This window comes from Nerophis ophidion, unplaced genomic scaffold (genome assembly GCF_033978795.1).
Source record: "Nerophis ophidion isolate RoL-2023_Sa unplaced genomic scaffold, RoL_Noph_v1.0 HiC_scaffold_171, whole genome shotgun sequence".
In the NCBI taxonomy this organism is placed as follows: domain Eukaryota; kingdom Metazoa; phylum Chordata; class Actinopteri; order Syngnathiformes; family Syngnathidae; genus Nerophis; species Nerophis ophidion.
Window position 1 is genome coordinate 104,557 of NW_026907093.1, and position 72,089 is coordinate 176,645.

Genomic DNA, 72,089 nt, shown 5'->3' on the forward strand with positions numbered 1-72,089 from the left:
CAGTACTGCATCAAAAACCAACATCAGTGAGTAAAGGATATCACCACATGGGCATAGGAACACTTCATAAAACCACTGTAAGTAACTACAGTTGGTCGCTACATCTGTAAGTGCAAGTTAAAACTCTGCTATGCAAAGCCAAACACATTATCAACAACACCAAAGAACGCCGCTGGCTTCGCTGGGCCCGAGCTCATCTAAGATGGACTGATGCAAAGTGGAAAAGTGTTCTGTGGTCTGACGAGTCCACATTTCAAATTATATTTGGAAACTGTGCACGTGGTGTCCTCTAGAACAAAGAGGAAAAGAACCATCCGGATTGTTACATGCGCAAAGTTCAAAAGGCAGCATGTGTGATGGTATGGGGGTGTATTAGTACCCAAGGCATGGGTAACTTACACATCTGTGAAGGCACCATTAATGCTGAATGGTCCATACAGGTTTTGGGGCAACATATGTTGTCATCCAAGCAACGTTATCATGGACGCCCCTGCTTATTTCAGCAAGACAATGCCAAGCCACGTGTTACAACAGCGTGGCTTCGGAGTAAAAGAGTGCGGGTACTTTCCTGGCCCGCCTGCAGTCCAGACCTGTCTCCCATGGAAAATGTGTGACACATTATGAAGCGTAAAATAGGACAGCGGAGACCTCGGACTGTTGAACGACTGAAGCTCTACATAAAACAAGAATGGGAAAGAATTCCACTTTCAAAGCTTCAACAATTAGTTTCCTCAGTTCCCAAACGTTTATTGAGTGTTGTTAAAAGAAAATGTGATGAAACACAGTGGTGAACATGCCCTTTCCCAACTACTTTGGCACGTGTTGCAGCCATGAAATTCTAAGTTAATTATTATTTGCAAAAAAAAAAATAAGTTTCTCACTGTGAACATAAAATATCTTGTCTTTGCAGTCTATTCAATTGAATATGGGTTGAAAATAATTAGCAAATCATTGTATTCTCTTTTTACTATATTATTCTATTTCATTATATTGTTCATCTGGATAATAAAAACTATTTATTACCGATGTGGGAGAAAACATTTGTATCTCGATCTATAAATATAAAGTTTATGATTTTGAACATCAAACATCTTGTCTTTGTAGCATATTCAACTGAATATGGGTTGAAAAGGATTTGCAAGTCATTGTATTCTGTTTGTATTTACATCTAACACAATTTCCCAACGGCGTCACGGTGGCAGAGGGGTTAGTGCGTCTGCCTCACAGTACGAAGTTCCTGCAGTCCTGGGTTCAATCCCAGGCTCGAGATCTTTCTGTGTGGAGTATGCATGTTCTCCACGTGAATGCGTGGGTTCCCTCCGGGTACTCCGGCTTCCTCCCACTTTCAAAGACATGCACCTGGGGATAAGCCCCTCCCACTTCCAAAGACATGCACCTGGGGATAGGTTGATTGGCAACACTAAATGGTCCCTAGTGTGTGAATGTGAGTGTGAATGTTGTCTGTCTGTCTGTGTCGGCCCTGCGATGAGGTGGCGACTTGTCCAGGGTATACCCTGCTTTCCGCCCGATTGTAGCTGAGATAGGCGCTAGCGCCCCCCGCAACCCCAAAAAGGGAATAAGCTGTAGAAAATGGATGGATGGACAATTTCCCAACTCATATGGAATTGGGGTTTGTAACACAGTGGTGAACATGCCCTTTCCCAACTACTTTAGCATTTTTTGCATCCATGAAATTCTAAGTTAATTATTATTAAAAAAAAAAAAATTATGAGTTTGAACATCAAATATCTTGTCTTTGTAGTGCATTCAATTGAATATGGGTTGAAAAGGATTTGCAAATCATTGTATTCTGTTTATATTTACATTTAAGACAATTTAACAACTCATATGGAAACGGGGTTTGTAGAAAATGCTAAAATATGTGAATATTCTGAATGAGTGAATGGTTGATGTTGGAATTTTTCAAATCAGTCGAGAAATGTTGAAGTAGTAACATTTTATTGTTGAGAAAGAGTATTATGGAATTCCCGGATTTTTGGGAAAACCAGGAATTTTTCCAGAGAAAAAAACAACTTTGTTTTTTGTCATCATTAAGAGGAATGATTTGCTGGTGGAACGGTTGAAGTGGGTTGAAAAATGTGGTCGACACAAAAAAGGGTGAAAAAAGGGTTTGAAAAAACGGGAATTTTGGGCATTCTGCGAAAAAATCTTAACTTGGAAAAATGATAGTTTGAATGTCCAGGTTTAGTGAAACATGTTGAAGATGGAATGATTTGAGTCACTTGAAAAAAGTGGAAATGGTGGAAGTTTGAAAAACAGCCAATTCATGTTGTACGGGAAAAATGACTAAGCACGTATTTATTCTTGTTTCAAGCTACTTTAGCGGCTAGCTTAACTATTAGCTTGTCCGTCCTTTGTGTGTAACATGTTTAGCCATGTTCTACAGTCCTTCAGTGATAATAATACCTGTAGGAAATGTAATGTATTTGCTGCAATGGAGGATGGTTGAAGGTGTGATGTAAGAAGACACAGTTCCACTGCTCATCGTGATTATATTATATATTCCAAATGTATTTTTCCTGTTATTAATCAAATATAAAGTTAGTAAACATTTGAGAGTAAGAAGCAAACAAACCTGTTCTGTGTAACACAACTTGATGTTTCTTGAAAACAGCTTCCAGTAGTTGATAGTTTTCCTCCTTTGTTCTAGAAAGTTCCGCCTGGTATTCTGCTATCGTTCTTTCTAACACTACAAATATTTCTTCAACGGCAGCAGTTAGTCGCTGATCCACCAACGCTCTCAACATTTGTAATGTAGACATTTTCACACAATCACAACACTTTACTCTCACACTTGATCTCTACTTAGCGATGTGTTGATAACTTCTGTGTCTTCTGTTAGCAGCTAACAAGCTAAGCTAACTAGCGAGCTAAGCTAACTAACAAGCAAAGATAGCACAAAAAGCGGCACAGTGCTTCTAGCGCATCGAGACCACTTTATCCTTAAATAAAGAATCAAAGATGTATTTTATACGAAGTAAATATTTCACACTTGATAACAAATAGTAAGACTGACTTATTAGCGTATGGCTCACGTCTTTCTCCTTCGAATTGCTCTGTTCGGCCGCCTTCTAGTGTTGTGTCGTTCACGAACGATTCTTTCAAACGAACGAATCTTTTGAGGTGGACGTACTGAACCGAATCACTTCATGAACTGATTCGTTCTTTTCTCAGTTCAGTTGAGCTCCGCTGCGACCGTGCCGGTTTTGATTGATTGATTGATTGATACTTTTATTAGTAGTTTGCACAGTACAGTACAGTATGAGTGGAACTGCCGCATTCTGTGACTCACTGAACCCTCGACGTCGGCGAACGACGCAGCCAGCTACTCGTCATGGGGGCGGGGGAGGGACTGAGCGAACGATTCGTTCACCGCGGATTAACGACATGAATCACTCAGTGAACGACAACTCTCTCGCTCTCTGCTCTGCTTGCCTCCAATGCCGAGAGTGATTGTCCTCCCGTCGCGGGAATATGTTTCATGCCATTGGCATCCCTTCTCCATTCATTCTCCAAGATATGTTTCATGCCATTGGCATCCCTTCTCCATTCATTCTCCAAGATATGTTTCATGCCATTGGCATCCCTTCTCCATTCATTCTCCAAGATATGTTTCATGCCATTGGCATCCCTTCTCCATTCATTCTCCAAGATATGTTTCATGCCATTGACATCCCTTCTCCATTCATTCTCCAAGATATGTTTCATGCCATTGGCATCCCTTCTCCATTCATTCTCCAAGATATGTTTCATGCCATTGACATCCCTTCTCCATTCATTCTCCAAGATATGTTTCATGCCATTGACATCCCTTCTCCATTCATTCTCCAAGATATGTTTCATGCCATTGACATCCCTTCTCCATTCATTCTCCAAGATATGTTTCATGCCATTGGCATCCCTTCTCCATTCATTCTCCAAGATATGTTTCATGCCATTGGCATCCCTTCTCCATTCATTCTCCAAGATATGTTTCATGCCATTGACATCCCTTCTCCATTCATTCTCCAAGATATGTTTCATGCCATTGGCATCCCTTCTCCATTCATTCTCCAAGATATGTTTCATGCCATTGACATCCCTTCTCCATTCATTCTCCAAGATATGTTTCATGCCATTGACATCCCTTCTCCATTCATTCTCCAAGATATGTTTCATGCCATTGACATCCCTTCTCCATTCATTCTCCAAGATATGTTTCATGCCATTGGCATCCCTTCTCCATTCATTCTCCAAGATATGTTTCATGCCATTGGCATCCCTTCTCCATTCATTCTCCAAGATATGTTTCATGCCATTGACATCCCTTCTCCATTCATTCTCAAAGATATGTTTCATGCCATTGGCATCCCTTCTCTATTCATTCTCCAAGATATGTTTCATGCCATTGGCATCCCTTCTCCATTCATTCTCCAAGATATGTTTCATGCCATTGACATCCCTTCTCCATTCATTCTCCAAGATATGTTTCATGCCATTGGCATCCCTTCTCCATTCATTCTCCAAGATATGTTTCATGCCATTGGCATCCCTTCTCCATTCATTCTCCAAGATATGTTTCATGCCATTGGCATCCCTTCTCCATTCATTCTCCAAGATATGTTTCATGCCATTGGCATCCCTTCTCCATTCATTCTCCAAGATATGTTTCATGCCATTGACATCCCTTCTCCATTCATTCTCCAAGATATGTTTCATGCCATTGGCATCCCTTCTCCATTCATTCTCCAAGATATGTTTCATGCCATTGACATCCCTTCTCCATTCATTCTCCAAGATATGTTTCATGCCATTGACATCCCTTCTCCATTCATTCTCCAAGATATGTTTCATGCCATTGACATCCCTTCTCCATTCATTCTCCAAGATATGTTTCATGCCATTGGCATCCCTTCTCCATTCATTCTCCAAGATATGTTTCATGCCATTGGCATCCCTTCTCCATTCATTCTCCAAGATATGTTTCATGCCATTGACATCCCTTCTCCATTCATTCTCCAAGATATGTTTCATGCCATTGGCATCCCTTCTCCATTCATTCTCCAAGATATGTTTCATGCCATTGACATCCCTTCTCCATTCATTCTCCAAGATATGTTTCATGCCATTGACATCCCTTCTCCATTCATTCTCCAAGATATGTTTCATGCCATTGACATCCCTTCTCCATTCATTCTCCAAGATATGTTTCATGCCATTGGCATCCCTTCTCCATTCATTCTCCAAGATATGTTTCATGCCATTGGCATCCCTTCTCCATTCATTCTCCAAGATATGTTTCATGCCATTGACATCCCTTCTCCATTCATTCTCAAAGATATGTTTCATGCCATTGGCATCCCTTCTCTATTCATTCTCCAAGATATGTTTCATGCCATTGGCATCCCTTCTCCATTCATTCTCCAAGATATGTTTCATGCCATTGACCTCCCTTCTCCATTCATTCTCCAAGATATGTTTCATGCCATTGACATCCCTTCATTCTCCAAGATATCTTTCATGCCATTGGCATCCCTTCTCCATTCATTCTCCAAGATATGTTTAATGCCATTGACCTCCCTTCTCTATTCATTCTCCAAGATATGTTTCATGCCATTGACATCCCTTCTCCATTCATTCTCCAAGATATGTTTCATGCCATTGACATCCCTTCTCCATTCATTCTCCAAGATATCTTTCATGCCATTGACATCCCTTCTCCATTCATTCTCCAAGATATGTTTAATGCCATTGACATCCCTTCTCCATTCATTCTCCAAGATATGTTTCATGCCATTGGCATCCCTTCTCCATTCATTCTCCAAGATATGTTTCATGCCATTGGCATCCCTTCTCCATTCATTCTCCAAGATATGTTTCATGCCATTGGCATCCCTTCTCCATTCATTCTCCAAGATATGTTTCATGCCATTGGCATCCCTTCTCCATTCATTCTCCAAGATATGTTTCATGCCATTGGCATCCCTTCTCCATTCATTCTCCAAGATATGTTTCATGCCATTGGCATCCCTTCTCCATTCATTCTCCAAGATATGTTTCATGCCATTGGCATCCCTTCTCCATTCATTCTCCAAGCTAACGGGTAATGTTGACTCAAGCCACTTGAAAATAAACACACACACACACACGCGCCCCGTCCCCATTATCAATCAATCAATCAATCAATCAATGTTTACTTATATAGCCCTAAATCAATAGTGTCTCAAAGGGCTGCACAAACCACTACGACATCCTCGGTAGGCCCACATAAGGGCAAGGAAAACTCACACCCAGTGGGACGTCGGTGACAATGATGACTATGAGAACCTTGGAGAGGACGAAAGCAATGGATGTCGAGCGGGTCTAACATGATACTGTGAAAGTTCAATCCATATTGGATCCAACACAGTCGCAAGAGTCCAGTCCAAAGCGGATCCAACACAGCAGAGAGTCCCGTTCACAGCGGAGCCAGCAGGAAAACATCCCAAGCGGAGGCGGATCAGCAGCGCAGAGATGTCCCCAGCCGATACACAGGCGAGCAGTACATGGCCACCGGATCGGACCGGACCCCCTCCACAAGGGAGAGTGGGACATAGGAGAAAAAGAAAAGAAACGGCAGATCAACTGGTCGAAAAAGGGAGTCTATTTAAATCTCAACACATAACATTTTTATTGCATATTTAAGTTGATATTTCCATTTTTATATTTTTAAATGTAAGCTACAGAAATGTTTAGTTTTTATGTTGGCATTTCTGGCACTTGGTTTAATATTTGTTTTGTTTTATTTAAGGTAGCCTTTTATTTTATTTTTGTTTGCACATTTAAGTTGATATTTTCTTTGTTATATTTTTAAACGTAGGCTACAGAACATTTAGTTTTTATGTTGGCATTTCTGCCTCTTAATTTGTTTGTTTTATTTTGAAGGTATTTTTGTTTTTTTTGTTTGCATATTTAAGTTTACATTTTCTTTGTTATATTTTTAAACGTAGGCTACAGAACATTTAGTTTTTATGTTGGCATTTCTGTCTCTTAATTTGTTTTATTTTGAAGGTAATTTTTTTTTGTTTCTATGCATATTTAAGTTTACATTTTCTTTGCTACAGAACATTTAGTTTTTATGTTGGCATTTGTTAAGGGTTTCTTAATTTAATATTTAATTTTGCAGAGAGCGATTCACGTTTGTCGCCCTCTGGCCCACAGAACCGTAGCTGAGTGATTCAGGCTCGCTTCACGGACCTACAAAAACTGACTGGTTGTCGCTGAGGACGTGACTCACGTTCGCGCTGCACTCACTCACTTATTCAGAATCAGGACTCGCGATTCGCCAACCCACTGACACAGAGAACTGACTGTGATACGGAGGATGACGTCACATTGAGGCTCTCGTTCAGTCACTGTGCGTGTCGTTCATTGTGTGCTGAGGGCTTGTGTCGTTCATTGGGTGCCGAGGGCTTGTGTCGTTCATTGGGTTCCGAGCGCTTGTGTCGTTCATTGGGTGCTGAGGGCTTGTGTCGTTCATTAGGTGCCGAGGGCTTGTGTCGTTCATTGGGTGTGGAGGGCTTGTGTCGTTCATTGGGTGCCGAGGGCTTGTGTCGTTCATTGGGTGCCGAGGGCTTGTGTCGTTCATTGGGTGCCGAGGGCTTGTGTCGTTCATTGGGTGCCGAGGGCTTGTGTCGTTCATTGGGTGCCGAGGGCTTGTGTCGTTCATTGGGTGCCGAGGGCTTGTGTCGTTCATTGGGTGCCGGGGGCTTGTGTCGTTCATTGGGTGCCGAGGGCTTGTGTCGTTCATTGGGTGCCGAGGGCTTGTGTCGTTCATTGGGTGCCGAGGGCTTGTGTCGTTCATTGGGTGCCGAGGGCTTGTGTCGTTCATTGGGTGCCGGGGGCTTGTGTCGTTCATTGGGTGCCGAGGGCTTGTGTCGTTCATTGGGTGCCGAGGGCTTGTGTCGTTCATTGGGTGCCGAGGGCTTGTGTCGTTCATTGGGTGCCGAGGGCTTGTGTCGTTCATTAGGTGCCGAGGGCTTGTGTCGTTCATTGGGTGTGGAGGGCTTGTGTCGTTCATTGGGTGCCGAGGGCTTGTGTCGTTCATTGGGTGCCGAGGGCTTGTGTCGTTCATTGGGTGCCGAGGGCTTGTGTCGTTCATTGGGTGCCGAGGGCTTGTGTCGTTCATTGGGTGCCGAGGGCTTGTGTCGTTCATTGGGTGCCGAGGGCTTGTGTCGTTCATTGGGTGCCGGGGGCTTGTGTCGTTCATTGGGTGCCGAGGGCTTGTGTCGTTCATTGGGTGCCGAGGGCTTGTGTCGTTCATTGGGTGCCGAGGGCTTGTGTCGTTCATTGGGTGCCGAGGGCTTGTGTCGTTCATTGGGTGCCGAGGGCTTGTGTCGTTCATTGGGTGCCGGGGGCTTGTGTCGTTCATTGGGTGCCGAGGGCTTGTGTCGTTCATTGGGTGCCGAGGGCTTGTGTCGTTCATTGGGTGCCGAGGGCTTGTGTCGTTCATTGGGTGCCGAGGGCTTGTGTCGTTCATTGGGTGCCGAGGGCTTGTGTCGTTCATTGGGTGCCGAGGGCTTGTGTCGTTCATTGGGTGCCGAGGGCTTGTGTCGTTCATTGGGTGCCGAGGGCTTGTGTCGTTCATTGGGTGCCGAGGGCTTGTGTCGTTCATTGGGTGCCGAGGGCTTGTGTCGTTCATTGGGTGCCGAGGGCTTGTGTCGTTCATTGGGTGCCGAGGGCTTGTGTCGTTCATTGGGTGCAGAGGGCTTGTGTCGTTCATTGGGTGCAGAGGGCTTGTGTCTCTTTCATTGGGTGTTGAGGGCTTGTGTCGTTCATTGGGTGCCGAGGGCTTGTGTCGTTCATTGGGTGCCGAGGGCTTGTGTCGTTCATTGGGTGCAGAGGGCTTGTGTCGTTCATTGGGTGCCGAGGGCTTGTGTCGTTCATTGGGTGCCGACGGCTTGTGTCGTTCATTGGGTGCCGAGGGCTTGTGTCGTTCATTGGGTGCCGAGGGCTTGTGTCGTTCATTGGGTGCCGAGGGCTTGTGTCGTTCATTGGGTGCCGAGGGCTTGTGTCGTTCATTGGGTGCCGAGGGCTTGTGTCGTTCATTGGGTGCCGAGGGCTTGTGTCGTTCATTGGGTGCCGAGGGCTTGTGTCGTTCATTGGGTGCCGAGGGCTTGTGTCGTTCATTGGGTGCCGGGGGCTTGTGTCGTTCATTGGGTGCCGGGGGCTTGTGTCGTTCATTGGGTGCCGGGGGCTTGTGTCGTTCATTGGGTGCCGAGGGCTTGTGTCGTTCATTGGGTGCCGAGGGCTTGTGTCGTTCATTGGGTGCCGAGGGCTTGTGTCGTTCATTGGGTGCCGAGGGCTTGTGTCGTTCATTGGGTGCCGAGGGCTTGTGTCGTTCATTGGGTGCCGAGGGCTTGTGTCGTTCATTGGGTGCAGAGGGCTTGTGTCTCTTTCATTGGGTGTTGAGGGCTTGTGTCGTTCATTGGGTGCCGAGGGCTTGTGTCGTTCATTGGGTGCCGAGGGCTTGTGTCGTTCATTGGGTGCAGATGGCTTGTGTCTCTTTCATTGGGTGTTGAGGGCTTGTGTCGTTCATTGGGTGCCGAGGGCTTGTGTCGTTCATTGGGTGCCGAGGGCATGTGTCGTTCATTGGGCGCCGAGGGCTTGTGTCGTTCATTGGGCGACGAGGGCTTGTGTCGTTCATTGGGCGCCGAGGGCTTGTGTCGTTCATTGGGTGCAGAGGGCTTGTGTCTCTTTCATTGGGTGTTGAGGGCTTGTGTCGTTCATTGGGTGCCGAGGGCTTGTGTCGTTCATTGGGTGCCGAGGGCTTGTGTCGTTCATTGGGTGCCGAGGGCTTGTGTCGTTCATTGGGTGCAGAGGGCTTGTGTCGTTCATTGGGTGCCGAGGGCTTGTGTCGTTCATTTGGTGCCGAGGGCTTGTGTCGTTCATTGGGTGCCGAGGGCTTGTGTCGTTCATTGGGTGCCGAGGGCTTGTGTCGTTCATTGGGTGCCGAGGGCTTGTGTCGTTCATTGGGTGCCGAGGGCTTGTGTCGTTCATTGGGTGCCGAGGGCTTGTGTCGTTCATTGGGCGCCGAGGGCTTGTGTCGTTAATTGTGCGCCGAGGGCTTGTGTCGTTCATTGGGCGCCGAGGGCTTGTGTCGTTCATTGGGCGCCGAGGGCTTGTGTCGTTCATTGGGTGCAGAGGGCTTGTGTCTCTTTCATTGGGTGTCGAGGGCTTGTGTCGTTCATTGGGTGCCGAGGGCTTGTGTCGTTCATTGGGTGCCGAGGGCTTGTGTCGTTCATTGGGTGCCGAGGGCTTGTGTCGTTCATTGGGTGCCGAGGGCTTGTGTCGTTCATTGGGTGCCGAGGGCTTGTGTCGTTCATTTGGAGCCGAGGGCTTGTGTCGTTCATTGGGTGCCGAGGGCTTGTGTCGTTCATTGGGTGCCGAGGGCTTGTGTCGTTCATTGGGTGCCGAGGGCTTGTGTCGTTCATTGGGTGCCGAGGGCTTGTGTCGTTCATTGGGTGCCGAGGGCTTGTGTCGTTCATTGGGTGCCGAGGGCCTGTGTCGTCCATTGGGTGTCGAGGGCTTGTGTCGTTCATTGGGTGCCGAGGGCTTGTGTCGTTCATTGGGTGCCGAGGGCTTGTGTCGTTCATTGGGTTCCGAGCGCTTGTGTCGTTCATTGGGTGCTGAGGGCTTGTGTCGTTCATTAGGTGCCGAGGGCTTGTGTCGTTCATTGGGTGTGGAGGGCTTGTGTCGTTCATTGGGTGCCGAGGGCTTGTGTCGTTCATTGGGTGCCGAGGGCTTGTGTCGTTCATTGGGTGCCGAGGGCTTGTGTCGTTCATTGGGTGCCGAGGGCTTGTGTCGTTCATTGGGTGCCGGGGGCTTGTGTCGTTCATTGGGTGCCGGGGGCTTGTGTCGTTCATTGGGTGCCGAGGGCTTGTGTCGTTCATTGGGTGCCGAGGGCTTGTGTCGTTCATTGGGTGCCGAGGGCTTGTGTCGTTCATTGGGTGCCGAGGGCTTGTGTCGTTCATTGGGTGCCGAGGGCTTGTGTCGTTCATTGGGTGCCGAGGGCTTGTGTCGTTCATTGGGTGCCGAGGGCTTGTGTCGTTCATTGGGTGCCGAGGGCTTGTGTCGTTCATTGGGTGCCGAGGGCTTGTGTCGTTCATTGGGTGCCGAGGGCTTGTGTCGTTCATTGGGTGCCGGGGGCTTGTGTCGTTCATTGGGTGCCGGGGGCTTGTGTCGTTCATTGGGTGCCGAGGGCTTGTGTCGTTCATTGGGTGCCGAGGGCTTGTGTCGTTCATTGGGTGCCGAGGGCTTGTGTCGTTCATTGGGTGCCGAGGGCTTGTGTCGTTCATTGGGTGCCGAGGGCTTGTGTCGTTCATTGGGTGCCGAGGGCTTGTGTCGTTCATTGGGTGCAGAGGGCTTGTGTCTCTTTCATTGGGTGTTGAGGGCTTGTGTCGTTCATTGGGTGCCGAGGGCTTGTGTCGTTCATTGGGTGCCGAGGGCTTGTGTCGTTCATTGGGTGCAGATGGCTTGTGTCTCTTTCATTGGGTGTTGAGGGCTTGTGTCGTTCATTGGGTGCCGAGGGCTTGTGTCGTTCATTGGGTGCCGAGGGCATGTGTCGTTCATTGGGCGCCGAGGGCTTGTGTCGTTCATTGGGCGCCGAGGGCTTGTGTCGTTCATTGGGCGCCGAGGGCTTGTGTCGTTCATTGGGTGCAGAGGGCTTGTGTCTCTTTCATTGGGTGTTGAGGGCTTGTGTCGTTCATTGGGTGCCGAGGGCTTGTGTCGTTCATTGGGTGCCGAGGGCTTGTGTCGTTCATTGGGTGCCGAGGGCTTGTGTCGTTCATTGGGTGCAGAGGGCTTGTGTCGTTCATTGGGTGCCGAGGGCTTGTGTCGTTCATTTGGTGCCGAGGGCTTGTGTCGTTCATTGGGTGCCGAGGGCTTGTGTCGTTCATTGGGTGCCGAGGGCTTGTGTCGTTCATTGGGTGCCGAGGGCCTGTGTCGTCCATTGGGTGTCGAGGGCTTGTGTCGTTCATTGGGTGCCGAGGGCTTGTGTCGTTCATTGGGTGCCGAGGGCTTGTGTCGTTCATTGGGTTCCGAGCGCTTGTGTCGTTCATTGGGTGCTGAGGGCTTGTGTCGTTCATTAGGTGCCGAGGGCTTGTGTCGTTCATTGGGTGTGGAGGGCTTGTGTCGTTCATTGGGTGCCGAGGGCTTGTGTCGTTCATTGGGTGCCGAGGGCTTGTGTCGTTCATTGGGTGCCGAGGGCTTGTGTCGTTCATTGGGTGCCGAGGGCTTGTGTCGTTCATTGGGTGCCGGGGGCTTGTGTCGTTCATTGGGTGCCGGGGGCTTGTGTCGTTCATTGGGTGCCGAGGGCTTGTGTCGTTCATTGGGTGCCGAGGGCTTGTGTCGTTCATTGGGTGCCGAGGGCTTGTGTCGTTCATTGGGTGCCGAGGGCTTGTGTCGTTCATTGGGTGCCGAGGGCTTGTGTCGTTCATTGGGTGCCGAGGGCTTGTGTCGTTCATTGGGTGCCGAGGGCTTGTGTCGTTCATTGGGTGCCGAGGGCTTGTGTCGTTCATTGGGTGCCGAGGGCTTGTGTCGTTCATTGGGTGCCGAGGGCTTGTGTCGTTCATTGGGTGCCGGGGGCTTGTGTCGTTCATTGGGTGCCGGGGGCTTGTGTCGTTCATTGGGTGCCGAGGGCTTGTGTCGTTCATTGGGTGCCGAGGGCTTGTGTCGTTCATTGGGTGCCGAGGGCTTGTGTCGTTCATTGGGTGCCGAGGGCTTGTGTCGTTCATTGGGTGCCGAGGGCTTGTGTCGTTCATTGGGTGCCGAGGGCTTGTGTCGTTCATTGGGTGCAGAGGGCTTGTGTCTCTTTCATTGGGTGTTGAGGGCTTGTGTCGTTCATTGGGTGCCGAGGGCTTGTGTCGTTCATTGGGTGCCGAGGGCTTGTGTCGTTCATTGGGTGCAGATGGCTTGTGTCTCTTTCATTGGGTGTTGAGGGCTTGTGTCGTTCATTGGGTGCCGAGGGCTTGTGTCGTTCATTGGGTGCCGAGGGCATGTGTCGTTCATTGGGCGCCGAGGGCTTGTGTCGTTCATTGGGCGCCGAGGGCTTGTGTCGTTCATTGGGCGCCGAGGGCTTGTGTCGTTCATTGGGTGCAGAGGGCTTGTGTCTCTTTCATTGGGTGTTGAGGGCTTGTGTCGTTCATTGGGTGCCGAGGGCTTGTGTCGTTCATTGGGTGCCGAGGGCTTGTGTCGTTCATTGGGTGCCGAGGGCTTGTGTCGTTCATTGGGTGCAGAGGGCTTGTGTCGTTCATTGGGTGCCGAGGGCTTGTGTCGTTCATTTGGTGCCGAGGGCTTGTGTCGTTCATTGGGTGCCGAGGGCTTGTGTCGTTCATTGGGTGCCGAGGGCTTGTGTCGTTCATTGGGTGCCGAGGGCTTGTGTCGTTCATTGGGTGCCGAGGGCTTGTGTCGTTCATTGGGTGCCGAGGGCTTGTGTCGTTCATTGGGCGCCGAGGGCTTGTGTCGTTCATTGGGCGCCGAGGGCTTGTGTCGTTCATTGGGCGCCGAGGGCTTGTGTCGTTCATTGGGCGCCGAGGGCTTGTGTCGTTCATTGGGTGCAGAGGGCTTGTGTCTCTTTCATTGGGTGTTGAGGGCTTGTGTCGTTCATTGGGTGCCGAGGGCTTGTGTCGTTCATTGGGTGCCGAGGGCTTGTGTCGTTCATTGGGTGCCGAGGGCTTGTGTCGTTCATTGGGTGCCGAGGGCTTGTGTCGTTCATTGGGTGCCGAGGGCTTGTGTCGTTCATTGGGTGCCGAGGGCTTGTGTCGTTCATTGGGTGCCGAGGGCTTGTGTCGTTCATTGGGTGCCGAGGGCTTGTGTCGTTCATTGGGTGCCGAGGGCTTGTGTCGTTCATTGGGTGCCGAGGGCTTGTGTCGTTCATTGGGTGCCGAGGGCTTGTGTCGTTCATTGGGTGCCGAGGGCCTGTGTCGTCCATTGGGTGTTGAGGGCTTGTGTCGTTCATTGGGTGCCGAGGGCTTGTGTCGTTCATTGGGTGCCGAGGGCTTGTGTCGTTCATTGGGTGCCGAGGGCTTGTGTCGTTCATTGGGTGCCGAGGGCTTGTGTCGTTCATTGGGTGCCGAGGGCTTGTGTCGTTCATTGGGTGCCGAGGGCTTGTGTCGTTCATTGGGTGCCGAGGGCTTGTGTCGTTCATTGGGTGCCGAGGGCTTGTGTCGTTCATTGGGTGCCGAGGGCTTGTGTCGTTCATTGGGCGCCGAGGGCTTGTGTCGTTCATTGGGCGCCGAGGGCTTGTGTCGTTCATTGGGCGCCGAGGGCTTGTGTCGTTCATTGGGTGCAGAGGGCTTGTGTCTCTTTCATTGGGTGTTGAGGGCTTGTGTCGTTCATTGGGTGCCGAGGGCTTGTGTCGTTCATTGGGTGCCGAGGGCTTGTGTCGTTCATTGGGTGCCGAGGGCTTGTGTCGTTCATTGGGTGCAGAGGGCTTGTGTCGTTCATTGGGTGCCGAGGGCTTGTGTCGTTCATTTGGTGCCGAGGGCTTGTGTCGTTCATTGGGTGCCGAGGGCTTGTGTCGTTCATTGGGTGCCGAGGGCTTGTGTCGTTCATTGGGTGCCGAGGGCTTGTGTCGTTCATTGGGTGCCGAGGGCTTGTGTCGTTCATTGGGTGCCGAGGGCTTGTGTCGTTCATTGGGTGCCGAGGGCTTGTGTCGTTCATTGGGTGCCGAGGGCTTGTGTCGTTCATTGGGTGTTGAGGGCTTGTGTCGTTCATTGGGTGCCGAGGGCTTGTGTCGTTCATTGGGCGCCGAGGGCTTGTGTCGTTCATTGGGTGCCGAGGGCTTGTGTCGTTCATTGGGTGCCGAGAGCTTAGTCGTTCATTGGGTGCCAAGGGCTTGTGTCGTTCATTGGGTGCCGAGGGCTTGTGTCGTTCATTGGGTGTTGAGGGCTTGTGTCGTTCATTGGGTGCCGAGGGCTTGTGTCGTTCATTGGGTGTTGAGGGCTTGTGTCGTTCATTGGGTGCCGAGGGCTTGTGTCGTTCATTGGGTGCCGAGGGCTTGTGTCGTTCATTGGGTGCCGAGGGCTTGTGTCGTTCATTGGGTGCCGAGGGCTTGTGTCGTTCATTGGGTGCCGAGGGCTTGTGTCGTTCATTGGGTGCCGAGGGCTTGTGTCGTTCATTGGGTGCCGAGGGCTTGTGTCGTTCATTGGGTGCCGAGGGCTTGTGTCGTTTATTGGGTGCCGAGGGCTTGTGTCGTTCATTGGGTGACGAGGGCTTGTGTCGTTCATTGGGTGTTGAGGGCTTGTGTCGTTCATTGGGTGCCGAGGGCTTGTGTCGTTCATTGGGTGCCGAGGGCTTGTGTCGTTCATTGGGTGCCGAGGGCTTGTGTCGTTCATTGGGTGCCGAGGGCTTGTGTCGTTCATTGGGTGCCGAGGGCTTGTGTCGTTCATTGGGTGCCGAGGGCTTGTGTCGTTCATTGGGTGCCGAGGGCTTGTGTCGTTCATTGGGTGCCGAGGGCTTGTGTCGTTCATTGGGTGCCGAGGGCTTGTGTCGTTCATTGGGTGCCGAGGGCTTGTGTCGTTCATTGGGTGCCGAGGGCTTGTGTCGTTCATTGGGTGCCGAGGGCTTGTGTCGTTCATTGGGTGCCGAGGGCTTGTGTCGTTCATTGGGTGCCGAGGGCTTGTGTCGTTCATTGGGTGCCGAGGGCTTGTGTCGTTCATTGGGTGCCGAGGGCTTGTGTCGTTCATTGGGTGTTGAGGGCTTGTGTCGTTCATTGGGTGCCGAGGGCTTGTGTCGTTCATTGGGTGCCGAGGGCTTGTGTCGTTCATTGGGTGCCGAGGGCTTGTGTCGTTCATTGGGTGCCGAGGGCTTGTGTCGTTCATTGGGTGCCGAGGGCTTGTGTCGTTCATTGGGTGCCGAGGGCTTGTGTCGTTCATTGGGTGCCGAGGGCTTGTGTCGTTCATTGGGTGCCGAGGGCTTGTGTCGTTCATTGGGTGCCGAGGGCTTGTGTCGTTCATTGGGTGCCGAGGGCTTGTGTCGTTCATTGGGTGCCGAGGGCTTGTGTCGTTCATTGGGTGCCGAGGGCTTGTGTCGTTCATTGGGTGCCGAGGGCTTGTGTCGTTCATTGGGTGCAGAGGGCTTGTGTCGTTCATTGGGTGCCGAGGGCTTGTGTCGTTCATTGGGTGCCGAGGGCTTGTGTCGTTCATTGGGTGCCGAGGGCTTGTGTCGTTCATTGGGTGCCGAGGGCTTGTGTCGTTCATTGGGTGCCGAGGGTTTGTGTCGTTCATTGGGTGCCGAGGGCTTGTGTCGTTCATTGGGTGTTGAGGGCTTGTGTCGTTCATTGGGTGCCGAGGGCTTGTGTCGTTCATTGGGTGCCGAGGGCTTGTGTCGTTCATTGGGTGCCGAGGGCTTGTGTCGTTCATTGGGTGCCGAGGGCTTGTGTCGTTCATTGGGTGCCGAGGGCTTGTGTCGTTCATTGGGTGCCGAGGGCTTGTGTCGTTCATTGGGTGCCGAGGGCTTGTGTCGTTTTTGGTGCCGAGGGCTTGTGTCGTTCATTGGGTGCCGAGGGCTTGTGTCGTTCATTGGGTGCCGAGGGCTTGTGTCGTTCATTGGGTGCCGAGGGCTTGTGTCGTTCATTGGGTGCCGAGAGCTTGTGTCGTTCATTGGGTGCCGAGGGCTTGTGTCGTTCATTGGGTGCCGAGGGCTTGTGTCGTTCATTGGGTGCCGAGGGCCTGTGTCGTCCATTGGGTGTTGAGGGCTTGTGTCGTTCATTGGGTGCCGAGGGCTTGTGTCGTTCATTGGGTGTTGAGGGCTTGTGTCGTTCATTGGGTGCCGAGGGCTTGTGTCGTTCATTGGGTGCCGAGGGCTTGTGTCGTTCATTGGGTGCCGAGGGCTTGTGTCGTTCATTGGGTGCCGAGGGCTTGTGTCGTTCATTGGGTGTTGAGGGCTTGTGTCGTTCATTGGGTGCCGAGGGCTTGTGTCGTTCATTGGGTGCCGAGGGCTTGTGTCGTTCATTGGGTGTTGAGGGCTTGTGTCGTTCATTGGGTGCCGAGGGCTTGTGTCGTTCATTGGGTGCCGAGGGCTTGTGTCGTTCATTGGGTGTTGAGGGCTTGTGTCGTTCATTGGGTGCCGAGGGCTTGTGTCGTTCATTGGGTGCCGAGGGCTTGTGTCGTTCATTGGGTGCCGAGGGCTTGTGTCGTTCATTGGGTGCCTAGGGCTTGTGTCGTTCATTGGGTGTTGAGGGCTTGTGTCGTTCATTGGGTGCCGAGGGCTTGTGTCGTTCATTGGGTGCCGAGGGCTTGTGTCGTTCATTGGGTGCCGAGGGCTTGTGTCGTTCATTGGGTGCTGAGGGCTTGTGTCGTTCATTGGGTGTTGAGGGCTTGTGTCGTTCATTGGGTGCCGAGGGCTTGTGTCGTTCATTGGGTGCCGAGGGCTTGTGTCGTTCATTGGGTGTTGAGGGCTTGTGTCGTTCATTGGGTGCCGAGGGCTTGTGTCGTTCATTGGGTGCCGAGGGCTTGTGTCGTTCATTGGGTGTTGAGGGCTTGTGTCGTTCATTGGGTGCCGAGGGCTTGTGTCGTTCATTGGGTGCCGAGGGCTTGTGTCGTTCATTGGGTGCCGAGGGCTTGTGTCGTTCATTGGGTGCCTAGGGCTTGTGTCGTTCATTGGGTGTTGAGGGCTTGTGTCGTTCATTGGGTGCCGAGGGCTTGTGTCGTTCATTGGGTGCCGAGGGCTTGTGTCGTTCATTGGGTGTTGAGGGCTTGTGTCGTTCATTGGGTGCCGAGGGCTTGTGTCGTTCATTGGGTGCCGAGGGCTTGTGTCGTTCATTGGGTGCCGAGGGCTTGTGTCGTTCATTGGGTGCCTAGGGCTTGTGTCGTTCATTGGGTGTTGAGGGCTTGTGTCGTTCATTGGGTGCCGAGGGCTTGTGTCGTTCATTGGGTGCCGAGGGCTTGTGTCGTTCATTGGGTGTTGAGGGCTTGTGTCGTTCATTGGGTGCCGAGGGCTTGTGTCGTTCATTGGGTGCCGAGGGCTTGTGTCGTTCATTGGGTGTTGAGGGCTTGTGTCGTTCATTGGGTGCCGAGGGCTTGTGTCGTTCATTGGGTGCCGAGGGCTTGTGTCGTTCATTGGGTGTTGAGGGCTTGTGTCGTTCATTGGGTGCCGAGGGCTTGTGTCGTTCATTGGGTGCCGAGGGCTTGTGTCGTTCATTGGGTGCCGAGGGCTTGTGTCGTTCATTGGGTGCCTAGGGCTTGTGTCGTTCATTGGGTGTTGAGGGCTTGTGTCGTTCATTGGGTGCCGAGGGCTTGTGTCGTTCATTGGGTGCCGAGGGCTTGTGTCGTTCATTGGGTGTTGAGGGCTTGTGTCGTTCATTGGGTGCCGAGGGCTTGTGTCGTTCATTGGGTGCCGAGGGCTTGTGTCGTTCATTGGGTGTTGAGGGCTTGTGTCGTTCATTGGGTGCCGAGGGCTTGTGTCGTTCATTGGGTGCCGAGGGCTTGTGTCGTTCATTGGGTGCCGAGGGCTTGTGTCGTTCATTGGGTGCCTAGGGCTTGTGTCGTTCATTGGGTGTTGAGGGCTTGTGTCGTTCATTGGGTGCCGAGGGCTTGTGTCGTTCATTGGGTGCCGAGGGCTTGTGTCGTTCATTGGGTGCCGAGGGCTTGTGTCGTTCATTGGGTGCCGAGGGCTTGTGTCGTTCGCCAACTGACACACACTGAGATCTGCCGCTGGGGAAGCTGTTACTGACTGACTCCTGATTCGCCGACCTGCACACAGAACTGCTGCTGCAGAAGTGATTCAGTGAAGGAATTTTTTGAACGAATCAATTTGGGGAAATGATTCTAGTGATTTAGTATAGTCAAAATAACAGCTAATCCCATTACTCCTTCTTCTTATGTTTTTATGGCGGTTGGCAAGCAACCTTCTGGTGTGCATTAGCGCCACCTACTGTAATGGAGTGTGGACCGAGATGGATCCCTACTCTATTTTCTTTTATTTAACCCAGTGTTTTTTAAATATGTGTAAATTGCTTTATATCTTATGTGTTCTGAATTAAATCCTAATATATCTCCCACTGCTAACCTAATATTTTCTTTCGCCAGCCTACTTTCCAGTATTGATCACTTTCTCTATTGTATTTCTTACATTGTATTAAAACATGGTCATTATATTTTATCCGATGGCAAGAATCACACAGTCCTGTATTATGTTTCCAATCAATTTTAGTGAACTATTTAGATATGTATGTCCTAATCTCATTCTAGTAATAATGTCTTCTTCCTTCCTATTTCTATTCCTCCTCTCATGACACCTACTCTCCTCTGGACTTTGTAAAACTCTCTACCTTTTCTTTCCTTATTCCAATTATCCTGCCACTTTTTATTGTGTTCTATCTTAATGATGCTCTTCACTTCTTCTTTACTGTGCTTCATCTCCATGTTTACTTCTGTTTTAGTGCTTGCTTGTTTTGCGTATCTATCAGCTAACTCATTCCCCACAACTCCTACATGAGCAGGAACCCAGACAAATGTTACCACACCTCCCGCTTTATTTATCCTGTAGATTGCCTGATCTATGTCATAATATCTTGTCTTGTTTCTGATGTTATGTTTTTTATGCTCATCAATGCACTGCTGGAGTCCGAGCGCACGACTACTTTCCTTGCTTTGTTTTCCTCTATCCAGTTAACTGCCATATAAATTGCTACCAATTCCCCCGTAAAAACAGATAGTTTATCACTAATTCTTTTATTCAACACTATATTTCCTTGTGGGATAACTGCAGCAGCTCCTACTTTACTATTTATAGTTTTTGATGCATCTGTGAATATCATGATGTTATCAAAAAACATTTCCTCAATCCAATGGTAACTATTTAAATGTCTATTCTTCAGTAACTGCATGTTTACCTTTGGGTTGTCATACATCCACGGTGGTGTTGCAGGAATTGGTACTGTAGGGCTAACTTTAATATTGCCAATTTGTGTTTTGTTACATATATCTCCTATTATCCACCCAAAACTATTCATTTTTTTCTTCCCTTTTTCTTGTCAGTTTATTAGCACTTGACGGGTTGGATGTCCTTGCTTGGATCCTTTTAAGTTTGCCCAATAAACTGCTGAGAGTTGATCTCTCCTCATGTCCAAAGGTTTTTCATTCATTTCTACTTGTAATGCTGCCACTGGAGTAGATTTAGTAGCTCCACAACATAACCTTAACGCCTGCGACTGGATCCGGTCTATTTTCCCAAGTAGTGTTTTTGAAGCAGATTGATAAATAATGCATCCGTAGTCAATAACAGATGGAATTAAAGTGATATATATTGTTTTCAATGTCAACCTATCAGCCCCCCAATCTTTACCCCTCAAAGCCCTCATTATATTTAACACCTTTTTACTTTTCTCCACTATTTTGCTGATGTGGGTTGACCAGTTCATATTTTTATCAAACCATATTTCTAAATATTTAAATACTTGTACCTCTTCTATGTTTTCTCCATAGAGTTTTATTTGGAGCTTGTTTTGTACTTTCCTCTTCGTAAAATGTATGACTTTTGTCTTTCCAACAGAGAATCTTAAACCCCAAGCCGTCCCCCAGTCTTGAACATTATTTACCGCTTTTTGAATCTTCTTTTCTATATGATGTGTATTTCTACCTCTCTTCCACATCACTCCATCATCACAAACAATGCCACCTCCACTAACCCTTCCACTTCACTAAAAACTTCATTTATCATGATGGAAAATAGTACTGGACTTATTATACTCCCTTGTGGGGTCCCATTTTCCACTTTGTATTCTCTGCTATATTCATTCTCTATTTTTACTAATAATGTTCTACTTGTTAAGAAGTCTATTTCAATGCTTATACATTCTACAAAACCCAAAACTAGTGAAGTTTGCACGTTGTGTGAACCGTAAATAAAAAAAGAATACAATGATTTGCAAATCCTTTTCAACCTATATTCTATGAAATGGACTGCAGAGTCAAGATATTTAACATTCGAAACGGAAAATGTTTTTTATTGTTTACAAATATTAGCTCAATTGGAAATTGATGCCTGCAATGAATTTCAAAGGAGCTGGCACAAGTGGCAAAAAAAGACTGATAATGTTGAGGAATGCTCATCAAACACATAATTGGAACATCCCACAGGTGAACAGGCTAATTGGGAACAGGAGGGTGCCATGATTGGCTATAAAAACAGCTTCCATGAAATGCTCCCTCATTCACAAACAAGGATGGAGCGAGGGTCACCATTTTGTGACAAAATGTGTGAGCATTTTGTTGAACAGTTTAGGGACAACATTTCTCGGAGAACTATTGCAAGGAATTTAGGGATTTCAAAATCTGCGGCCTGTAATATCATCAAAGGGTTCAGAGAATCTTGAAAAATCACTGCATGTGAGCGAGGACATTAAATCCCTCAGGCGGTACTGCATTAAAAAGCGACATCAATGTGTAAAGGATATCACCACATGGGCTCAGGAACACTTCACAAATCCACTGTCAGTAACAACAGTTAGTCGCTAGATCTGAAAGTGAAAGTTAAAACTCTACTATGCAAAGCCAAAGCCTTTTATCAACAACACCCAGATATGACGGCAGCTTTGCTGGGCCCGAGCTCATCTAAGATGGAATGATGCAAAGTGGAAAAGTGTTCTGTGGTGTGACAAGACCACATTTCATATTGTTTTTGGAAACTGTGGTACTTGTGTACTCCGGACCAAAGAGGAAATAAACCATCCGGATTGTTCTAGGCGCAAAATTGAAAAGCCAGCATGTGTGATGGTATGGGGGTGTATTAGTACCCAAGGCATGGGTAACTTACACATCTGTGAAGGCAACATTCATGCTGAAAGTTACATACAGGTTTTGGAGCAACAAATGTTGCCATCCAAGCAACGTTATGATGGACGCCCCTGCTTATTTCAGCAAGACAATGCCATGTCACCTGTTACAACAGCGTGGCTTCATACTAAAAGAGTGTGGGTACTAGACTGGCCTGCCTGTAGTCCAGACCTGTCTCCCATTGAAAATGTTTGGCGTAATATGAAGCCTAAAATTCCACAACAGAGACCCCGGATTGTTGAACACCTTAAGCTGTACATCAAGCAAGAATGGGAAAGAATTCCACCTGAAAAGCTTCAAACATTGGTCTTATCAGTTCCCAAACGTTTACAGAGAGTTATTAAAAGGAGAGGCCATGTAACACAGTGGTAAAAATGTCCCTGTGCTAACTTTTTTGCAATGTGTTGCTGCCATTAAATTCTAAGTCAATGATTATTTGCAATTAAAAAAAAAAGTTTCTCAGTGTGAACATGAAATATCTTGTATTTGCAGTCTATTCAATTGAATATAAGTTGAAAATGATTTGCAAATCATTGTATTCTCTTTTTATTTACCATTTACACAACGTGCCAACTTCACTGGTTTGGTAAGATATTATCTACAGCAAATGACATGTTTTTTACCACTTTGTGGTTCAGGTTCTTCATCACATACACAACTACTCCTCCTCCTTTTTTGTTGCTTCTGTTGATGTAGTTTAGTTCATATCCTTCCAGATAAAAATATATTCCTTTTTTTATCATCAATCCATGTTTCTGTGACAGCGATCACTTTGAAGGGTTTGTTGAATTGTTCTAAAAAGTGCTTCATGTTGTTAGAATTTGCATACAAACTTCTGCTATTAAAATGAATAATTGACAATTTGTTATTACATTTAATGTTGCAATTAATTTTTTTATCTGGATAATAAAAACAATTATTACTGATGTGGGAGAAAACATTTGTATCTGGATCTATATCATTTTCCAAATCTTGGTTTTTGTGATTTTTGTTGCAGAAGTTTGTCAGTTCCATATTTTTTTTGTTCAACAATCTTTAGTTATTCTCCGGTGTGGACAACTCAAAAGTGACTTTTTTCCTCAAATCCTCAGTGCTTTGTATGTGTGTGTGTGTATGTGTGTGTGTGTGTGTGTGTGTGTGTGTGTGAGTGTGTGTGTGTGTGTGTGTGTGTGTGTGTGTGTGTGTGTGTGTGTGTTCTGACAATGCTTACTTATGGGGGACGTCGTTCTGTTTACAAAGTCCATCCATCCATCCATCCATCATCTTCCGCTTATCCGAGGTCGGGTCGCGGGGGCAGCAGCCTAAGCAGGGAAGCCCAGACTTCCCTATCTCCAGCCACTTCGTCTAGCTCTTCCCGGGGGATCCCGAGGCGTTCCCAGGCCAGCCGGGAGACATAGTCTTCCCAACGTGTCCTGGGTCTTCCCCGTGGCCTCCTACCAGCTGGACGTGCCCTAAACACCTCCCTAGGGAGGCGTTCGGGTGGCATCCTGACCAGATGCCCGAACCACTTCATCTGGCTCCTCTCCATGTGAAGGAGCAGCGGCTTTACTTTGAGTCCCTCCCGGATGGCAGAGCTTCTCACCCTATCTCTAAGGGAGAGCCCCGCCACCCGGCGGAGGAAACTCATTTCGGCCGCTTGTACCCGTGATCTTATCCTTTCGGTCATGACCCAAAGCTCATGACCATAGGTGAGGATGGGAACGTAGATCGACCGGTAAATTGAGAGCTTTGCCTTCCGGCTCAGCTCCTTCTTCACCACAACGGATCGATACAACGTCCGCATTACTGAAGACGCCGCACCGATCCGCCTGTCGATCTCACGATCCACTCTTCCCCCACTCGTGAACAAGACTCCTAGGTTTACAAAGTCACTTTAAATAATAGTCAAATCCATTCTGAAGATGCCTAAGTGATTTTTAAGCTTTTTTCCCCCCCATAAACCATGTTTACTGTTTAGTTTGAGTGTGAGACATTTGCACAGCAGCCCCCTCATAGGGCTGTAGCTGGTACTGCACTCGCTGTTGGGCTCATATCCCTCCCCTGATTACCAATGGACTACACCTGGTCCCCAAACTGAAGGAGGTTCCTCTGCAGTGCAGGACATGTCGGCTGACTCAACACCAAAATAAGCTGTTTAAACCAAAAAGGTAAGCACATCTTTCTTATAAACGGAGGTTGTTGACTATCATTTGTGCAAGAGCAATGTGTTCATAAGCAAGTTAAGCCAAGAAATGAGGTAAGGTAGTTACGTCTTGTGAGGTAGCATAGCATTGCTCCTAGAAAGCTTTTGAATCACGTTATGTTGCTTTTTTTTGGCATTTGGACTGGAAATTATATATTTTACTACAAAGAGTTAAAGATGTTTTTTTTTGGTAGCGAAACTTTTCTAACGGGTGGACTTTGTGTTGCTTTTTTTGGCATTTGGACTGGTTTATAGTCAAAGTAGCTCTAATTTAATGTTAATTGGTTGTCTAGAAGGACTTCTAAGAAGTTATATGTATAGTTATGATGGACATTGGAGATGAAGTATATTTTTAAAAATATACTTTTTTGTTGATCTTAGCGCTGCTTTCGATACTGTCAATCATAATATTTTATTAGAGGGTATCAAAACACGTATTGGTATGTCAGACTTGTAGAACAGGAGGGCCTTATCCGGCCCGTGGGACCTATGTTTGACAGCCCTGATCTAGGCCCTTTGTGTCCTCAAAGAGAGTTGGCTCACAGGTTGCTGCACAACAGCCATCTTGGCTTGGTTGACCACCACCTTTTTCACTTCTCGGGAAAAAAATGTCTAGTTAAAGTACCCGTGATTTAACCCCCGACTCCAACTCTTGATGCTGCAAGCCTGGCAGGGAGGTAATGGGTTCCATTTTTATAGTCCTTGGTATGACTCGGCCGGGGTTTGAACTCACGACCTATTGATCTCAGGGCAGACACTCTAACCACTAAGCCACTGAGTAGTGAAGAAGTCATGTAGTATGTAACTGACTTCAAGTAGAAACTTCTTCCCTCATGTCATGTTAATATCCATCCATCCATTTTCTGCCACTTATTCCCTTTGGGTTCGCTGGTGCCTATGTCAGCTACAATCGGGCGGAAGGCGGGGTACACCCTGGACAGGTGGCCAACACAGATAGACAGACAACATTCACACACTAGGGACCATTTAGTGTTGCCAATCAACCTATCCCCAATACAATATTTTTATTGAGCAAAATATCATTTTTCATTGAAAACAAAGCTCCAGGTATAAACATCAAAGCCATTCATACATTCTAATCTTGCAACTTGCAACTTGTTTCTATATCTAAATTCATGCAGAGGCTTTCAACACAATGATGTTTATGTCAAATAGAAAATAGATGAATCACTCATTTTAAAAAGGTGTCATCTCCCAATTGTTCTGGACTTTTCCCACTGTTAGAAAACACAAACAAATCTAAAAGAAACAATCTTGTTTCTACAGGATAATCATCATGAAGACAATGTCAAATAAAATTCTCAAATCAAGAGTGTCATCCAATAATTTAGTGAGCATTCTACAAGCTGTTGATTCTACTCAGTGGCCGAGTGGTTAGAGTGTCCGCCCTGAGATGGGTAGGTTGCGAGTTCAAACCCCGGCCAAGTCATACCAAAGACTATAAAAATGGGAGCCATTACCTCCCTGCTTGGCACTCAGTATCAAGGGTTGGAATTGGGGGTTAAATCACCATAAATGATTCCCGGGCGTGGCACCGCTGCTGCCCACTGCTCCCCTCACTTCCCAGGGGGTGAACAAGGGGATGGGTCAAATGCAGAGGACACATTTCACCACACCTGTTGTGTGTGTGACAATCATTGCTACTTTAACTATAACTTTAACTTTACGTGACATAAGGTGAAAAGATGTCCACAAACCTGCTCTGTGTAGCACAACTTGAGGTTTGAAAACAGCGTCCGGTAGTTCTTGTAGACGTTTGTTCTCCTCCTTTGTCCTAGAAAGTTCCTCCTGGTACTCTGCTACGGTTCTTTCCAACACTCCAAATATTTCTTCAACAGTAACCTTGAGTCGCTGCTCCATCAACCTTCTCACCTTTTGGAATTGGCACATTTTTTCCTGCCTTATTTCTTGGCTCATGTTTTACATGTAAAAAGCTGATTTTAAAAGTAAGTAATTAGTTTGAGTGCAAAAAGAGATGAGATGTTAGCATTTGAGGCTCCCAACACGGAGTGATGGGTGCTTGGCGAAGGATCGGCCTTTAAAAGATGCTGCTCTTTGAAGTAGCAGCTCTTTGACATGAAAGAAGCTTTGAGCAACATATATTCATGTACTTACACTGTCAAAACTAATACTGGATGATAATAATATATATAATACTGCCACCTACTGCAGCGGAGTATGTCACATATATTCATGTACTTACACTGTCAAAACTAATACTGGATGATAATAATATATATAATACTGCCACCTACTGCAGCGGAGTATGTCACATATATTCATGTACTACACTGTCAAAACTAATACTGGATGATAATAATATATATAATACTGCCACCTACTGCAGCGGAGTATGTCACATATATTCATGTACTTACACTGTCAAAACTAATACTGGATGATAATAATATATATAATACTGCCACCTACTGCAGCGGAGTATGTCACATATATTCATGTACTCACACTGTCAAAACTAATACTGGATGATAATAATATATATAATACTGCCACCTACTGCAGCGGAGTATGTCACATATATTCATGTACTTACACTGTCAAAACTAATACTGGATGATAATAATATATATAATACTGCCACCTACTGCAGCGGAGTATGTCACATATATTCATGTACTTACACTGTCAAAACTAATACTGGATGATAATAATATATATAATACTGCCACCTACTGCAGCGGAGTATGTCACATATATTCATGTACTCACACTGTCAAAACTAATACTGGATGATAATAATATATATAATACTGCCACCTACTGCAGCGGAGTATGTCACATATATTCATGTACTCACACTGTCAAAACTATACTGGATGATAATAATATATATAATACTGCCACCTACTGCAGCGGAGTATGTCACATATATTCATGTACTCACACTGTCAAAACTAATACTGGATGATAATAATATATATAATACTGCCACCTACTGCAGCGGAGTATGTCACATATATTCATGTACTTACACTGTCAAAACTAATACTGGATGATAATAATATATATAATACTGCCACCTACTGCAGCGGAGTATGTCACATATATTCATGTACTTACACTGTCAAAACTAATACTGGATGATAATAATATATATAATACTGCCACCTACTGCAGCGGAGTATGTCACATATATTCATGTACTCACACTGTCAAAACTAATACTGGATGATAATAATATATATAATACTGCCACCTACTGCAGCGGAGTATGTCACATATATTCATGTACTCACACTGTCAAACTAATACTGATGATAATAATATATATAATACTGCCACCTACTGCAGCGGAGTATGTCACATATATTCATGTACTTACACTGTCAAAACTAATACTGGATGATAATAATATATATAATACTGCCACCTACTGCAGCGGAGTATGTCACATATATTCATGTACTTACACTGTCAAAACTAATACTGGATGATAATAATATATATAATACTGCCACCTACTGCAGCGGAGTATGTCACATATATTCATGTACTTACACTGTCAAAACTAATACTGGATGATAATAATATATATAATACTGCCACCTACTGCAGCGGAGTATGTCACATATATTCATGTACTTACACTGTCAAAACTAATACTGGATGATAATAATTTATATAATACTGCCACCTACTGCAGCGGAGTATGTCACATATATTCATGTACTTACACTGTCAAAACTAATACTGGATGATAATAATATATATAATACTGCCACCTACTGCAGCGGAGTATGTCACATATATTCATGTACTTACACTGTCAAAACTAATACTAAATGATAATAATATATATAATACTGCCAGCTACTGCAGCGGAGTATGTCACATATATTCATGTACTTACACTGTCAAAACTAATACTGGATGATAATAATTTATATAATACTGCCACCTACTGCAGCGGAGTATGTCACATATATTCATGTACTTACACTGTCAAAACTAATACTGGATGATAATAATTTATATAATACTGCCACCTACTGCAGCGGAGTATGTCACATATATTCATGTACTTACACTGTCAAAACTAATACTGGATGATAATAATATATATAATACTGCCACCTACTGCAGCGGAGTATGTCACATATATTCATGTACTTACACTGTCAAAACTAATACTGATGATAATAATATATATAATACTGCCAGCTACTGCAGCGGAGTATGTCACATATATTCATGTACTCACACTGTCAAAACTAATACTGGATGATAATAATATATATAATACTGCCACCTACTGCAGCGGAGTATGTCACATATATTCATGTACTCACACTGTCAAAACTAATACTGGATGATAATAATATATATAATACTGCCACCTACTGCAGCGGAGTATGTCACATATATTCATGTACTTACACTGTCAAAACTAATACTGGATGATAATAATATATATAATACTGCCACCTACTGCAGCGGAGTATGTCACATATATTCATGTACTTACACTGTCAAAACTAATACTGGATGATAATAATATATATAATACTGCCACTACTGCAGCGGAGTATGTCACATATATTCATGTACTTACACTGTCAAAACTAATACTGGATGATAATAATATATATAATACTGCCAGCTACTGCAGCGGAGTATGTCACATATATTCATGTACTTACACTGTCAAAACTAATACTGGATGATAATAATATATATAATACTGCCACCTACTGCAGCGGAGTATGTCACATATATTCATGTACTTACACTGTCAAAACTAATACTGGATGATAATAATATATATAATACTGCCACCTACTGCAGCGGAGTATGTCACATATATTCATGTACTTACACTGTCAAAACTAATACTGGATGATAATAATATATATAATACTGCCACCTACTGCAGCGGAGTATGTCACATATATTCATGTACTCACACTGTCAAAACTAATACTGGATGATAATTATATATATAATACTGCCAGCTACTGCAGCGGAGTATGTCACATATATTCATGTACTTACACTGTCAAAACTAATACTGGATGATAATAATATATATAATACTGCCACCTACTGCAGCGGAGTATGTCACATATATTCATGTACTTACACTGTCAAAACTAATACTGGATGATAATAATAATATAATACTGCCACCTACTGCAGCGGAGTATGTCACATATATTCATGTACTCACACTGTCAAAACTAATACTGGATGATAATAATATATATAATACTGCCACCTACTGCAGCGGAGTATGTCACATATATTCATGTACTTACACTGTCAAAACTAATACTGGATGATAATAATAATATATAATACTGCCACCTACTGCAGCGGAGTATGTCACATATATTCATGTACTTACACTGTCAAAACTAATACTGGATGATAATAATATATATAATACTGCCACCTACTGCAGCGGAGTATGTCACATATATTCATGTACTTACACTGTCAAAACTAATACTGGATGATAATAATATATATAATACTGCCACCTACTGCAGCGGAGTATGTCACATATATTCATGTACTTACACTGTCAAAACTAATACTGGATGATAATAATATATATAATACTGCACCTACTGCAGCGGAGTATGTCACATATATTCATGTACTTACACTGTCAAAACTAATACTGGATGATAATAATATATATAATACTGCCACCTACTGCAGCGGAGTATGTCACATATATTCATGTACTTACACTGTCAAAACTAATACTGGATGATAATAATATATATAATACTGCCACCTACTGCAGCGGAGTATGTCACATATATTCATGTACTTACGCTGTCAAAACTAATACTGGATGATAATAATATATATAATACTGCCACCTACTGCAGCGGAGTATGTCACATATATTCATGTACTCACAGCTGTCAAAACTAATACTGGATGATAATAATATATATAATACTGCCACCTACTGCAGCGGAGTATGTCACATATATTCATGTACTTACACTGTCAAAACTAATACTGGATGATAATAATATATATAATACTGCCACCTACTGCAGCGGAGTATGTCACATATATTCATGTACTTACACTGTCAAAACTAATACTGGATGATAATAATATATATAATACTGCCAGCCTACTGCAGCGGAGTATGTCACATATATTCATGTACTTACACTGTCAAAACTAATACTGGATGATAATAATATATATAATACTGCCAGCTACTGCAGCGGAGTATGTCACATATATTCATGTACTTACACTGTCAAAACTAATACTGGATGATAATAATATATATAATACTGCCACCTACTGCAGCGGAGTATGTCACATATATTCATGTACTTACACTGTCAAAACTAATACTGGATGATAATAATATATATAATACTGCCACCTACTGCAGCGGAGTATGTCACATATATTCATGTACTCACACTGTCAAAACTAATACTGGATGATAATAATATATATAATACTGCCACCTACTGCAGCGGAGTATGTCACATATATTCATGTACTTACACTGTCAAAACTAATACTGGATGATAATAATATATATAATACTGCCACCTACTGCAGCGGAGTATGTCACATATATTCATGTACTTACACTGTCAAAACTAATACTGGATGATAATAATATATATAATACTGCCACCTACTGCAGCGGAGTATGTCACATATATTCATGTACTTACACTGTCAAAACTAATACTGGATGATAATAATATATATAATACTGCCACCTACTGCAGCGGAGTATGTCACATATATTCATGTACTTACACTGTCAAAACTAATACTGGATGATAATAATATATATAATACTGCCACCTACTGCAGCGGAGTATGTCACATATATTCATGTACTTACACTGTCAAAACTAATACTGGATGATAATAATATATATAATACTGCCACCTACTGCAGCGGAGTATGTCACATATATTCATGTACTCACACTGTCAAAACTAATACTGGATGATAATAATATATATAATACTGCCACCTACTGCAGCGGAGTATGTCACATATATTCATGTACTTACACTGTCAAAACTAATACTGGATGATAATAATATATATAATACTGCCACCTACTGCAGCGGAGTATGTCACATATATTCATGTACTTACACTGTCAAAACTAATACTGGATGATAATAATATATATAATACTGCCACCTACTGCAGCGGAGTATGTCACATATATTCATGTACTTACACTGTCAAAACTAATACTGGATGATAATAATATATATAATACTGCCACCTACTGCAGCGGAGTATGTCACATATATTCATGTACTTACACTGTCAAAACTAATACTGATGATAATAATATATATAATACTGCCACCTACTGCAGCGGAGTATGTCACATATATTCATGTACTTACACTGTCAAAACTAATACTGGATGATAATAATATATATAATACTGCCACCTACTGCAGCGGAGTATGTCACATATATTCATGTACTCACACTGTCAAAACTAATACTGGATGATAATAATATATATAATACTGCCACCTACTGCAGCGGAGTATGTCACATATATTCATGTACTTACACTGTCAAAACTAATACTGGATGATAATAATATATATAATACTGCCACCTACTGCAGCGGAGTATGTCACATATATTCATGTACTTACACTGTCAAAACTAATACTGGATGATAATAATATATATAATACTGCCACCTACTGCAGCGGAGTATGTCACATATATTCATGTACTTACACTGTCAAAACTAATACTGGATGATAATAATATATATAATACTGCCACCTACTGCAGCGGAGTATGTCACATATATTCATGTACTTACACTGTCAAAACTAATACTGGATGATAATAATATATATAATACTGCCACCTACTGCAGCGGAGTATGTCACATATATTCATGTACTTACACTGTCAAAACTAATACTGGATGATAATAATATATATAATACTGCCACCTACTGCAGCGGAGTATGTCACATATATTCATGTACTTACACTGTCAAAACTAATACTGGATGATAATAATATATATAATACTGCCACCTACTGCAGCGGAGTATGTCACATATATTCATGTACTCACACTGTCAAAACTTATACTGGATGATAATAATATATATAATACTGCCACCTACTGCAGCGGAGTATGTCACATATATTCATGTACTACACTGTCAAAACTAATACTGGATGATAATAATATATATAATACTGCCACCTACTGCAGCGGAGTATGTCACATATATTCATGTACTTACACTGTCAAAACTAATACTGGATGATAATAATATATATAATACTGCCACCTACTGCAGCGGAGTATGTCACATATATTCATGTACTTACACTGTCAAAACTAATACTGGATGATAATAATATATATAATACTGCCACCTACTGCAGTCGGAGTATGTCACATATATTCATGTACTTACACTGTCAAAACTAATACTGGATGATAATAATATATATAATACTGCCACCTACTGCAGCGGAGTATGTCACATATATTCATGTACTTACACTGTCAAAACTAATACTGGATGATAATAATATATATAATACTGCCACCTACTGCAGCGGAGTATGTCACATATATTCATGTACTTACACTGTCAAAACTAATACTGGATGATAATAATATATATAATACTGCCACCTACTGCAGCGGAGTATGTCACATATATTCATGTACTTACACTGTCAAAACTAATACTGGATGATAATAATATATATAATACTGCCACCTACTGCAGCGGAGTATGTCACATATATTCATGTACTTACACTGTCAAAACTAATACTGGATGATAATAATATATATAATACTGCCACCTACTGCAGCGGAGTATGTCACATATATTCATGTACTTACACTGTCAAAACTAATACTGGATGATAATAATATATATAATACTGCCACCTACTGCAGCGGAGTATGTCACATATATTCATGTACTTACACTGTCAAAACTAATACTGGATGATAATAATATATATAATACTGCCACCTACTGCAGCGGAGTATGTCACATATATTCATGTACTTCACACTGTCAAAACTAATACTGGATGATAATAATATATATAATACTGCCACCTACTGCAGCGGAGTATGTCACATATATTCATGTACTCACACTGTCAAAACTAATACTGGATGATAATTATATATATAATACTGCCACCTACTGCAGCGGAGTATGTCACATATATTCATGTACTTACACTGTCAAAACTAATACTGGATGATAATAATATATATAATACTGCCACCTACTGCAGCGGAGTATGTCACATATATTCATGTACTTACACTGTCAAAACTAATACTGATGATAATAATATATATAATACTGCCACCTACTGCAGCGGAGTATGTCACATATATTCATGTACTTACACTGTCAAAACTAATACTGGATGATAATAATATATATAATACTGCCACCTACTGCAGCGGAGTATGTCACATATATTCATGTACTTACGCTGTCAAAACTAATACTGGATGATAATAATACATATAATACTGCCACCTACTGCAGCGGAGTATGTCACATATATTCATGTACTTACGCTGTCAAAATTAAGACTGGATGATAATAATATATATAATACTGCCACCTACTGCAGCGGAGTATGTCACATATATTCATGTACTCACAGCTGTCAAAACTAATACTGGATGATAATAATATATATAATACTGCCACCTACTGCAGCGGAGTATGTCACATATATTCATGTACTTACACTGTCAAAACTAATACTGGATGATAATAATATATATAATACTGCCACCTACTGCAGCGGAGTATGTCACATATATTCATGTACTCACACTGTCAAAACTAATACTAAATGATAATAATATATATAATACTGCCAGCTACTGCAGCGGAGTATGTCACATATATTCATGTACTTACACTGTCAAAACTAATACTGGATGATAATAATATATATAATACTGCCACCTACTGCAGCGGAGTATGTCACATATATTCATGTACTCACACTGTCAAAACTAATACTGGATGATAATAATATATATAATACTGCCACCTACTGCAGCGGAGTATGTCACATATATTCATGTACTTACACTGTCAAAACTAATACTGGATGATAATAATATATATAATACTGCCACCTACTGCAGCGGAGTATGTCACATATATTCATGTACTTACACTGTCAAAACTAATACTGATGATAATAATATATATAATACTGCCACCTACTGCAGCGGAGTATGTCACATATATTCATGTACTTACACTGTCAAAACTAATACTGGATGATAATAATATATATAATACTGCCACCTACTGCAGCGGAGTATGTCACATATATTCATGTACTACACTGTCAAAACTAATACTGGATGATAATAATATAAATAATACTGCCACCTACTGCAGCGGAGTATGTCACATATATTCATGTACTCACACTGTCAAAACTAATACTGGATGATAATAATATATATAATACTGCCACCTACTGCAGTGGAGTATGTCACATTTATTCATGTACTCACACTGTCAAAACTAATACTGGATGATAATAATATATATAATACTGCCACCTACTGCAGTGGAGTATGTCACATATATTCATGTACTTACACTGTCAAAACTAATACTGGATGATAATAATATATATAATACTGCCACCTACTGCAGCGGAGTATGTCACATATATTCATGTACTTACACTGTCAAAACTAATACTGGATGATAATAATATATATAATACTGCCACCTACTGCAGCGAGTATGTCACATATATTCATGTACTTACACTGTCAAAACTAATACTGGATGATAATAATATATATAATACTGCCAGCTACTGCAGCGGAGTATGTCACATATATTCATGTACTCACACTGTCAAAACTAATACTGGATGATAATAATATATATAATACTGCCACCTACTGCAGCGGAGTATGTCACATATATTCATGTACTTACACTGTCAAAACTAATACTGGATGATAATAATATATATAATACTGCCACCTACTGCAGCGGAGTATGTCACATATATTCATGTACTCACACTGTCAAAACTAATACTGGATGATAATATATATATAATACTGCCACCTACTGCAGCGGAGTATGTCACATATATTCATGTACTCACACTGTCAAAACTAATACTGGATGATAATAATATATATAATACTGCCACCTACTGCAGCGGAGTATGTCACATATATTCATGTACTTACACTGTCAAAACTAATACTGGATGATAATAATATATATAATACTGCCACTACTGCAGCGGAGTATGTCACATATATTCATGTACTCACACTGTCAAAACTTATACTGGATGATAATAATATATATAATACTGCCACCTACTGCAGCGGAGTATGTCACATATATTCATGTACTCACACTGTCAAAACTAATACTGGATGATAATAATATATATAATACTGCCACCTACTGCAGCGGAGTATGTCACATATATTCATGTACTTACACTGTCAAAACTAATACTGGATGATAATAATTTATATAATACTGCCACCTACTGCAGCGGAGTATGTCACATATATTCATGTACTTACACTGTCAAAACTATACTGATGATAATAATATATATAATACTGCCACCTACTGCAGCGGAGTATGTCACATATATTCATGTACTCACACTGTCAAAACTACTACTGGATGATCATAATATATATAATACTGCCACCTACTGCAGTGGAGTATGTCACATATATTCATGTACTCACACTGTCAAAACTAATACTAAATGATAATAATATATATAATACTGCCACCTACTGCAGCGGAGTATGTCACATATATTCATGTACTTACACTGTCAAAACTAATACTGGATGATAATAATATATATAATACTGCCACCTACTGCAGCGGAGTATGTCACATATATTCATGTACTTACACTGTCAAAACTAATACTGGATGATAATAATTTATATAATACTGCCACCTACTGCAGCGGAGTATGTCACATATATTCATGTACTTACACTGTCAAAACTAATACTGGATGATAATAATTTATATAATACTGCCACCTACTGCAGCGGAGTATGTCACATATATTCATGTACTTACACTGTCAAAAACTACTACTGGATGATAATAATTTATATAATACTGCCACCTACTGCAGCGGAGTATGTCACATATATTCATGTACTTACACTGTCAAAACTAATACTGGATGATAATAATATATATAATACTGCCACCTACTGCAGCGGAGTATGTCACATATATTCATGTACTTACACTGTCAAAACTAATACTGGATGATAATAATATATATAATACTGCCACCTACTGCAGCGGAGTATGTCACATATATTCATGTACTTACACTGTCAAAACTAATACTAATGATAATAATATATATAATACTGCCAGCTACTGCAGCGGAGTATGTCACATATATTCATGTACTCACACTGTCAAAACTAATACTGGATGATAATAATATATATAATACTGCCACCTACTGCAGCGGAGTATGTCACATATATTCATGTACTCACACTGTCAAAACTAATCCTGGATGATAATAATATATATAATACTGCCACCTACTGCAGCGGAGTATGTCACATATATTCATGTACTCACACTGTCAAAACTAATACTGGATGATAATAATATATATAATACTGCCACCTACTGCAGCGGAGTATGTCACATATATTCATGTACTTACACTGTCAAAACTAATACTGGATGATAATAATTTATATAATACTGCCACCTACTGCAGCGGAGTATGTCACATATATTCATGTACTTACACTGTCAAAACTAATACTGGATGATAATAATATATATAATACTGCCAGCTACTGCAGCGGAGTATGTCACATATATTCATGTACTTACACTGTCAAAACTAATACTGGATGATAATAATATATATAATACTGCCACCTACTGCAGCGGAGTATGTCACATATATTCATGTACTTACACTGTCAAAACTAATACTGGATGATAATAATATATATAATACTGCCACCTACTGCAGCGGAGTATGTCACATATATTCATGTACTCACACTGTCAAAACTAATACTGGATGATAATAATATATATAATACTGCCACCTACTGCAGCGGAGTATGTCACATATATTCATGTACTCACACTGTCAAAACTAATACTGGATGATAATTATATATATAATACTGCCAGCTACTGCAGCGGAGTATGTCACATATATTCATGTACTTACACTGTCAAAACTAATACTGGATGATAATAATATATATAATACTGCCACCTACTGCAGCGGAGTATGTCACATATATTCATGTACTTACACTGTCAAAACTAATACTGGATGATAATAATACATATAATACTGCCACCTACTGCAGCGGAGTATGTCACATATATTCATGTACTTACACTGTCAAAACTAATACTGGATGATAATAATATATATAATACTGCCACCTACTGCAGCGGAGTATGTCACATATATTCATGTACTTACACTGTCAAAACTAATACTGGATGATAATAATATATATAATACTGCCACCTACTGCAGCGGAGTATGTCACATATATTCATGTACTTACACTGTCAAAACTAATACTGGATGATAATAATATATATAATACTGCCACCTACTGCAGCGGAGTATGTCACATATATTCATGTACTTACACTGTCAAAACTAATACTGGATGATAATAATATATATAATACTGCCACCTACTGCAGCGGAGTATGTCACATATATTCATGTACTCACGCTGTCAAAACTAATACTGGATGATAATAATATATATAATACTGCCACCTACTGCAGCGGAGTATGTCACATATATTCATGTACTTACACTGTCAAAACTAATACTGGATGATAATAATATATATAATACTGCCACCTACTGCAGCGGAGTATGTCACATATATTCATGTACTCACACTGTCAAAACTAATACTAATGATAATAATATATATAATACTGCCAGCTACTGCAGCGGAGTATGTCACATATATTCATGTACTTACACTGTCAAAACTAATACTGGATGATAATTATATATATAATACTGCCAGCTACTGCAGCGGAGTATGTCACATATATTCATGTACTTACACTGTCAAAACTAATACTGGATGATAATAATATATATAATACTGCCACCTACTGCAGCGGAGTATGTCACATATATTCATGTACTTACACTGTCAAAACTAATACTGGATGATAATAATACATATAATACTGCCACCTACTGCAGCGGAGTATGTCACATATATTCATGTACTTACACTGTCAAAACTAATACTGGATGATAATAATATATATAATACTGCCACCTACTGCAGCGGAGTATGTCACATATATTCATGTACTTACGCTGTCAAAACTAATACTGGATGATAATAATACATATAATACTGCCACCTACTGCAGCGGAGTATGTCACATATATTCATGTACTTACGCTGTCAAAATTAAGACTGGATGATAATAATATATATAATACTGCCACCTACTGCAGCGGAGTATGTCACATATATTCATGTACTCACGCTGTCAAAACTAATACTGGATGATAATAATATATATAATACTGCCACCTACTGCAGCGGAGTATGTCACATATATTCATGTACTTACACTGTCAAAACTAATACTGGATGATAATAATATATATAATACTGCCACCTACTGCAGCGGAGTATGTCACATATATTCATGTACTCACACTGTCAAAACTAATACTAAATGATAATAATATATATAATACTGCCAGCTACTGCAGCGGAGTATGTCACATATATTCATGTACTTACACTGTCAAAACTAATACTGGATGATAATAATATATATAATACTGCCACCTACTGCAGCGGAGTATGTCACATATATTCATGTACTCACACTGTCAAAACTAATACTGGATGATAATAATATATATAATACTGCCACCTACTGCAGCGGAGTATGTCACATATATTCATGTACTACACTGTCAAAACTAATACTGGATGATAATTATATATATAATACTGCCAGCTACTGCAGCGGAGTATGTCACATATATTCATGTACTTACACTGTCAAAACTAATACTGGATGATAATAATATATATAATACTGCCACCTACTGCAGCGGAGTATGTCACATATATTCATGTACTACACTGTCAAAACTAATACTGGATGATAATAATATATATAATACTGCCACCTACTGCAGCGGAGTATGTCACATATATTCATGTACTCACACTGTCAAAACTACTACTGGATGATAATAATATATATAATACTGCCACCTACTGCAGCGGAGTATGTCACATATATTCATGTACTCACACTGTCAAAACTTATACTGGATGATAATAATATATATAATACTGCCACCTACTGCAGCGGAGTATGTCACATATATTCATGTACTCACACTGTCAAAACTAATACTGGATGATAATAATATATATAATACTGCCACCTACTGCAGCGGAGTATGTCACATATATTCATGTACTTACACTGTCAAAACTAATACTGGATGATAATAATATATATAATACTGCCACCTACTGCAGCGGAGTATGTCACATATATTCATGTACTTACACTGTCAAAACTAATACTGGATGATAATAATATATATAATACTGCCACCTACTGCAGCGGAGTATGTCACATATATTCATGTACTTACACTGTCAAAACTAATACTGGATGATAATAATATATATAATACTGCCACCTACTGCAGCGGAGTATGTCACATATATTCATGTACTTACACTGTCAAAACTAATACTGGATGATAATAATATATATAATACTGCCACCTACTGCAGCGGAGTATGTCACATATATTCATGTACTTACACTGTCAAACTAATACTGGATGATAATAATATATATAATACTGCCACCTACTGCAGCGGAGTATGTCACATATATTCATGTACTTACACTGTCAAAACTAATACTGGATGATAATAATATATATAATACTGCCACCTACTGCAGCGGAGTATGTCACATATATTCATGTACTTACACTGTCAAAACTAATACTGGATGATAATAATATATATAATACTGCCACCTACTGCAGCGGAGTATGTCACATATATTCATGTACTTACACTGTCAAAACTAATACTGGATGATAATAATATATATAATACTGCCACCTACTGCAGCGGAGTATGTCACATATAGTCATGTACTTACACTGTCAAAACTAATACTGGATGATAATAATATATATAATACTGCCACCTACTGCAGCGGAGTATGTCACATATATTCATGTACTACACTGTCAAAACTAATACTGGATGATAATAATATATATAATACTGCCACCTACTGCAGCGGAGTATGTCACATATATTCATGTACTTACACTGTCAAAACTAATACTGGATGATAATAATATATATAATACTGCCACCTACTGCAGCGGAGTATGTCACATATATTCATGTACTTACACTGTCAAAACTAATACTGGATGATAATAATATATATAATACTGCCACCTACTGCAGCGGAGTATGTCACATATAGTCATGTACTTACACTGTCAAAACTAATACTGGATGATAATAATATATATAATACTGCCACCTACTGCAGCGGAGTATGTCACATATATTCATGTACTCACACTGTCAAAACTAATACTGGATGATAATAATATATATAATACTGCCACCTACTGCAGCGGAGTATGTCACATATATTCATGTACTCACACTGTCAAAACTAATACTGGATGATAATTATATATATAATACTGCCAGCTACTGCAGCGGAGTATGTCACATATATTCATGTACTTACACTGTCAAAACTAATACTGGATGATAATAATATATATAATACTGCCACCTACTGCAGCGGAGTATGTCACATATATTCATGTACTTACACTGTCAAAACTAATACTGGATGATAATAATACATATAATACTGCCACCTACTGCAGCGGAGTATGTCACATATATTCATGTACTTACACTGTCAAAACTAATACTGGATGATAATAATATATATAATACTGCCACCTACTGCAGCGGAGTATGTCACATATATTCATGTACTTACGCTGTCAAAACTAATACTGGATGATAATAATACATATAATACTGCCACCTACTGCAGCGGAGTATGTCACATATATTCATGTACTTACGCTGTCAAAACTAATACTGGATGATAATAATACATATAATACTGCCACCTACTGCAGCGGAGTATGTCACATATATTCATGTACTTACGCTGTCAAAATTAAGACTGGATGATAATAATATATATAATACTGCCACCTACTGCAGCGGAGTATGTCACATATATTCATGTACTCACACTGTCAAAACTAATACTAAATGATAATAATATATATAATACTGCCAGCTACTGCAGCGGAGTATGTCACATATATTCATGTACTTACACTGTCAAAACTAATACTGGATGATAATAATATATATAATACTGCCACCTACTGCAGCGGAGTATGTCACATATATTCATGTACTCACACTGTCAAAACTAATACTGGATGATAATAATATATATAATACTGCCACCTACTGCAGCGGAGTATGTCACATATATTCATGTACTTACACTGTCAAAACTAATACTGGATGATAATAATTTATATAATACTGCCACCTACTGCAGCGGAGTATGTCACATATATTCATGTACTTACACTGTCAAAACTAATACTGGATGATAATAATTTATATAATACTGCCACCTACTGCAGCGGAGTATGTCACATATATTCATGTACTTACACTGTCAAAACTAATACTGGATGATAATAATATATATAATACTGCCACCTACTGCAGCGGAGTATGTCACATATATTCATGTACTTACACTGTCAAAACTAATACTGGATGATAATAATATATATAATACTGCCACCTACTGCAGCGGAGTATGTCACATATATTCATGTACTTACACTGTCAAAACTAATACTGGATGATAATAATATAAATAATACTGCCACCTACTGCAGCGGAGTATGTCACATATATTCATGTACTCACACTGTCAAAACTAATCCTGGATGATAATAATATATATAATACTGCCACCTACTGCAGTGGAGTATGTCACATATATTCATGTACTCACACTGTCAAAACTAATACTGGATGATAATAATATATATAATACTGCCACCTACTGCAGTGGAGTATGTCACATATATTCATGTACTTACACTGTCAAAACTAATACTGGATGATAATAATATATATAATACTGCCACCTACTGCAGCGGAGTATGTCACATATATTCATGTACTTACACTGTCAAAACTAATACTGGATGATAATAATATATATAATACTGCCACCTACTGCAGCGGAGTATGTCACATATATTCATGTACTTACACTGTCAAAACTAATACTGGATGATAATAATATATATAATACTGCCAGCTACTGCAGCGGAGTATGTCACATATATTCATGTACTCACACTGTCAAAACTAATACTGGATGATAATAATATATATAATACTGCCACCTACTGCAGCGGAGTATGTCACATATATTCATGTACTTACACTGTCAAAACTAATACTGGATGATAATAATATATATAATACTGCCACCTACTGCAGCGGAGTATGTCACATATATTCATGTACTCACACTGTCAAAACTACTACTGGATGATAATAATATATATAATACTGCCACCTACTGCAGCGGAGTATGTCACATATATTCATGTACTCACACTGTCAAAACTAATACTGGATGATAATAATATATATAATACTGCCACCTACTGCAGTGGAGTATGTCACATATATTCATGTACTCACACTGTCAAACTAATACTGGATGATAATAATATATATAATACTGCCACCTACTGCAGCGGAGTATGTCACATATATTCATGTACTTACACTGTCAAAACTAATACTGGATGATAATAATATATATAATACTGCACCTACTGCAGCGGAGTATGTCACATATATTCATGTACTCACACTGTCAAAACTAATACTGGATGATAATAATATATATAATACTGCCACCTACTGCAGCGGAGTATGTCACATATATTCATGTACTCACACTGTCAAAACTAATACTGGATGATAATAATATATATAATACTGCCACCTACTGCAGCGGAGTATGTCACATATATTCATGTACTCACACTGTCAAAACTAATACTGGATGATAATAATATATATAATACTGCCACCTACTGCAGCGGAGTATGTCACATATATTCATGTACTCACACTGTCAAAACTAATACTGGATGATAATAATATATATAATACTGCCACCTACTGCAGCGGAGTATGTCACATATATTCATGTACTTACACTGTCAAAACTAATACTGGATGATAATAATATATATAATACTGCCACCTACTGCAGCGGAGTATGTCACATATATTCATGTACTCACACTGTCAAAACTAATACTGGATGATAATAATATATATAATACTGCCACCTACTGCAGCGGAGTATGTCACATATATTCATGTACTTACACTGTCAAAACTAATACTGGATGATAATAATATATATAATACTGCCACCTACTGCAGCGGAGTATGTCACATATATTCATGTACTCACACTGTCAAAACTATTACTGGATGATAATAATATATATAATACTGCCACCTACTGCAGCGGAGTATGTCACATATATTCATGTACTCACACTGTCAAAACTAATACTGGATGATAATAATATATATAATACTGCCACCTACTGCAGCGGAGTATGTCACATATATTCATGTACTTACACTGTCAAAACTAATACTGGATGATAATAATATATATAATACTGCCACCTACTGCAGCGGAGTATGTCACATATATTCATGTACTTACACTGTCAAAACTAATACTGGATGATAATAATATATATAATACTGCCACCTACTGCAGTGGAGTATGTCACATATATTCATGTACTCACACTGTCAAAACTAATACTGATGATAATAATATATATAATACTGCCACCTACTGCAGCGGAGTATGTCACATATATTCATGTACTCACACTGTCAAAACTAATACTGGATGACATTAAAAGCAATGCTTTGTCCTGACTTACTTTCTGTGGAATTGTAAGTCTATCAAAACAAATGAGCAGTCATTTTGGGCTTAACTTTACATTCCAATCACTCTTTCTGAGCTGCCCTAACTTAGAGAAATATCACTTTAGAAGTTTAGAAAAAAGTTTAGTAAAAGCAATTATGGGGTGCCGAATGTTAAAGTTCAGTCTAACTTTTGTAGCAGATATATTTCTCACATTCAGCTTATTTAATCACATTTAAATGTAGACTCTAAATATTATATCTAAATGTTCAATCTAAATCTTAATCACAATTTAAATCTCAAATATTAATCTATATGTTAAGAGAATACGCTATAGAAAATGGATGGATGGATGTTAAATCCAAACCTAAATCTTAAATCTTAACCTGAATGTTAAATCTAAATCTAAATGTTAAATCTAAACCTAAATCTTAAATCTACAAACCCTGTTTCCATATTAGTTGGGAAATTGTGTTAGATGTGAATATAAACAGAATACAATGACTTGCAAATCATTTCCAACCCATATTCAGTTGAATGCACTACAAAGACAACATATTTGATGTTCAAACTCATAAACTTTTTTCTTTTTTTGCAAATAATAATTAACTTAGAATTTCATGGCTGCAACACGTGCCAAAGTAGTTGGGAAAGGGCATGTTCACCACTGTGTTACATCACCTTTTCTTTTAACAACACTCAATAAACGTTTGGGAACTGAGGAAACTAATTGTTGAAGCTTTGAAAGTGTAATTCTTTCCCATTCTAGTTTTATGTACAGCTTCAGTTCTTCAACAGTCCGGGGTCTCTGCTGTTGTATTTTAGGCTTCATAATGCGTCACATATTTTCCATGGGAGACAAGTCTGGACTGCAGGCGGCCCAGGAAAGTACCCGCACTCTTTTTTTAAAGTTAAAGTTAAAGTATCAATAACTGTCACACACATACTGGATGTGGCGAAATTATTCTCTGCATTTGACCCATCACCCTTGATCACCCCCTGGGAAGTGAGGAGAGCAGTGGGCAGCAGCGGTGCCGCGCCCGGGAATCATTTTTGGTGATTTAACCCCCAATTCCAACCCTTAATGCTGAGTGCCAAGCAGGGAGGTAACCGGTCCCATTTTTATAGTCTTTGGTATGACTCGGCCGGGGTTTGAACTCACGACCTACCCATCTCAGGGCGAACACTCTAACCTCTAGGCCACTGAGTAGCCACACTGTTGTAACACGTGCTGAATGTGGCTTGGTATTGTCTTGCTGAAATAAGCAGGGGCGTCCATGAAAAAGACGGCGCTTAAATGGCAGCATATGTTCTGATACCTGTATGTACCGTTCAATATTAATGGTGCCTTCACAGATGTGTAAGTTACCCATGTCTTGGGCACTAATGCACCCCCATACCATCACAGATGCTGGCTTTTCAACTTTGCTTCGATAACAGTCTGGATGGTTCGCTTCCCTTTTGGTCCGCATGACACGATGTTGAATATTTCCGAAAACAATTTGAAATGTGGACTTATCACACCACAGAACACTTTTCCACTCTGCATCAGTCCATCTTAGATGATCTCGGGCCCAGAGAAGCCGGTGGCATTTCTGGATGTTGTTGCTAAATGGCTTTCGCTTTGCATAGTAGAGCTTTAACTTGCACTTACAGATGTAGCGACAAACTGTATTTAGTGACAGTGGTTTTCTGAAGTGTTCCTGAGCCCATGTGGTGATATCCTTTAGAGATTGATGTCGGTTTTTGATACAGTGCCGTCTGAGGGATCGAAGGTCACGGTCATTCAATGTTGGTTTCCGGCCATGATGCTTACGTGGAGTGATTTCTCCAGATTCTCTGAACCTTTTGATGATATTATGGAGCGTAGATGTTGAAATCCCTAAATTTCTTGCAATTGCACTTTGAGAAATGTTGTTCTTAAACTGTTTGACTGTTTGCTCACGCAGTTGTGGACAAAGGGGTGTACCTCGTCCCATCCTTTCTTGTGAAAGACTGAGCATTTTTTGGGAAGCTGTTTTTATACCCAATCATGGAACCTACCTGTCCCCAATTAGCCTGCACACCTGTGGGATGTTCCAAATAAGTGTTTGATAGACAGAGAGACAGACAGACAGACATACAGATAGATAGATAGATAGTACTTTATTTATTCCTTCAGGATAGTTCCTTCAGGATAATTAACATTTTCAGCACAATCCCATTCAAGATCAAACATTACAGGGAGACAGAACAGGATCGCTGACAGGTCTGCCGACTTCCGGCGCCCTTACAAAAAAGGTGAGATACAGGTAAACAATTGGGGGGGGATGAATGGGGGAAAGAAAAAAAAAAAGATTAAAATGAAAATAAAAAAATGGGTCTAATCCTGGGCCTCTGGAGAGGGGGTCCAGACTGAGGCCAAGGGGGAAAAAACAACTCAAAGCCATAGCACACATAGTACACATCCCTCTTACATGTGGAGGGAAACATCAAACATCAAAGAACACAAAGGACATGAAAGAATATTAAAGCAGCGGAGCTGATGCAACCAGACACTTCTACATACATACATGAATAAAAAGTAATGTGATGAGCATTCCTCAACTTTATCAGTATTTATTGCCATCTTTCCCAACTTATTTGTCACGTGTTGCTGGCATCAAATTCTAAAGTTAATGATTATTTGCAAAAAAATAAAGTTTATCAGTTTGAACATCAACTATGTTGTCTTTGTAGCATATTCAACTGAATATGGCTTGAAAATGATTTGTAAATCATTGTATTCCGTTTATATTTACATCTAACACAATTTCCCAACTCATATGGAAACAGGGTTTGTAAACGTGAGCGTTAAATGTTAAAACTAAATCTAAATCTTAAATCCAAACCTACATCTTAAAACTAAATTATCTAAATGTCAGTGCTAAATATTCGATCTAAGTCTGAATGTTAAATCTAAATCTTAAATCTACATCTCTATCTAAATGAAAGCGCTTCATGTTAAATCTAAACATAAATCTTAAATCTGAATGTAAATCCATTCATCCATCCAAGGCGGGGTACACCCTGGACAAGTCGCTACCTCATCACAGCTGAATCTAAATCTGAGCGCTAAATGTTAAAACTAATCTCTACCCACTAGGCCACCTACTTAGTGGCCTAGTGGTTAGAGTGTCCGCCCTGAGATGGGTAGGTTGGGAGTTCAAACCCCGGCCGAGTCATACCAAAGACTATAAAAAATGGGAGCCATTACCTCCCTGCTTGGCACTCAGCATCAAAGGTTAGAATTGGGGGTTAAATCACCATAAATGATTCCCGGGCGTGGCTCCGCTGCTGCCCACTGCTCCCCTCACTTCCCAGGGGGTGAACAAGGGGATGGGTCAAATGCAGAGGACACATTTCACCACACCTAGTGTGTGTGTGACAATCATTGCTACTTTAACTTAACTTTAACTTTAACTTAAGTATTCAGCCCAAAGTTCAATAAATGGGAATAGTATACCCCGGGAAATCGAACCATCCCATTCTTTTCTCCATTTTTCTGACTCTAAAATTTATTGAATGCGTTTCTTGAAGACAAAAAATATTGTGTTTTTTTTTCCTTCAGCCACATAAATATGAGATTTATTTTTCTGTTGTCTGCAAGACCATTGCAATTATGACTCATTTATCCAACTTCATTATCTTTCTTATAAACCAGGGGTCGGGAACCTTTTTGGCTGAGAGAGCCAAAAATCCATCCATCCATCCATCCATTTTCTACCGCTTATTCCCTTTGGGGTCGCGGGGGGTGCTGGCGCCTATCTCAGCTACAATCCAAATATTTTTAAAATGTATTTCCGTAAGATCCATATAATATTTTTTTCAACACTGAACAGAACTAAACGTGTGCATTTTTAAGTAAGACCAACATTTGTAAAGTATAACAGGTCTCTTATTTTTTGTAATAACATTGTTATTCTGAAGCTAACTGTGGAGGGGTCGTGGCATGCGGGCCTGCAGCGAAGCGGGGTGTGCCAGGACCATAGAAGGCCCACCTGGGCCTTGTTATGTAATCACCTGTCGCTCTGTTATACGCAGCATCCAGGAAGAGAGACGGGGTTGGGGCTGGAGCCAGAGCGCGAGTAAGAAGGAAAGAGAAAAAGACAATTGCTGGAAAGCAACTGAGAGTCTTATTTAAAAATAAAACAATATTTAAACCCTGAAACAGTCTCTCATGTCGGTGCTTGGTGGTCTGAAGAATCCCCAGGATTACAAGCCCCACATTAACCAATAATAAATAAATAACTACTTACCTTTATGTAACTTCTTCAACAGGTGCAGCAGAAAATGAATGGATGGATTAAAAATGAATGTTTTATATTTTGAACGTTATTTTTAACACTGTGATTACAAGTGGAATTATTCATTACTTATCGTGTTAAGCAATGTCAGCTCAGATTTATCCGAGAGCCAAATGCAGTCATCAAAAGAGCCACATCTGGCTCGCGAGCCATAGGTTCCCTACCCCTGTTATAAACCATGGGACCTGAGTAGATTCATGATATATTTGATTGCTTCATATCAAGTATTATCAGTGTATTTTCTGGAGGGATGTAGTTGATGAGAGAAGTGGCAGCCAAGTATTGCTTTTGAATGGAGAATGGCTTCTGAATGGAATGGTGTGGAGGCCAAAGATTGACAGGCCGAGTAGCCAGTGAGAAGGTATATTTTGGAGCTGACAAATTGTAAACAGAGGTCACAACACTGGAAGTATATTAGCCCAGGGGGCGTGGCTAAAGGATAGTTCTAGAATGTGCAGTGTGTGAGGAAAAGTTCTCTCAAAACTCTCCAAATCTTGCAAGCAAAAATTTAAATAATTTAGGAGCCCCGAAGCCAAACATCAAATATTAACTCTTGAAAATGTGAATGATTGTGCCCCTCGCCCCAGATTCACGTATCGCCACCAACATCACCAGCGGCGTCTATCGTGACAGGAGGAACGTAAAAGTCTCAAGAAGCCATATTTGAGAGGCAAAAGGAAGTCGGCCATTTTGGTTTCCGTCAGCCATGTTGAAGTCAAAAAGGGGTGGTACTTGAACAAACTCCTCCTCGGGACTTTGACCAAACTTTGACCTGATGGCTCGCCACACAACTTTACACATTTATAACTTGGCTCCACAAACTGAGATTGCATTCAGAGTTGGTACAAATGATGATGATGACACCCTGTCGTGCAGAATGGGTCAGTACCTGTTGGTACCCATTGGTGGTGGGCGGAGCCTGGCGGCCAAAACTGCCCCTCGCCATCAACCATCAAGTTGTCTTTACTTCTGTTTAGATGATGGGATCTCCTTGCAAACTGATATGAGACCTTTAATTCGGGGTCTGATCATGACTAGTCATTGATATCAACATAAACATCGCCCGTTTGTGGTGGAAAATGATAACAGTCATAACTTCCTTCCACATGCTCCAATCTTCCTGTTTTGTTTATTTATAGTGGGTCGAGATCATTGTCATTCAACATCCTGTACGCAAATACAAAATGACTTTTTCATACTTGGCACATTTTCTAAAAGAATCTTGTTTATATGCTCAATAAGGTTCTATTCAAATGTAATACAAGTAATACGTAAGACTTTATTTGCACACTTCAGTAGATAAGTTTTCAGGTGAAAAAGATGCCACCTCACTAAAAAGATTAATTGTTTAACTATTTATTTTCCATGCATTAATTTAGATCCAGAACACACATTGTTATATATCTTATTATATTATAATCATTACTATAATTGAATGTAAGTTTGTGTAAAATATTTTCACACAACAAAGTGTGAATACATGTTGTAATGTGTGCGGTTGAGTTATAATTGATATAATACAATTAGGTATGGCAAATGCATTTTGTTTACTTGCCAACTATTCAAATTATATTTAATATACATATTTGTATAATGTCATGTAATATGACTTCAACATTATTGATGTTAATATAAGAGTTTATTTGCTAGCCAGTTCTACTTGTGAGTATTTATTTTATTTTGTTATTGAACAATTAAACACACATAAACAATGTTTGGACACATTAAGGTACTTTCAATACAATATGAGTCAGTGTTTTCAATATTTTACTCAGCAATATAAAAAACATCACATTAAATCCAATCCTCTTACAAACAAAACCCGTTAAAGAAAGTAAAAGTAAATATGAGAGACCATTCCAGTAAGATTAAAATAAAATTTATATAATTAAATCATACACTTGTGCTTAAATGTGCTTATTTAAAACGACGTAATATATTCCAATAAATGTAATAATGTAAGTGTTTTCTATTTTATACAAATCTTCTAAGACTGAATGAATAAATTAAAATCATTAACACAATGTGAGGATTTGGATTTCACTTTAAGAAAGAGACTTTTGTTTAAGAGAGCAAATGTTTCACACTTTTTAAAAATGGATATAAATTCACGACACGATCGATCCACGCATGCGTGATTTACGTCACTTCCTGTACTTTTTTTTACGACGGAGGTCCTGCGTCGTCACTTTCTGTGATATTTCAATATTTTATTAATTTTTCGTATAAAATAGATTAGGAGTAAAAGGGTACAACAATAAAAACACGTGGAAGGGTAAATTAAAAAAAATCAGGCAGTAATATCGCTACAATTTCTAGCACTTTCACTCTTGTCATTGCAATGAATGTCGCACGGGGGCGCCACTGAACCCCAACATTAAAGCTTTGTTTGTTTTCCTTTAATTTATTTTTTAAAAACAAGACACTCGTTTATATCACATTGTTTTTCAAATAAATATTACGTAAAAGAAAAGCATGGTAACAGTGACAGCAAGCAATATCTTATATAGAGCTACCTTTTCGCCCGCTCAGCTGTGACGTCATTCCCAGCTTCCGGGGTAAACGGAAGACAGCAGAACAGGAGGAGAAGGAGAAAGAAGTGTGCACGACGCTAATAAGTCAGTCTTATTATTTGTTATCCAGTTTATAATATTTACGTCGTATAAAATACATATGGGATTCGTTTTTAAGGATAAATTGGTCTCGATGCACTAGAAGCACTGTGCCGCTTTTCGTGCTATCTTTGCTTGTTAGTTAGCTTAGCTCGCTAGTTAGCTTAGCTTGTTAGCTGCTAACAGAAGACACAGAAGTTATCAACACATCGCTAAGTAGAGATCAAGTGTGAGAGTAAAGTGTTGTGATTGTGTGAAAATGTGCCAAAGAATGATAGCAAAGTATGAGGAGGAACTTTGTCCAACAAAAGAGGAGAAGGAGCGACAACATCAACTACTGGACGCTGTTTTCAAGAAACATCAAGTTGTGTTACACAGAACAGGTTTGTTTACTTCTTACTCTCACATCTTTACTAACTTTATATTTCATTATTTACACTTTTCTGCAATATATTGTGTATAAGAAGTTGTGTTGTCTTGTGAGGATGATGCATTCCGTCTGCTACTTGCAACGTGGTCTTGCAACCACGTGGTTGTCTGTGTTCTGTGGAATGTAACTACTAAAGATGAGTTACACATCCCAGTCCATTTGTACTACAAACTGTCAGTGGTGGAACAAGTCAGAGTTAACCCTTTTGAAATTGTGATAATGTTCCCCTTTAAAAAGTTTGTCAGCCATTTTTCCTTAAATTTGCATTTTCCCAACATGTATTTATTTTCTCACTTTCACCACAGCATCAACCCGTTCACAGGATGTAGAGAAATGATCAAAGGGGATCTGATTTGTTTTATTTTGCCTGTCATTCACAATCCATATGTAAGACAATAACATGTTTTTATTTTGTATGCATTCTAAGTCCTAAACAAACGTTAGCAAAATCTTGACCATCCTAATTTTACCATTTGAGTCAATGAGAGCGCCTCTATTCTGCTCACTAATAAGAATTAGTTGATCAATATAATATAGCCAGAAGTCATTGTTTTAATCGCTATCTCTTTAAAACATGCTGTAAAAATGCATATTCTCTGGAAATATGTCTTTTAATAGCCACAAACTGGAGGATACATTTTAATTAGGATACGATTTAAATAAATAGTGTAAAGGTTTTATGGAATTTTCCAGGGTGTACCCCACCTTCTGCCCCCCTGTGAGTCCAAAAGGGACAAGCGGTAGAAAATGGATGGATGGGTGGGAAAAAGGTACATCATCGACAGGCCTCAAAATTTTACTTTTTAAGGTCAAGACAAGTGTTGCCTTAAAGGAGGGTTCATATTTTAGGGCACCAAGGCAAATGTTATTTTCTTTCCAGTTTGTTAATTAAATGTAGAATCGCTCACATTTATTCGTGCAATAAATCTTTAGACAATTTTGACCCTTACTTTGGGTCAAAGCATAATAATTGTGTAAATGCATCAATAAGTTCATTACGCTTGTTTAAGGTGCTTTTTTTTTTAAAACCTTTATTTTGTTAGCGCAGTCAGACCTATTATTGTGAAGGGGGAAGTGTGTTGCTGTTCTCAGAACGATGTGTGGAGGCGACACTTGCGACTGCTGTCCTCTTTGTACATTATTCCAACATTGATGATGTCGTTCACAACAACACAAGCAGATGAGATGTGTTGTGGGTGTATGGATTTTCTTTGCCAGCTTTAGCTTCGTAGTTTTGTCGCTATTTCGAATGACCGTCTAAAAGGACGGGACAATTGGGTGTTTAAAGAATGAATGAGTGGTCCAGAACACATTATCTTCCATCCATCCATCTTCTTCCGCTTATCCGAGGTCGGGTCTTGGGGGCAGCAGCCTAAGCAGGGAAGCCCAGACTTTCCTCTCCCAATCCACTTCGTCTAGCACTTCCCGGGGGATCCCAAGGCGTTCCCAGGCCAGCCGGGAGACATAGTCTTCCCAACGTGTCCTGGGTCTTCCCTGTGGCCTCGTACCGGTTGGACATGCCCTAAACACCTCCCTAGGGAGGCATTCGGGTGGCATCCTGACCAGATGCCCGAACCACCTCATCTGGCTCCTCTCCATGTGGAGGAACAGCGGCTTTACTTTGAGTTCCTCCCGGATGACAGAGCTTCTCACCCTATCTCTAAGGGAGAGACCCGCCACACGGCAGAGGAAACTAATTTGGGCCGCTTGTACCCGTGATCTTGTCCTTTTGGTCATAACCCAAAGCTCATGACCATTGGTGAGGATGGGAACGGAGATCGACCGGTAAATTGAGAGATTTGCCTTCCGGCTCGGCTCCTTCTTCACCACAACGGATCGATACAGCGTCCGCATTACTGAAGACGCCGCACCGATCCGCCTGTCGATCTCACGATGCACTCTTCCCTCACTCGTGAACAAGACTCCTAGGTACTTGAACTCCTCCACTTGGGGAAAGATCTCCTCCCCAACCCGGAGATGGCACTCCACCCTTTTCCGGACGAGAACCATGGACTTCCCATCCCAGTCGCTTCACACTCTGCTGCAAACCGATCCAGTGAGAGCTGAAGATCTTGGCCAGATGAAGCCATCAGGACCACATCATCTGCAAAAAGTAGAGACCTAATCCTGCTGTCACCAAACCAGATCCCCTCAACGCCTTGACTGCGCCTAGAAATTATATCCATAAAAGTTACGAACAGAATCGGTGACAAAGGACAGCCTTGGCGGAGTCCAACCCTCACTGGAAACGGGTCCGACTTACTGCCGGCAATGCGGACCAAGCTCTGATCATAGTGGGAGCGGACCGCCACAATCAGACTCTCTGAGCACTCCCCACAGGACTTCCCGAGGGACACGGTCGAATGCCTTCTCCAAGCCCACAAAACACATGTAGACTGGTTGGGCAAACTCCCATGCACCCTCAAGGACCCTGCCCAGAGTATAAAGCTGGTCCACAGTTCCACGACCAGGACGAAAACCACACTGTTCCTCCTGAATCCGAGGTCCGACTATCTGGCTTAGGCTCCTCTCCAGTACACCTGATTAGACTTTACCGGCAAGGCATTATTTTCCCTAACAAATGTTGCTTCTCCTAAGAATGACAACATTGCTCTTACATTGATGTCAATTTCCCTGATATTGTGCAATGAAAAGCAGATTTTGTTATATTAGCCAGTTCTGTGACACCGGAAGTTATTGTTGAAATAATCCATCCATCCATCCATTTCCTACCGCTTATTCCCTTGTGGGGTCGCGAGGGGCGCTGGCGCCCATCTCAGCTACAATCGGGCGGAAGGCGGCATACACCCTGGACAAGTCGTTACATCATCGCAGATTGTTGAAATAATATGCCTTTTTTTTGTTGAGTTCAGTGATTATTGATTGGATTATTACTTTGGGAAGGTCAGAGAAGAAGAGTTGTAAAAATGTTCTCACAGGTCATAAAAGTCTTCCTTTCTTCAGTTTTAAAAGTCTCACTGTCTCGATGGAGATCTTCCTTTATTACCTCCTGCTTCGATTGAAAGTCCAGTTTAGAAAATTGTTTTATTTTAGATATGTAATCCTCCATGTTAAAAGTGCAAGCAAGAGGAAAAAATAAACACACGCTGCTCACTCTTGCTGCTTGTTGTCACTTCTTCTTCAGCCGAGTAGTCGCAAGAGGGATCACTAGCGCCCTCTACCACCAGGAGGTGGGAGTCATTTAATGACTCATAATTGACACACGCAGCTACGGTATATTAATAAAACATAGCTGCTTAGTGTTCTTTTTGGCGTATTCAATAGCTTGGACCTTAAATCCTACTGAATAGCTCTTAATCTTTTTCCCTTTATGCGATTTCATCCATCCATCCATCCATTTTCTACCGCTTATTCCCTTTCGGGGTCGCGGGGGGCGCTGGCGCCTATCTCAGCTACAATTGGGCGGAAGGCAGGGTACACCCTGGACAAGTCGCCACCTCATCGCAGGGCCAACACAGATAGACAGACAACATTCACACTCACATTCACACTCTAGGGACCATTTAGTGTTGCCAATCAACCTATCCCCAGGTGCATGTTTTTGGAAGTGGGAGGAAGCCGGAGTACCCGGAGGGAACCCACGCATTCACGGGGAGAACATGCAAACTCCACACAGAAAGATCTCGAGCCTGGATTTGAACCCAGGACTGCAGGAACTTCGTATTGTGAGGCAGACGCACTAACCCCTCTGCCACCGTGAAACCCTTTATGCCATTTCAAATTATTGAAATCAGCATCCTCCATTTTGAAAATGATGACAGGTGAAGTGTCACTCGTGACGTGACGAGTTTGACCCGGCCGAAATTCTAGACATGCGCTAATAAAAATAATATTTTGTGAAACGAGTTTGACCCGGCGTTAATCCTGAGCCGGCGGTAATGCTAAGCATGCGCTAATTATTTTGCGAAACGAGTTTGACCCGGCAGTAATTCTAGGCAGGCACATACTATATACCCGGCGGCAATTCAAGGAAATACGGTATGTCTGATACTGATTTTGATTGAATGTGTGGACTGCATGAATGATGCCTTCTCAGTTCTCACTCTAACGCAATTTGAGTGTCTGGAAACGCACTAAATTAATTTAATCCATCATTACTAATATTAATAAGGTAAACAGTTATCTTTTGAAGGTGTAGTCAGTAATCTAAATACTTCATCCCAGTTTAACTGTGGTGACACTATCTAAATGAAAGTAAAACAGATGTCATCTTTCTTGGCCAACATGTTGACTGTGCTCATGCTTCTTTTATAACAGACATGTCTCTTAAGATGAATAGGAAAATGACTAATTATTGTCCACCAGCAGGGGGAGCTCATCCCTAGTACTACTGTGTGGAGGCTGGCATGTGGTACATTATTTCCTGTGTGTGTATGACTTATTCAGAGGGAGAACAGCACACTTTCACGTATGGCGTCTACCATTAAGGATTGCAGGAATGACTTTTAGGATGTTTTTATATGAATAAGGTGGATTGGATGTTGGCCTAGGAAGGTATTCCCCTGAAGGTCTTCTGCATGTGTCAGCTGGAAGTACCCTGACTGCTGTGAGGGGAAACTGATGAGATTGTGAAATCATTTCTTGGTGTAGGACAATGTCTCATGTGATTGAGCAAAGCTGGACTTTTCTGAAGAATGTTTGTTTTCTCCTGTTCCACAGACCTCAATAAAGAACATCTTCCTCATGAGCAGGAAGAAGAGCCACAGCCCCACCACATTAAAGAGGAAAAAGAGGTACCACATTCCCAACACATTAAAGACGGAGGAGAGGACCCACAGCCCCCCCACAATAAAGCGAAACATGAGACGCCACAGACCCATAATGTTAAACTGACCCTTCACATTAAAAGGCAAGCGGAGGACCCACTGATCTTACACATCAAAAAGGAAGAGGAGGATCCACTGACCCCTCACTTTAAGGAGCAAGAGAACCGGCTGACACCTCACATTAAAAAGGACGAGGAGGACCCACTGACCTCCTGCTTTAAAGAGGAAGAAGAGGACCAAGAGCCGCCGCACATTAAAGAGGAAGAGGAGGAAGAGGGCATCAGTCAGCCTAAATGGTTGGAGGAGTTCCCAGTGACTGGTGTCCCTGTGAAGAGTGAAGATGATGAGGTGAAAGGTGAAAGTGAGGAGAGGGGAGGGGGGGAGCCTCCAAGCAGCAGCTCAACACAACACATGACAACAGAAGCTGATGGAGACCACTGTGGAGGATCACAAGCAGACAAGCTCTTAGCTCCACTATCAGATAGTGAGGACACAACGTCACACTCTCCTGACACTGATGATGAAGACTCTAAAGATGATAAGACATGTCACACTGACAACACTCACTTCACATCTTCTCACTGTCACAAAACCTTTAAATACCATTGTCGTCTAAAATCACACATGAGAACACACACTGGAGAAAAACCTTTTTCTTGTTCACTCTGTAGTAAAGGTTTTACACAAAGTATCAATTTGAAAGTACACATGAGAACACACACTGGAGAAAAACGTTTTTCCTGTTCAACCTGTGGTAAAGGTTTTACACAAAGTCAGAGTTTGAAAAGACATATTAGAACACACACTAGAGAAAAACCTTTTTCTTGTTCACTCTGTAGTAAAGGTTTTACACAAAGTATCAATTTGAAGGTACACATGAGAACACACACCGGTGAAAAACCTTTTTCCTGTTCAACCTGTGGTAAAGGTTTTAGAGAAAGTCAACATTTGAAAAGACACATGAGAACACACACTGGTGAAAAACCTTTTTCCTGTTCTACCTGTGGTAAAGGTTTTGTTGAAAGTCAGAGTTTGAAAGTACATATGAGAACACACACTGGTGAAAAACCTTTTTCTTGTTCAATATGTGGTAAAGGTTTTGCACAAAATCAGAGTTTGAAAAGACACATGAGAACACACACTGGAGAAAACCTTTTTATCTGTTCAATCTGTGGTAAAGGTTTTGTTAAAAGTCAGGGTTTGAAAGTACACATGAGAACACACATTGGTGAAAAACCTTTCTCCTGTTCAATCTGTGGTAAATGTTTTACACAAAGTCAGGATTTGAAAAGACACATGAGAACACACTCTGGTGAAAAATCACATTCCTGTTCAATCTGCAACAGAAGCTTTGGTGACCGATCAACCCTTGTAAGACACATGAGAAGACACCCTGGAGAGAAAGTGTTGAGTTGCAGTGTGTGTGGTGAAAGATTGTCTTCTAAGTAGCAGTGTAAGAAACACAAGTGTGCTGGTGAGAACAGCAGCAGCAAATGAAACTGCAGGATTTGAAATAAACTGTCCAGACTTTCATTTTGACTTTCTAACAACATCAGCACATATAACATGTGTGACATTGTTGTTTGTCTAACAATCTGTTTAATATGCGCCTACATTTATAGATTAAACATTTTATATTAATGCTTTTTTCAGTCAAGCACATGCATTAATATGCAACATTGTGTACTTTTGTTAAAAAATGGACAGAACAATTTGAGTAAAAAAGTGAGAGTAAACAGTAAAATACATATTTTACATGCAATAAACATGTGTGTATGTATACACATACACACACACACTCATATATATATATATATATATACTGTATATTCATCATACAATTTTAGACCTATTTATATGAAATATTGAAATATTACATATTTGTATTTGTAATTGTTAATGATCCCATAGATTATCACCTTTATATGATATACATATGTACTGGTTCACATCTGAAACATCTTCTGGACCACTTCAGGAAGCATATTATTATTTACTTTATACATCATTTGAACAGTTGTCTTTTAAACAATTTTAAAATGTGTGTCTTTTTGAATCATTTGTTGGGTCTCTATAATCTATTTTATTCATTACCGTCATTACTCTGTATTATGATGATTGTGTTGTGATTATTTTATATGTATGTCCCCAGACCTTTATGCAATATAAAAGTGAGAGAAAATGGCTGAGTTTTTGTGGAAGGATGGCTTTGTTTTTACAAACTTACATTTGTGGATAAATCAAATAAATCCAGTATTGTGTTTTAAACTTTTTTTTCAATGTTTTTTTTTTCTTTTTCAACATCCCCAAAACAACATCAATATCAGTCAAAGTTTGGAGTGTCAGACAAAAGCCAATATTGTACATCATCCCACAGAGATTTACTTTGCATACATTCTTAAAATAAACTGTTTATTGTGTTTCCCAGTCACAGAACCAACAAATGTTGTATCTAATTGCAAAACAACATCCAAAATATTTTAAGTGGTCAATTCCGTCTTGGAAAGAATGGAAACTTTAAGTTATGAGTATTTTTTTGTTCCAGATATAAAAAAAATAATAATAAGAAGAAATAGTAAAGAATTAAAAAAGATGCAGTAACTAGAATATTTTGAATGAAAGACTTTTTAAATGTTGTAATATTTTGTTTATTTGCAGGTCGTACTTAATGAAATCTTCAAATATTAACATATTTTTATCAGTCAATAAGTGCATCCGTAACCAAATGCCTTTTTCAAACCATTGCTGTACAAAGATGGATTTGTTTCTCATTTTAATATAAGAACAATTCCATAGTGGAGTATTGTGTGTGATGAAGTTGTGTTTGTAAATTAGTTTCCAGTACAACAACACTTGCTGGTAGGGATGGGTACTGTTCACTTCTAATTCCATGTTTTATGTGTTATATATGTCAATATATTGTGTGTTTGTATTTTGCCAACATGGTAGAATCACATGATAGGCAGGTTGTATCATGTTTTTCTGTCACCTTGAGGAAATGGCATAAAGAGGAAGATGACAATATAATGTCACTTGGACAATGATGTACAGAACAGAGGAGATTTAGTTCATTTTTATTTTTGCTTTTAGGCTATTTGTTTTTTTCTTTTTGTTTTTTTGACAAGACCTCTCCATTATCCAGCTTTGTATTTCTGGTAGCTGGTAAAAAAGAGATGGAAGGGGATAAGGAAGAGATGGAAGGGGATAAGGAAGAGATGTATGAGGAAGGTATGGACATGGATAGGACTAGAGGGGAGAGAGGAAAGAAGGGGACAGGAGGTCATGAAGGAAATTAGCGCACTAAAAGAGTAGAAAGGAGGAAAAAGATAGTGGTGGACAATTGCAAGATTGAAGTCAGATCAAGACATGAAGGATATTAGTTTGATGACACAGGTTAAGGGATTAAAAAAGGACATTGGAGAGGTGGAGATGGCCAAAGTGCTAAAGGACGGAAGTCTTTGGATTAAATGTAAAAATAAAGAGCAAAAGAACAAAAGCAATGCGATTGCAAAAGCTGTGCAATAAGATACTAAAGGAAAGCATGGAAGTGGGAGAATGAAAGGGGGCAAGAGGAGTGGTGACAGGAATCCCAAGAGGAGAACATTTAGAAGATTTGAAAAGAGAAATAAAAGGGGGAACTGTCACAATGATGAAAAGATTGATGGCATATAGAAACGGAAAAAAGATGGAGAGCGAATCTGTGCTACTGCAGTTTGTCCAGGAAGTCCTCCCGGAAAGAATCATGTTTTCTGCTTTTTAAGTTTTTAAATTGGAGCTTGCATGCCACCCCCAGTATGTCGTTTCCACCCCCAGTACCTTGTTTCAAGTGCCAACACTCTGGGCACATAGTAGTGTGTGTCATGCCAAGATGAGATGTGGAAGGTGTGGAGGGCAGCATGAATATGGACAATGTGGAAGTCATGAACAGATGAAGTGTTGTAACTGTGGGCTGTGTCATCAGGAAACTGAAGTACAGCAAATGAGAGGAGCGTATGTAATAAACTGTACAGAACAGGCATGAAATTAGACTGAGAAGATCAATATAATGGTGACTGGGAACAATTTAGGGACATTTCAAACATGACATTAAATAAAGAGAATATAAATCAAGATATTGAGCAACTTAATACAGATATTACAAAGTGCATAATAGAAGCAGCCAAACAGAGCATACCAAGGAGTAGAATCGGGAGAAGAAGGACGATGGACACAAGAGTGCACAGATGCAATACAAGAACGGAATATAGCATTTACTGTAGAATATTAAGAAGAACACATCATTTCCAAGACATGATCCAATATAAAAGGCATCAAGCTAGAGTAAGGTATGTTATTAAAAAAACAAGAAAACACTATTGGAGAACTTTTTGTGAAACACTAAATAGAACTACTCCTTTAAGCCAAGTGTGGGGAATGATCAAGAGAATGTCAGGGCTCAGAAAAGAACATAAACATCATGTGATGAAAGATGGAACACAGTTTGTGGTAGAAAATAAAGAAAAAGCAGAACTTTTAGCAAAAACCTTTGTTAAAGTGCACAGTCATGATCATTTGAGAAATGTAGAAAAACAAGAAGAGAAACAATTAGTTTAAATATTGGGGAAATGATGGAATATAAGGATACAATATGGATATGACATTTTCTTTGAATGAAATGGTTCCAATATTGAAAAAGGTTAAAATACAACACACACACACACACACACACACACACACACACACACACACACACACACACACACACACACACACACACACACACACACACACACACACACACACACACACACACACACACACACACACACACACACGCACACACACACACACACACACACACAAACGACACCAGGAAAAGGCCGGGTGGTCAAAAACTTAGGTAGTATCGGCAAATAAGTGGTCTTGAAATGATATAACAGGAAATATGAAGAAGGAAAATGAGCAGCTGAGTGGAAAGAAGCTGTAATAATTCCAATATGCAAGCCAGGGAAAGATCCGGAAGAGGCAGGAAATTATAGGCCGATAGCATTGACCTCACATTTGGGCAAAGTAATGGGAAAAATGATTAATGCTTGTATATTATTTAGAGTCAAAAGAAATAATAACAAACTACCAAAGTGTATTTGGAAAAGCAAGAAGCACAAATGACCCAGCAGTGCAGCTGGAAGAGGAAATTAGAAAAGGACAAATAAATAAAGAAAGTATAATTGTGGTATTTTTTGACATAGAGAAAGCGTATGATATGTTGTGGAAACAGGGGTTGCTGATGAAACTAAATAAGATTGGGATTAGAGGAAGAATGTACAGATGGATAAAAGACTTTTCAACAAGTAGAACATTATTAGTAAAAATAGAGAATGAATATAGCAGAGAATACGAAGTGGAAAATGGGACCCCACAAGGGAGTATAATAAGTCCAGTACTATTTTCCATCATGATAAATGAAGTTTTTAGTGAAGTGGAAGGGTTAGTGGAGGTGGCATTGTTTGTGATGATGGAGTGATGTGGAAGAGAGGTAGAAATACAAATTATATAGAAAAGAAGATTCAAAAAGCGGTAAATAATGTTCAAGACTGGGGAACAGCTCGGGGTTTAAGATTCTCTGTTGGAAAGACAAAAGTCATACATTTTACGAAGAGGAAAGTTCAAAACAAGCTCCAAATTAAAATATATGGAGAAAATATAGAAGAGGTACAAGTATTTCAATAAAATAATATAGAGTTGGGTTCCATCTCGGTCCACACTCCATATCAGAAGGTGGCGCTATTAAAGCAGAAAAGAAGAAGAAGCAGAGCAGTACTGCCTTGTAACGTCAAGTGTGCTAACTGTCGTGAAAGCACAACGACGCAGAAAGACGTGAGCAGGACGCTAATAAGTCACTATTATTATTTATTTTTAAGTTTTAAATATTTACGTCGTATAAAATACATATTTGATTCTTTAGTAGAGGATAAAGTCGTCTGGATGCGCTAGAAGCACTGTGCCGCTTCTCGTGCTATCTTTGCTTGTTAGTCAGCTTAGCTCGCTAGTTAGCTTAGCTTGTTAGCTGCTAACAGAAGACACAGAAGTTATCAACACATCGCTAAGTAGAGATCAAGTGTGAGAGTAAAGTGTTGTGATTGTGTGAAAATGTCTACATTACAAATGTTGAGAGCGTTGGTGGATCAGCGACTAACTGCTGCCGTTGAAGAAATATTTGTAGTGTTAGAAAGAATGATAGCAGAATACCAGGCGGAACTTTCTAGAACAAAAGAGGAGAACAATCAACTACTGGACGCTGTTTTCACGAAACATCAAGTTGTGTCACACAGAACAGGTTTGTTTACTTATTGCTTTCAAATGTTTACTCATTTGATATTTGACTAATAAGAAGAAAATGATATTTGGAATATTTAATAGATGGCGGAGTAGAGCAAGTTGAAAACTGAAGCTCCCCTGTGCATGCTCTAAAAAAAACTCTAAGCTACTTGGATTTCTGCCATAACTTTTTTTTTTTCTTTTATGAACACCACTTTCCTCATTTTTCGCACACATGCTACACATTTCAATGAAAAAGGCAACAATGGAATCAGGATCGTCCTCGTCTCAAACATCCGTCGTCACTGAGGCCTACCTTGAGACTCTACTCAGGAAATGTTTCAATGACGCTGAGGTTAGATCCCAAAAGCGATTCCAGCGATTGGAGGATCAACTTGGGTCAATTCAAGATACTTTATCCAAGCACGCTGCCGACATAGAAACTGTCCGCAATGAAGTGTCTTCTATTGAAACACCAGTCCATAGCAATGAGGACACTATGCTCAAGTTCACCAGAAGGCTCACAAACATTGAGAAAAAAATGACAGATCTGGAGGACAGAAGCATTAGAATAATTGACATGAAGGAAGGCGAAGAAGGAAATAACACGCTGTCTTACCTGCCCGCCAACATCCCCAAGTGGTTCCCTGCCTTGGCTGCTCGTCCTCCGGAGCTCATGAGGGCCCCCCGCTCCAATCTGCCCGTCCCAGGACCATGATTGTCAGGTGTCTACGGTACATGGATAAGGACCGCATCCTCAACCAGGCTAGAAAAACATCCTCTTCAGCTCTCCGGGAACTCCTTGGCTTTGCCCCGGACTACAGTGACTACAGTGACTACAGTGACTACAGTGACTACAGTGACTACAGTGACTACAGTGATTACAGTGACTACAGTGACCACAGTGACTACAGTGACTACAGTGACTACAGTGACCACAGTGACTACAGTGACTACAGTGATTACAGTGACTACAGTGACTACAGTGATTACAGTGACTACAGTGAATACAGTGATTACAGCGACTGCAGTGATTGCAGTGACCACAGCGACTACAGTGACTACAGTGACTACAGTGACTACAGTGACTACAGTGATTACAGTGACTACAGTGACCACAGCGACTACAGTGACTACAGTGACTACAGTGACTACAGTGACTACAGTGATTACAGTGACTACAGTGACCACAGCGACTACAGTGACTACAGCGACTACAGTGACTACAGTGACTACAGTGACTACAGTGATTACAGTGACTACAGTGACCACAGCGACTACAGTGACTACAGTGATTACAGTGACTACAGTGACTACAGTGACTACAACGACAACAGTGACTACAGTGACTACAGTGTTTACAGTGACTACAGTGATTACAGCGACTGCAGTGATTGCAGTGACCACAGTGACTACAGTGACTACAGTGACTACAGTGATTACAGTGACTACAGTGACTACAGTGACTTCAGTGACTACAGTGATTACAGTGACCACAGTGACTATCAATCAATCAATCAATGTTTACTTATATAGCCCTAAATCACTAGTGTCTCAAAGGGCTGCACAAACCACCACGACATCCTCGGTAGGCCCACATAAGGGCAAGGAAAACTCACACCCAGTGGGACATTGGTGACAATAATGACTATGAGAACCTTAGAGAGGAGGAAAGCAATGGATGTCGAGCGGGTCTAACATGATACTGTGAAAGTTCAATCCACAATGGATCCAACACAGTCGCGAGAGTCCAGTCCAAAGCGGATCCAACACAGCAGCGAGAGTCCCGTTCACAGCGGAGCCAGCAGGAAATCATCCCAAGTGGAGGCGGATCAGCAGCGCAGAGATGTCCCCAGCCGATACACAGGCGAGCAGTACATGGCCACCGGATCGGACCGGACCCCCTCCACAGGGTAGAGTGGGACATAGAAGAAAAAGAAAAGAAACAGCAGATCAACTGGTCTAAAAAGGGAGTCTATTTAAAGGCTAGAGTATACAAATGAGTTTTAAGGTGAGACTTAAATGCTTCTACTGAGGTGGCATCTCGAACTGTTACCGGGAGGGCATTCCAGAGTACTGGAGCCCGAACGGAAAACGCTCTATAGCCCGCAGACTTTTTTTGGGCTTTGGGAATCACTAACAAGCCGGAGTCCTTTGAACACAGATTTCTTGCCGGGACATATGGTACAATACAATCGGCAAGATAGGATGGAGCTAGACCGTGTAGTATTTTATACGTAAGTAGTAAAACCTTAAAGTCACATCTTAAGTGCAAAGGAAGCCAGTGCAGGTGAGCCAGTATAGGTATATATGTATGTATATATGTATATAAAGGTATATACAGTACAGGCGTAATGTGATCAAACTTTCTTGTTCTTGTCAAAAGTCTAGCAGCCGCATTTTGTACCAACTGTAATCTTTTAATGCTAGACATGGGGAGACCCGAAAATAATACGTTGCAGTAGTCGAGGCGAGACGTAACAAACGCATGGATAATGATCTCAGCGTCTTTAGTGGACAGAATGGAGCGAATTTTAGCGATATTACGGAGATGAAAGAAGGCCGTTTTAGTAACGCTTTTAATGTGTGCCTCAAAGGAGAGAGTTGGGTCGAAGATAATACCCAGATTCTTTACAGAGTCATCTTGTTTAATTGTTTGGTTGTCAAATGTTAGAGTTGTATTATTAAATAGAGTTCGGTGTCTAGCAGGACCGATAATCAGCATTTCTGTTTTTTTGGCGTTGAGTTGCAAAAAGTTAGCGGACATCCATTGTTTAATTTCATTAAGACACGCCTCCAGCTGACTACAATCCGGCGTGTTGGTCAGCTTTAAGGGCATGTAGAGTTGGGTGTCATCAGCATAACAGTGAAAGCTAACACCGTATTTGCGTATGATGTCACCTAGCGGCAGCATGTAGATGCTGAAGAGTGCAGGGCCAAGGACCGAACCCTTGGGAACTCCACACGTTACCTTAACGTAGTCCGAGGTCACATTGTTATGGGAGACACACTGCATCCTATCAGTAAGATAAGAGTTAAACCAAGACAGGGCTAAGTCTGACATACCAATTCGTGTTTTGATACGTTCTAATAAAATATTATGATCGACGGTATCGAAAGCAGCGCTAAGATCGAGGAGCAGCAACATAGATGACGCATCAGAATCCATCGTTAGCAACAGATCATTAGTCATTTTTGCGAGGGCTGTCTCCGTGGAGTGATTTGCCCTGAAACCGGATTGAAAGGTTTCACATAGATTGTTAGACGCTAAGTGTTCATTTAACTGCTCCGCAACAATTTTTTGAAATAAAGGGAAGGTGAGACACTGGTCGGTAGTTTACCATGAGGTCAGGATCGAGGTTAGGTCTTTTAAGAAGAGGATGAATAACCGCTTTTTTGAATGCTAGGGGAACAGTGCCCGAGGAGAGTGATAAGTTTATAATATTTAGCACTGATGGACCTAATAATACAAAGAGCTCCTTGATCAGTTTCCCAGGAAGAGGGTCAAGTAAGCATGTTGTCTGTTTTATTCCATTTACACGTTGTAACAATTCCTCTAATGTTATTTCCTCAAAAAGAGAGAAACTATTTTGGAGGGCAGTATCCGCCATATATACCATCATATCAATGTTAATAGAACCCCGTTGTAGCTGGGACGCATTGTCTTTAATCTCCTTTCTAATGACTTCAATTTTCTTACTAAAGAATTGCATAAAGTCATCAGCTGAGTGGGTTGAGCTACTGGAAGGAGTCCCTTGTTGGGTTAGCGATGCTACCGTACTAAACAAAAATTTAGGATCGTTTTTATTACGGTGGATGAGATTTGAGTAATAATTAACTTTAGCTAAGGTAAGCATGCGTTTATAAGTTATTAAACCATCACTCCATGCTTGATGGTGCACCTCAAGTTTAGTCGTGCGCCATTTGCGTTCCAGCTTTCTACATAATAATTTCTGAGCTCTAGTTTCTTCTGTAAACCACGGGGTGCGCTTTTTTGGAGCCTTTTTTAACTTTAGCGGTGCTATGTTATCAATGGTTTCGCGGAGAGTGTCGTTAAAGTTGTTAGTGAGGTTATCAATAGAGCCCACATATTTTGGGAATGGTGCCATAACCGAGGGCAGTAGGTCAGCAAGAGTTGTCGTTGTGGCCGTATTAATGTTGCGGCTGCTATAGCAGTTATTATTATTATTAGTTTGACAAACATGCGTCTGAACCTCAAATTTTATAAGGTAATGATCGGACAATACTTTAGTATACGGGAGTATCGTAACTTTGGAGACGGTGATACCCCTGACAAGCACTAGGTCTATCGTATTACCGTTGCGATGCGTGGGTTCATTTATTATTTGTGTGAGACCACAGCTATCAATTACAGTCTGGAGCGCTACGCACGGTGGGTCCGATGGGGTATTCATATGGATATTAAAGTCCCCCATTATGATTATATTATCGGCGTGTGTCACTAGATCAGCAACGAACTCTGAGAATTCATTAATAAAGTCCGAATAGGGCCCTGAGGGGCGGTAGATAACAGCCAGGTGTAGAGGCAGCGGTGTGACAGACTTCATAGTAAGCACCTCAAACGATTTATATTTATTATTTATGTTAGGACTAAGGTTAAAGTTTTCGTTGTATATTAGTGCGACCCCCCCACCCCTTTTAAGCGGACGGGCAATATGCGCATGTGTAAAGTTAGGAGGACATGCCTCATTTAGCGCAAAAAAGTCGTTTGGTTTAAGCCAGGTTTCGCTGAGACCGATGACGTTAAGATTGTTGTCTCTGATGATATCATTAACTAACAACGTTTTGGGAGACAATGATCTTATGTTTAAAAAACCTAAATTATAGGTAGTGGGCTGTTTTAGGGAGTTTTTGATCAAATTATCCGTAGTAGCAATATTAATAATGTTGTGTTTATTATGCCCAGTGCATTTAGTATAGTTACGACCATATCTAGGAATTGATACGACAGGAATTTTCCGATTGTTTGTTTGTTGCTTTGATAAACTGCACGCATCATGGTTAGCCACCTCAGTAACGGAGATTTTCCGATTGTTTGTTTGTTGCTTTGATAAACTGCACGCATCATGGTTAGCCACCTCAGTAACGGGGATTTTCCGATTGTTTGTTTGTTGCTTTGATAAACTGCACGCATCATAGTTAGCCACCTCAGTAAAACACATGTCCAACTCTGAAACACTCAAAGCAGAAAAAACTTGTTCTAATTTAACTGACTCCTTACCCAGACCAGTAGTCTCGCATTTTCCATTTAAATCTGGCTGCAGGATGGAGGGAAGTGGTGTTCTGTGGGGATTAGCCTTCTGCTTTGTTTTTAGCCCCGCTCGGCATCCCCGTTTCCGATCACACCGCTGGCGTCTGCTCCGTAGACGGCCCCCGCTGCTACTGACTCCCCTGCTTCACAGGCCGCTGGATGTAGCCGCCGACGTATCCCCATGCTAGTTAGCATGTTTAGCATGCACGCGTCTATCAGTCCAAAACGGCCCGATATGTCCACATCCAGAAGTGTCTGGCGGTCGTACGTGATCACGGAGTGACCACGATGTGAGCCAGCCATAAAGTCTGTGGAATTGTCCGGTATTTCTGCCAAATGTTTCATCTTTAGCAGGAGCTCCGCGAGGACGCAGCCCGTCCGGGCGCCACCATCTTGGATGACTACAGTGACTACAGTGATTACAGTGACTACAGTGACTACAGTGACTACAGTGATTACAGTGACTACAGTGACTACAGTGACTACAGTGACTACAGTGATTACAGTGACTACAGTGACTACAGTGACTGCAGTGATTACAGTGACCACAGTGACCACAGTGATTACAGTGACTACAGTGACTACAGTGACTGCAGTGATTACAGTGACTACAGCGACTACAGTGATTACAGTGACTACAGTGACTGCAGTGCCTACAGTGATTACAGTGACTACAGTGACTACAGTGACTACAGTGACTAGAGTGACTACAGCGACTACAGTGATTAAAGCGATTACAGTGATTACAGTGACTACAGTGACTACAGCGACTACAGTGATTACAGTGATCACAGTGACTACAGTGACTGCAGTGATCACAGTGACTACAGTGATTACAGTGACTACAGTGACTACAGTGATTAAAGCGATTACAGTGCCCACAGTGATTACAGTGACTACAGTGGCTACAGTGATTACAGTGATCACAGTGGCCACAGTGACTACAGTGACTACAGTGATTACAGTGATTACAGTGACTACAGTGATTACAGTGACTGCAGTGACTACAATGACTACAGTGATTACAGTGATTACAGTGACTACAGCGATTACAGTGACTACAGTGACCACAGTGACTGCAGTGATTACAGTGACTACAGTGACTACAGTGATTACAGTGACTACAGTGATTACAGTGATCACAGTGGCCACAGTGACTATAGTGACTACAGTGATTACAGCGATTACAGTGACTACAGTGATTACAGTGACTGCAGTGACAGTGACTACAGTGATTACCTTTGAATACAGTGACTACAGTGACTACAGTGATTACAGTGACTACAGTGACTACAGTGATTACAGTGATTACAGTGACTACAGCGATTGCAGTGACTACTTGGACTACAGTGATTAAAGTGATTTCAGTGACTACAGTGACTACAGTGATTACAGTGATTACAGTGACTACAGCGATTGCAGTGACTACTTGGACTACAGTGATTAAAGTGATTTCAGTGACTACAGTGACTACAGTGATTACAGTGACCACAGTGATTAAAGTGATTTCAGTGACTACAGTGACTACAGTGATCACAGTGACTACAGTGATTGAAGTGATTACAGTGACTACAGTGACTACAGTGACTACAGTGATTACAGTGACTACAGTGATTACAGTGATTACAGTGACTACAGTGATTACAGTGACTGCAGTGACTACAATGACTACAGTGATTACAGTGATTACAGTGACTACAGTGATTACAGTGACTGCAGTGACAGTGACTACAGCGATTACAGTGACTACAGTGACCACAGTGACTGCAGTGATTACAGTGACTACAGTGATTACAGTGACTACAGTGATTACAGTGATCACAGTGGCCACAGTGACTATAGTGACTACAGTGATTACAGCGATTACAGTGACTACAGTGATTACAGTGACTGCAGTGACAGTGACTACAGTGATTACCTTTGAATACAGTGACTACAGTGACTACAGTGATTACAGTGACTACAGTGACTACAGTGATTACAGTGATTACAGTGACTACAGCGATTGCAGTGACTACTTGGACTACAGTGATTAAAGTGATTTCAGTGACTACAGTGACTACAGTGATTACAGTGACTACAGTGATTAAAGTGATTACAGTGACTACAGTGACTACAGTGATTACAGTGACTACAGGGACTACAGTGACTACAGTGACTACAATGACTACAGTGATTACAGTGATTACAGTGACTACAGCGATTGCAGTGACTACTTGGACTACAGTGATTAAAGTGATTTCAGTGACTACAGTGACTACAGTGATTACAGTGATTACAGTGACTACAGCGATTGCAGTGACTACTTGGACTACAGTGATTAAGTTGATTTCAGTGACTACAGTGACTACAGTGATTACAGTGACCACAGTGATTAAAGTGATTTCAGTGACTACAGTGACTACAGTGATCACAGTGACTACAGTGGCTACAGGGACTACAGTGACTACAGTGACTACAGTGACGCGACGGCCAAGCTGAGACGACCCTGCTCTCCACGATGTACAGTGCTCGAAAAGCTGTCTTTGAAGCCTTTCTCATCTATTGAGCAACTATCAAACTCTCCAAAGGCTCCCAACAACACTTTTTTGACAATCCAGCAGATTGGGGATTAGTTAGAAAACTATTTTTGCATTTGAAGTTGTTCTCTATTTAATATGTGATACTTACTATGCCTCATACATATGTTATATATATATACATATAAATATATACATATATATATATGATATGTGTGTATATGTATGTTTATATATATATATGATATGTGTGTATATGTATGTTATATATATATATATATATATATATATATATATAATATATATATATATATATGATATGTGTGTATATGTATGTTTATATATATATATATATATATATATATATATATATGATATGTGTGTATATGTATGTTTATATAATATATATATATATATATATATATATATATATATATCTTGATTGGATTATCCAGAGGATAGTGCTCGATACCGTGATAGAGCGCAATAATAATAAGTTAATAATCAGGTTTCTTGCAACAGTTACATTCCTAGGAATGTAATCAGGTTTCTTGCGACAGTTACATTCCTAGGAATGTAACTGTCGCAAGAAACCTGATTGCCCTCTCAACGGAGGGTGCTTACAAACATCAGTGGTTTACCAAGCAAAGGTAACACGCAAGGACATTAACACATCCGACACGTACGTAGGATTAACCGAAGGAGCGTTTAAAACCAGATGGAATATTCACAAGGCCTCCTTTAGAAACCAGACTTTGCGGAATTCTCCAGAACTCAGCAAGCACATTTGGAACCTCAAAGACAATAATGTTGAATATTCAACAACATGGCAAATTCTTGCATCCAGCACACCTTACAACAGTGGTAATAAAAGATGCAACCTATGCTTAAAAGAGAAACTGTTTATTATATATCATCCAGATCTGTCATCCCTCAACAAGCGCAGTGAAATCATTTCAACATGCCGCCCCAGACGGAAACACCTCCTAGGTAACACATGAGCCAATCACCACACCCTACGCCTGCCTGTACCCACCCACTCTGTGCCCTATATAAACCATTGTATGTGAATGCTTCCATTAAAATCTCCTGATGATTGAGGGAACCCCTCATGAAACACTTCTGTAGAGATGAAGTAGTCTTGTGATTTTTCCCACACCTACATATATATATAGCCAAGAGTCATATATTTTTCCGTTTTTATGTATTGCCTGCAATGTGTGAGTGTATTTTTCTCTGTGTGTGGATGAGATTTTGTTTATGTTTTTGTTTGAATGGTCCAGTTGTTGTGTGCATGTTTGTGTTGTGTGTCTGTGGCCCACAGTCCTTGACCACATGCCCTCTTCTCTTGTTCATGTTTCATGAACAAAGGAATCATTTATCTGACCTTGATCACACACCCTCTTCCTTTTTTCATGTTCCTGAAATAACTCGATATGTATAGTTCTGATAGTGAATTCCCCTCTGAAATAGAGGAGAATGAAGATTTGATGAACTCCCAAAATTTGGAATCAATCCATTTTTCTGACCACATCAACTGCAAATCACAAAGATTTATGAGAGGAATGGATCCAGATAGAAATGCTCCTCAAAACACCAACAATTATTGTTTATATTATACTGATGTCACATTTGATAAAACATTCATGAAAGATG

At 41.3% G+C, this 72,089-nt stretch overlaps 1 protein-coding gene across 2 annotated transcripts; it reads left to right on the forward strand.

Moving 5' to 3' along the window:
- The first annotated feature begins 23,804 nt into the window (after positions 1 to 23,804).
- On the forward strand, positions 23,805 to 58,618 carry LOC133547746 (gastrula zinc finger protein XlCGF57.1-like). Of its 2 annotated transcripts, XM_061893296.1 has the most exons (3): positions 23,805 to 23,962; positions 51,399 to 51,511; positions 56,239 to 58,618. In XM_061893296.1, exons 2-3 carry the CDS (start codon positions 51,400 to 51,402, stop codon positions 57,792 to 57,794), a joined length of 1,668 nt encoding a protein of 555 aa, XP_061749280.1. In that variant the 5' UTR covers positions 23,805 to 23,962; position 51,399; the 3' UTR covers positions 57,795 to 58,618. The 2 variants fall into 2 exon arrangements, with proteins under 2 accessions (XP_061749280.1, XP_061749279.1); XM_061893295.1 differs by lacking the exon at positions 23,805 to 23,962 and having other exon boundaries at positions 50,800 to 51,511.
- Positions 58,619 to 72,089: the final 13,471 nt, after the last annotated feature.

Excerpts from the sequence above, each read along its gene's own strand:
- LOC133547746 (XM_061893295.1), top strand. The coding sequence starts at position 51,388 with ATGTGCCAAAGAATGATAGCAAAGTATGAGGAGGAACTTTGTCCAACA. Across the intron at positions 51,512-56,238 it reads AGTTGTGTTACACAGAACAG|ACCTCAATAAAGAACATCTT; the intron begins GTTTGTTTACTT and ends CCTGTTCCACAG.